At 37.8% G+C, this 72,089-nt stretch overlaps 1 long non-coding RNA gene across 2 annotated transcripts; it reads left to right on the top strand.

Moving 5' to 3' along the window:
• The first annotated feature begins 41,719 nt into the window (after nt 1-41,719).
• LOC113348944 lies at nt 41,720-44,755 on the top strand. 2 transcript variants are annotated; one of them, XR_003359839.1, is made up of 4 exons: nt 41,720-42,167; nt 42,317-42,421; nt 43,201-43,994; nt 44,464-44,755. It is a non-coding gene; the product is annotated as an uncharacterized LOC113348944 (long non-coding RNA). The 2 variants fall into 2 exon arrangements; XR_003359838.1 differs by lacking the exon at nt 44,464-44,755 and having other exon boundaries at nt 43,201-44,224.
• Nucleotides 44,756-72,089: the final 27,334 nt, after the last annotated feature.

The following is a 72,089-nucleotide window of genomic DNA, read 5'->3' as shown; positions in this document are numbered from 1 at the left end:
ATCCCATTTGCTTTCATCTCTAGAGCTATATTAGGGTTTTCAATACGAAAAAGTTGTGTGTCCCTGATTTTAAGTAGCATAATTATGGGTAGTGCTTGTAGTGATACATCCTACTAGTCACATATGAATCATAACCTTGGATAAAACGAATTAGTGCTTTTACACATTTTGTTTGCATTGATTAGTCTTATTTCATAGAACTTATTGCTCTTAGGGAGTTAAACTTAAATGTGCTTTTACACTTTAGGTTGCTTTCTAAGTAGATTTCACATTATCATCTTTTAATGTTATTTGTGATAAAATCGGGAAATAAAAGGGATACTCTTGCAATCAAGATATCCTAGGACTTCTAATAGATGAGAGATTAAATTTCAATTCTAATCATTGATGAAAATACATGTTTGTGAATGATACTATCCCATAACCAATATCTTCTCCTTATTGATTATTCAATTATTTTATTGCTTTTAATTTACTTTCATTGCTTTGTTTATTTAGATAAAACAAACCCCCCCCTTTGGTTACTAAGAAACTGAAAATTGATAACAACAAAAGTCTCTCTGTGGGAACGAACTCTTTCCTATCGCGTACTATATTTATTTCTAGTTGAGTGAGGAAGTGAGTTATATTTGCACGCTGACAACCGGTCATAGCTCCCGGACTTCACCTGACCAACCAGTACGCATACAGGTATGCATACTAGATTGCCGGCCTTGGACTACACATATGCAAGTATGCATACTGTGTTTATATCCAATCATTGTTAATCGTTATAAACTCCAATTTAAATCATTGAAACATACAGGTATGCATAATAGATGTCTCACACAAACTATTAGCTTCAAAGCAATTTTTAAGTGATCAATTGATTAATACAAAACATTCCGAGTCTACATCAAATGACTGTCTCACACAAATCATGTAAGATGTTACCATGCGATTTTCACATGATCATCTTTTGACTTTCGTCAAGAATATAAGATGAACTTGGTTAATGCGAACGATTACCAACACATATTTCGAGAAATATGTAAGCGAGTTAAACTCAGCTCGAAATATCAAATGTATATAATTGAAGTCTATATAGCTATACGATTTTTGTCTCAAATAAGAGATAGAGTATATATACTTTTGAGTTATAGATGAGTTCAAGTCTCCAAATACCTTTTGTTGATGAAGTTCCACAAGCTCCCCTTAGTAGTTCTTCATCTTCAATCGATTAACGTCGTGAAGTCTAATGCTCAACTACACTTTCTATCCTAATCCGAGACTTAGCTATGAGTAGACTATAAATCAAGACTTATAGTTTTGACAACTAAACTTGACAAACAAGATTGAGATAGCAGCGCTTGCGAGTTTGACCGAGCAGTGCTCTAACAATCATAAACAGTGCAATTCCTCTCATTATTCATACTCTAACATGTTGTGTTTCAATTGTGGACAATCTAGACATGTTAAAATATCTTACACTTTCCCTAAAAGGAAAGTTGCAAAGATGATGACAACTTCCATTGTCAAGAAACCAAATATGTTCATCAATTCAAAAGGGTAACTAGAATTAAAAACAACTACATGATCAAGAGTTCTAACTCGTTTAATTATGCTACATGTACAAAAGATGGTGACTATCACTCTGAGATGATTCGTGGGCATTATTTTTCTCACACAATGTCTTTGTAATAACAAGCAAAATCACCCCATCATGTATATAGCTTGAGATGGGGCAAGCATCAGATAAGTAATTTCTTGTGTATTTGGTTTTACATGTGATCTATCATAGCCTCTTCAATATTTTGTGTTATTTACTAATACCTTATGGATAATTTTAATTATGTTGAGTTTTACTTCATAATAATTGTCCATACAAGAGTAAAGCCGTTAGGGGTATCATCGTTTATCTAATTGAGATATTTTGTAATTCATAACTCATTTGATAAGACATTAAAGTATGTATCAGTTTACCAATCTATCACATTTCTTGAAAAAACAATTACTTCATAGTGGTTCGGGAATGGTTCACGCCCATCTATGCCTTATAATATTAGGGTCACGAACTTCCTATCTCCTCTAACTGTTCAGGAACGGGTAAAGATAAAAAGCTAGGGTTACAGAACCAACTTCCTTTCTTGTACCTTTTGGTTAAGTTTTTCTCTATAAATCCATGATTCAAGGAAGCTAGAGATTCAATTGAGAAAGGGTTATCATGCAAGGTGTTTTTAAGTAAGTTCTCCTTCTCATCTTCTTCAATTTTACTATTTTAGTAAATCATGGTTAGGGTTAGGGATAGTGGAAAATCTAAGAAATATCCTAAGAATTGTCTCAAGTTATTAAAAAGCATGGACACAAGAAGAATTGTGAATCTAGTAACCGATCTTCTTGTAGAATAGTCTTTGTGAATAATGGTTGTTCTAATGATTATGCTAAAATTATTTAAAGAGTATTTCTTCTTGAAAATAAGTTGGTAAATGATCAATTGCATGCTAGAAAATTATCTTGTTTTGAAAAGTATAATCTTGGTGACATCTTTGATGGTCACGGTGAAGGATTTGATGTTCTTACAAAAGTGTTTTATGCAAATGTCCATGATTTGAACTTTGGGAAATTCTCCTTTAAAACCATGATGGAAGAGATGTGATTGAAGTGAATGTTAGAGTACTGCTTGGTAGAACTCGCAAGCGTTGCTATCTCAAGCTTGTTTGTCAAGTTTAGTTGCCAAAACTATAAGTCTTGATTTCTAGTCTACTTATAGCTAAGTCTCGGATTAGGATATAAAGTGTAGTTGAGCATTAGACTTCACAGAATTCATCGATTGAAGACGAAAAACTACTCAGGGGAGCTTGTGGAACTTCATCAACAAAAGGTATTCGGAGACTTAAACTCATACATCACTCAAAAGTCTATCTACTTTATCTCCTATTTGAGACAAAAGTCGTATAACTATATAGACTTCAATTATGCACATTTGATATTTCGAGCTGAGTTTAACTCTTTTACATATTTATCGAAACATGTGTTGGTAAGCTTTCTCTTTAACCAAGTTCATCTTATATTCTTGACGAAGGTCAAAAGATGATCATGTGAAAATCTCCTGCTTGTAACATCTTACATGATTTGTGTGAGACAGTCATTTGATGTAGACTCGAAATGTTTCGTATTGATCATTCGATCACTTGAAAATTGCTTTGAAGCTAATAGTTTGCGTGATAAAACTACTGTCGTCTTCCGAGAATGTTTCAATGGTTGAAATGAGAGTTTAGAACAATTGGATATAAGCACAGTATGCGTACTTGCATATGTGTGACCCAAGTACGGGAACCATAGTATTACTGGTTGGTTTAGTAGAGGTCCGGGAACTAAGTACTCATACCGGTACGCGTACTGGCGTGAGGTTCAAGTTCTGGGACTTTACTGAGTTTGGTGGTATGCGTACTAGTTCGCATAATGGCGAACCCAAACTTAGTCCGGCCACTAAGGTATGCGTACCCGTTTGCATACTTGAGTGGATAACGTTCTAAAATCGGTTTGTTCATGAACTAATACATTTATATAGTAAGGAATGAAATCTTTTGCGAACCGTGGCTATAATGTTCATGACTTGATTCGAGTGAATCAAAATCGTTTTTGCTTCAATTGTGTCTTGTATACTTATATGAGAATATATAAACAATTGAACAACTTTAGAACTAGTTTCATTTGAACTAGTTATGGTTAAGATGAATATGGTTGATATGAAAGTGTTCATATGGCTAACTTTGGTTAACTATTGTTGAGCCAACAAAGGTGTACAAGTTTAGGTACGGTTACTCATATCTAAATGAAGTCACTTTTCGTTTGTGTTTAACAAGCTAAATTCGATCTAACGGTTGAAAGATATAGCTTGAGTTTAATCAGGTTTTCATCTAATGGTGAATATTGAATGCTTTGTTACCAAGGTAGCATTGATTGTAAAACCTGATTTGAAGACCGTTAGAGCATAGCTCGGTTGAACCCACCAAGCGTTGGTATGTCAAGTTTGGTTGTCATATTTTAGTGAATCAAAACTCATCTAAAGAGTCGCTTGATTATATGCTAGAGTCAACTTCGTATAGGTTAGCTTGAAAGTGTTAAGATTTGAGACTTACAAGTATTACATGAAGACTTGAAGAATGTTAAGAAGTATGGAGCTACGACGACAACATCATCCTTCCTCTTGAGGTTAGTAATATTTGACTTGAATTGTTTCTTTCCCTAACGTATCTTTCAAGTCGTGCATATTGAAAACATAACTGCGAAGCTGTGTATGAAACTCTAGTTAGACATAGTATTAAGGAATACAATATGAGATTTATTGCTTAACCACTAAATTTTGTATATAAGACATCGACATGATCATATGAATGTTATTGTGATTATGAATGGGTATGAGTGAAGATTTCATCCTTGAAACAATGTTTATATTCGTTTAAAGGAAGTAAGTTCATAAACTTGTTTTGTGAATCGAAAGGGAAATCGCTAGGATTATTGGTATTGTTATTCATAGCAAATATATTTTGAATTACCAATATGTGTGTTTAGTATAACTGCTCATAAACTTGTTTATGTATCTTGTTAAAACTATTCACAAGGCCTGACTTATGTATTGGTATGACTTTTATTAGTGAAACCGATCTTAAGTAATCACTCAAGATGGTATGATCGATGCTTTGTAAATAGAAACTTTTATCTAGTCATTGGGGAACCGATGCTAGTAAGAGGTGCAACACGTTTAAAAGAGGGAATTGATCCTTGTAAGAGGTGCAACACGTTTTTAGTAGATGGGGTAACAAATCCTATGAACATGTGAAACAAGTTTGTAGTTTTGGGGGAACCGATCCTATGGACATGTGCAACTGAATACAGGTAATTACCATAAGTTGTGGGAAACCGATCCTAGTACCTAATCAACCGAATTTTGGTAACTAGCGTGACTATGCACAGTACTCACATGGAGGTAGAACCGAACTTGTTTTGGTAGAACCGTGAAACCCATAATTGGTGATTTGATAGGATAATCAATCATATAGTTCTTGGGATTTAAACGAACTAATTCTAAACTTGTTTGGAAGTGTGGCAAATCGTTTCCAAGATTGTAAGTATGAAAAAGGACTTGCAAAGTAAAATATGTCGACATACTTTGAACATGTGCAGTAACTCTTATCATTAATTGTTCAAAGATATTCCTTAATAGCTAAAGGAGAATTCCAAGATCGAAATAAATTGAGAATCTTTTAATTAAGGTTTCTTAATTTTTATATGCTATTTAATCTCCAGCAATTAAATGCATATCTTTAGAAAATAATAATTAGTAATGTGCATTTACTGATTATAGATTTTTCTATTGGGATTTCGGTCAATATTTGGACAGTGCATTTCCAGGAATTATGAAAACCGATTTTGTGTTTATTGCATATCTTTGAGAATATTCGGTTTTGGAAATTCCTTGGTGTCCAAACTTCCTTGTCTATAAATATTGAAGTTTGCATTTCTAGCAAACTAATCCTCAGATCCAGCAAAACTACCTAGTTGTGTTGTTACTGGTGGAGCCGCCTATTCGGAGAGGAAAGTAACCTAATTAGGCGAAATCTCTTACGGCCGCTCAGTTTAAAGACTTCTTTGGGATTGACAGGCTCTATTAGTACCGTTGGTGGGAAGTTAGATAATTGCAGTTTATTTTAGATTTCGATTGATTTGATTGACTAATGGTTGTTGAACTTTGATTGCACCTAGTTTGTTTATGCTTGAAAATCTTCTCTTCTTATATAAGATTCACTCAAACTAGATCGAAGTTTTTACGGGGATCTTTACACTGTTTGTAGATTTAAAGACATCTTGTGACAATCCAACGTTAACAGACTCCGTTTTGTATGTGATTGATCACAAGAGATTCAAGTTGATTGTGTGCAGGTGCTGATTGAAGATTAAAGAAGATTTGAAGACATGAAGAATTTTTGGGTTCATAATCTTTGGTCTGCACAATACTTGTTTCGGCTGGAAAGGGATCCAACTACAATCAGTTTATCTTTGTGATAAATTATATTGATTAGTTGAGTAGATCGGCATCAATACACTTCTTTGTGATTTACAGTATTGATTGCATAGTCTAACAATTACTTCGGTAGTTGTTGAGAGATTGATCTAAGGACCCGACAAAGGAGTTTATTGGTTAAACGGAAGATCCTTTGTCAAACTCATGTCACGTTGTTTGAAAAGAGTTGTTACTGAACAAATTTGTTGTTCCTTTACTGTTTGGAATGCGAACCAAAGGAATTGTTCCAAGCTCTTGACTTATTAACAAGTTGGAGGCGCAGGGATACTGAGGAAACTAGGTGAACTATAAGTTTAGTTGCTTTGTATCAACTATACTAAGTTGGTTTGATTTTGTATAGTGGCTTAATTCTGAGAGTATTCAATTCTGGACTAGGTCCCGGGGTTTTTATACATTTGCGGTTTTCTCGTTAACAAAATCTTGCTGTGTCATTTACTTTTATTTTTGCCATGAACAAATTCGCAGACTCAATTACCAACAATAACCTACTCTCCTTCTTAAGGTAGAGACTTATCAATTTCTTGATTAAATTCAACTTGTTCTTCTTACAAGAACCAACAGCCAATAAATAGCCGCAAGATAAAACAGTTCACTCATTGGGTGATTACAAAACTACTACTCACACCCCTTAGGTGGTAATAACAAAACAGGTGCCCTAATAGACTTAAGCTAAATGGATCTTGCCAAAGATAAACGTATTACAAGGCCATCAATCCCATGACAGAATTAGACATCTATTGACCCATTTAGTTACATGACAATACCCTCTCCTTGGCACATCCTTGTCCTCAAGGATGAAGTCTGGGAAGTGGGACTGTATGTGACTTGCTTCTTCCAAAGTGGCATATTCTGGTGCAGAGCCAGCCCATTGAATAAGTACATGCAATACTGTGGAATCTCCCCTGACTATGTGCCTGGAATCCAAAACAGCAGCTGGAAGAACAATGAAGGTACCAGATGAGTCCACCAAGGGAAAAGTGCTAGCTGGAATGTGATGTTGGACAATCTTCTTCTTCAAAACACAGGATGTATCCTAGAACCCAGTGGTAGTTGAAGTTTATAAGCCACAACTCCAAGTTTCTGCAAAATCTCAAAAGGACCAAAGTATCTTGCAGACAGCTTAACATTTGTCCTTAAAGACACAAATGATTGCCTATAGGGCTGTAACTTCAAATACACCATATCTCCAACTGAGAAGGACCTGTCAGTTCTGTGAGCATCAACAAACTGTTTCATCCTGTGTTGATCCTTTGTCAGATATTCTTTCAACAGTTGAAGCATGTGATCTCTGGCTTGCAGATAGTCTTGTACAGCAGCAACTGAAGTAGTAGCATGGACAGGGAATGCCAAATGTGGTGGAGTATAAACATATAGAGCCTGAAAGGGTGTCATCTTGAGGCTAGTGTGAAAGTTGGTGTTAAACCACCACTCATCCAAGGCCAACCAATTGAGCCACAGTTTAGGGGAAGAGCTAGTCATGCACCTTAAATATTGTTCTAAACATGCATTTGTTCTCTCAGTCTGACCATCAATTTGAGTATGGTAAGAGGTACCGAGGTTTAATGTAGTGCCTAATGACTTAAATAAATGTTGCCAAAAATGCTGAGGAATACCTTATCTCTATCTGAGACAATGGAAGCTGGCATGCCATGAAGATTGAAAACATGGTGCATGAATTCCTTGGCAATAGAGATGGCAGTTAATGGATGGCTCAATGAAATGAATTTAATGTACTTGGTCAGTCTATCAACCACCACTAAGATAACATTCTTCCTAAATGACATTGGCAGGCCTTCAATGAAGTCCATAGAGATATGCTGCCAAGCAGTGTATGGAATTGGCAGAGGATGTAACAGTCCAGTAGGAGAAGAAAGTTCATGCTTGTTGCATTGGTAGATATCACATTCATCAACAAACTTGAAGATGGCTTCTTTTATTTTTGGCCAATAGAAATAAGATTTTGCTCTGTTGTAAGTCCCCATCATTCCAGAATGACCACCCACAGCTGATGAATGCACTGAGTGCATGATTTGGTGTCTAATATCCTTGCATGAACCCACATACAATCTTGACTTATATCTCAGAATGCCCTGGTGCAAGGTATATAAGGAATCAGATGGAGAAATAAGTAGTTGTGACAACAGCTGTTGAGGATGAGAATCTTCAAAGTAGCTGGATATAATATCTTGAGTCCATTGGGGTTGATCCACTGATAGAGAGTTACAAGCTGGAGCAGAGTGAGGCATTCTAGATAAGGCATCTGCTGCTTTATTGTCCAACCCTTTCTTATATTTAATCACATAGTTCAAGCCCAACAACTTCATAAGCCACTTCTGATGCAATACAGTAGTAATTCTTTGCTCCATGAAGTACTTAAGACTCTAATGGTCAGTGTGAATAATAAACTGGTGTTGAGACAAATAATACTTCCATTTTTGCACAGACATCACAATGGCTAATAACTCCTTTTCATAAGTGGATAAGGCCAAGGCTTGAGGACCCAGTGGTTTACTGTAGAAGGCAATTGGATTGTCCTCTTGCATCAATACTGCTCCCACACCTGTAGAACAAGCATCATTTTCTAGCACAAAAGGCTTGGAAAAGTCAGGTAGAGCCAAGACTGGAGCAGAGGTCATTGCAGACTTGAGAGCTACAAAGGCTTGAAGTGCTTATGGAGACCAAGAAAAAGAGTCCTTCTTAAGCATATCAATTAAGGGTTTGCGGATGTTGCCATAGCCCTTAATAAATCTTCTATAGTAACCAGTTAATACCAAGAAACCCCTGAGTTGCATAAGTTTAGTTGGTTGAGGCCAGTTCAGCATAGCTTCAATCTTTTCAGGGTCAGCAACACCCTCAGAAGTAATTAAGTGTCCCAAATAAGAAAGTCTTGGTTGAGCAAAACAACACTTGTTCTTGTTAGCAAAGAGAGAATGTTGTCTCAACAATTCAATTGTTTGTGAAAGACGAATATCATGCTCTTCTACGGATTTGCCATAAATCAAGATATCATCAAAAAAAACCAAAATAAACTTTCTTCAAAATGGTTTAAATATAATGTTCATCAAGGACTGAAAAGTAGCAGAAGCATTGGTTAAACCAAATGGCATAACTATGAATTCATAATATCCTTGATGGGTTCTAAAAGCAGTTTTATGGATGTCAGCTAAATCCATCAAAATTTGATAATAACCAGATTTCAAGTTAATCTTAGAAAAAATGACTGCACCATTGAGTTCATTCAACAAATCATAAATTAATGGAATAGGGAACTTATCTTTAACTGTCATGTCATTTAATTTTCTGTAATCAACACAAAATCTCCAAGAGCCATATTTTTTTCTTGATCAATAGAATTGGTGATGCAAAAGGGCTGTGATTTTCTTAGATAAATTGAGCATCCAATAGCTCTTGTACCAACTGCTCCACCACTGTTTTTTGTAAATGAGGACTGAAAAAGCGGGGGTCTAACAACACCACCCATTATAACGCTTAGCAATCTGTATGGACAAACTCCAATATACTTTTTATGAGAATCAACTAGACAGTTAGACCCAATCAATAAAAAGATTTATCAAAGTGTTTATATCTCAATCTCTCGATTTGATCTTTACTCAAGCAAACGGAAATCTGCGAGTCTTTATCAAAGAGAGATAACTTGGACAGTACCAAAGACCAATGTTCAAGGATCAATCAATATCAATCAACAACCAAAGGTCGGATTTCCAATTGATGATCTTTAACGCACAACCTGTATTATTTCAATTATATAAAAAAATATAATGCGGAAAATAAATAACATAGACACCAAAAGTTTTGTTAACGAGGAAACTGCAAATGCAGAAAAACCCCGGGACCTAGTCCAGATTGAATACACACTGTATTAAGCCGCTGCAGACACTAGCCTACTCCAAGCTAACTTCGGACTGGACTATAGTTGAACCCCAATCAGTCTCCCACTGATACCAACGTCCGATAGATTATTCGGAGTCAGATTTCAAACGACTAGCGTCGTATACTCTTGAATAAAGGATTCTTGCAAAACAGAATTCTGATGGCTTAAACACCATTATACATGCAGTTAGTGATGATCTTCTTCATCATGTGCTATCTTGCAGAACTTCTAAAGAAGCATGGGATATTCTTGAGACTGTATTCGAAGGAGATGAATCTGAATAAGAATCTAGACTTCTCATCCTTTCATTTGAATGGGAACATCTCCATATGGATGATAACGACACCTTCGAGGAGTTTAACTCTAAACTTTCTGAGATTGTTAATGCATCATTCTCCTTGGAAAGGAAATACCTGAAAGGAAATAGTTTGCAAAATTCTCAGATCGTTACCATCCAGATACGAGTCTAAGAAACATGCCATAATAGAAGGAAATTATCTTTCTACACTTTATCGAAGCTCCCTTGTAGGAAAGTTAAATATCTTTGATAAAGAAATTCTGCTGAAGAATGAAACTGGGAAACGTTGCCAAAAGGTTATGGTACTGTTGAAAAGGAGCTTGATTCAACTACTGTGCTTCTTGCACAATGAATTAAGAACATATTATTTGGCGATAAGCATGTTCCTGATACATTGTCAGTTTGCCATAAAAACGGTAATGATGAAGTTCAATGCTTCAAGTGCCGTAAAATCGGTCATATGGAAAAAAACTGTCCCAGCAGAAGAAATAGAAAGTGCAACAGAGCATATGTCTCCACTCTTGATGATATTCCAGAGGAAGAATCCAATGAAGAAATATCTAATTGCAATGCACTTTTTTCCAACTCTAACTGTGATGATTCCAGTGAATCTAATCAACTCCTAGAAAAACTTGAGTTAGAAATTAAGAAAAATAAAAGGTTAAGCCTTGATCTTGAAAACTCTTTTAAATTCCATCCCAGATAAAACCTGTATGGTAGAATATGAACCAGAAAAATATTGTGAAATACCAAGAGAATCGGAAACCATTTTTTCTGATGACACAAGAAGCTCTTCATGTGAAGAAAATGATCTCGCTAAAATCCGTTGCGAAATCAAACTCTTTCAAGTCCTTCGAAAAGGGATAAGAAAGACTAGCAAGTTTTTGGGTTTTCAAAAACTGATTGCAAACTCTGGCAATTACAAGAGAGAGGAAGAACAGAAGGAAACTCAGTCCACTGTGTTGATAAATCATCCTAAGGATGTTTCGGATAAGAAAGGTGAGGATAATTCTCACCTCAACACACACTAATGGTGTTGAGTTTTTCATCCTCACTTGTTGCCCAAAATTCTGATCGTGAGGAAGCATAAATCTGGGCAAATTATTCATATTCGTTTCTTTAGTGAAAAATATTGAATATTTCTTATTTTTGGAAAGAATAATTTCGGTTTACTTTAACCAAGATTTTAGATATTCCTTGATTTTCTCCTATCTTATAAATCATCTTCCTGTCCGAAAGAAGACTATTATATTTCAATGGAGAAATCGGAAAAGAAAATTCATCTTTTGATGAACTAGCACTCTGTGCGTCAGTTATGACTGAAGCTCATGATGTTCCTTTTTATGATGATCCTCAAGACTCTCTAAGAAAACAGATTCACTCTGTTAAAGGTTGCATTAGATATCATGAACTAATGTTAAAGGATTCGAAAGAAGTACTAGCAAACCTTCATTCTCAACTGCAAGAGATGAACATATCTACTGAAATAGGAAGTACTCAGAGGAACTTGAATCCAGTTTTAGAAAGCAATCTTCACAAGAAACGAGAGAGCACCACTAGAGATTAAGTTATTTGCTGTAATACTTAATCTAGTTTAATAGACATCAATTTTTGATTTCTTTCATTGATTGTATTTTGGTCTCTTATGAATAAAACTATTATGAATAAAATTATTTGATTAGTAATTTTTCTTGTGATAGTTTTTGGTTTACATAGCCCGTGCTTAATTGTTTTTACCTTATTGCTATGTATGTTTATGGGATATTTAATTTCGGTTTTATTACCTTAATATTCGATCTCATATATTGTGAACCCTCATGGTTTGGGTGACTTTTTGATTTAGCGGGATTAAGTTCTAGCCCTAGTAGGTAGGTGATAGACGCATTTATGTGTCTAATATATCTCAATTGTATATAGTGTTAGTGCTCGATTCTGTACTTATTTGGTTATTTTATTTATTTGTAGGTGTTTTTAGAAGAATAAGGTTTTGCGGCAAAATTGGCTAAAAATATGGCATTTGGACCTCTGTAGATAGCATACCGGAAGCTCCTCAGAAGTGTACCGGAAGTACCCCAAAAATAGCTCGGAGGAACCACGAAAAAGTGCGGAAAACATCCCAGAAGAATTGCTAAAGGCACTCCTAAGTTGGATAAGGGGCACCCCATTTCAGGGGCATGTGCTAAAGGGACACCATAACCGGATTAGGGGGAGGTCAGTTTCCTTCTCAAAATTCAAAACAGAAACTGGCGGGAAAAATGGCAGCAGCGAAGAACAGTTTTGAAAGTGGAATTTGAGTGAGTTTTGAGGAGATTCAATGGATGTATTTGGTACGTATGGACTCCAGAAGACATAACAGGCCTGTTGCAAGCAATTAGACCCAACCAATTGGGCTGGATAAGCCGGAAGAAGATATCAAAGTCCAGGCAGAGAGACGTGTCCTGCTGTTCACTGTCGAAGATTTTGTGGAGATTTTGGGAGACTTTTACGCTGGATAATCATGTATTTGGTCCCGTTCAAGTCATAGGAAGAGTTTGGTGGCTATTTTATAGCTAACAGACGCGTAGAAAGCAACAGAAAATAGATTTCTCTCTCAACTACACGTGAAGAAAAAGGGAGATAAACTCGGATTTAATCGAGTTATTTGGACCCTGTTGTGTATATAAAGGCTGTTGAGAAGTGGTAGAGAGTTTTTTTTATCAAGAGTTTGGGGAAGGTTTGGGACGCAGAGGAGCGAAGAAGAAGGATTAACAACAATTCCCACCTGCAACTGCTTCTGCTGCCATTAGAGGACCTTGAAGAACACGAAGAACAGACTGCACAGAGCAGTCTTATTTCCCGCAGCGTCAACAGAAGCAGCTAAGTATCATTGTTTTACAGCAGTAAACTTCTATCGTTGATTTCTGGACGCCTTTTGTGGGTCGTAGATTCACTGTTTTATACTTTTTTGACTCTTTTAATCATACTTTGAACATCAAATATATATTTTGAGAACATGATTATTATGATTAGATAAACCCCAATACTGGGATGATGGAGGAAGCCGTTATTTACGCATATGATAATTATATTAATTCTTTTTTTGACTATTTGCACTTTTTATTAATCGATTTATGATTTTTCTTAATTGGTTGTGATATCGTATGATGATGTATGCTTGGTCGTAGTGCTTTTGATGCGTCATGCTAGTGATATACAATAAATATTCTAAAAATCTACCTTGGCAAGAATGAGAGTCCTTATGATTTGAGCTATAATTGTTTCGAATAAATATATGAATTGTGTGAATGATTAATGGTGGAATCATGTGTCGTAGTGTCTCTTGATCCTGTGACAAATATTGTGTATATATTTTTGTTTTAAAAATCTTTTCAAGTCCGAGCATCGAATCCTTATTTACCGCATTAAAATTACTATAACAAAATGGCGCCGCCGATGCGGACTTGTTTATAGATTTGTTTTTAGGTTTTTTTTTTACTATTATTTGTTCCTTTTTACGTTTCTTTTTTGTGTCTTTGATTTACAGGTTCGAGTGGAATACTAAGGACTTGGGAACAAAAAGCTTAAAGCTAAAAGCTAAAAGAGAAGAAAAAAAAGACATAATTTTTTTTTAGGATTTAATTTTTATTATTATTTTTTTTTGTATATAGCTTTTATTTATTTTTTAGAATTTGTAAATAGGCTTTATTTTTCATAATTTTTGTAATTTTTGGACTTTTTATTTGGACTTTATTCTGGACTTTTGGACATTTTTTTTTTATTTTTTTTTAACCCTACGGAAGGGTATTATTAAAAAAAAAAATTATATAAACTGTGTGCAGGGAAGGACGGCGATTACGATATCGTCTCGGCCCCTTGGGTTCGTACATGACATAGGAGTCGTGGCCCGAGTCGACTTCAACGGTTCATCCCCCGTCTGGTACGGGAGGTAAGTCCATCGAAACACTCGCGAATCTCCTGTAACCGAGTTACTGTATTCCTTAAGGTGATTCATTGATTGAGGACGAATTTGGACTGTTTTTAATTTCCTAGTAAAGGGCAAGGCCTGTCCAAATCAAGATAAGGACTCGGATTTCATCACCGTTTCCTTCTTGCCCGCCTTAGGAAAACGAAACCTAACGCGAACCCAAGCTTAAAACTTGACTAGAACGAGACCGATAGGGTAACGCGCTTATTAGGAAAAAATTTCGAAGGATATTGGTTACTTTCTTAAGCACACCTCGAAGTTCATAATGGTTTCTGTGAGTTGAATGCGTGACTGCGCCGCCTTGTGATAGCGGTGAGGCCTTGGGTATCAAATCTCCACTGAGCTTCCCTCGCCTCAATTCAACTTACTTTGACTCGGATTGGTTCCAGAGGGGTTTGCTCAAACTGTAACAAATTCCCCTTCGAGAGATAGAAGCTAGTCTAGAAACAATCTAAGGGAGCCATCATGCTTTTTGTTTGCTAGATAAAATAGGCTTGTCGTGGTCGAGTCAGCCTTCTTTGTGCTTGTTTAGAATTCCCTTGTAGTTAAAATGTCAAACTGGTATTATAATAGCCATCAGAATGAATATAATTATCCAACTGAACAATATGGACATTATTATGACCATAGTGTGAATAATGGTTGGGAACGCCAACCTTTTGAAGGTTATGGGTCGTACCATGGTGAGCCCAATTACTATCCACACGTGCATCAATCATACGAGCAAGAAGATTATAGTACTAGTTCTTCGTCTCTATAGGATACAATCAAACTATTGAAAATTAGTCCTTATTATGATCCTTCAGTTCCTATTCCTTCTCTAGAAGAGACTCTCAGGAATTTAGCTGAGTCATCACGTCAGTTAGCTGAATCTACGTATAAATTAGATGAGGTGAATAACGTAGTTATGGACGAAAGAACTGCAACAACAACTGAATCTGTAGAAGATATCCTCAATAGATTAACTCAAAACTTAGATCCTACACTAAGGGAACTTTCTTTGGAAGAGACCCTTGAGAGGATAGCTGAGTCGACACGTAGACTTGAGTTAGAGACGAACGAAAGTATTGCTCAAAATAACTTGAATTGCCAATATAGTGTATCCAATAATACCCTTGAGAATGAAGATAGTTTTTCACATAATCAAGATAACGAGGTTATAATTGGTAACACTACTTATTTAGATAAGGTTCAATCATCTTCGTACTATTATGATGATGAGAATAGTAGTGATGAAGAATCTGAAATATGTAGGCATAGTGATCAGGAATCTAGTAATCCAATTGAGCTTTATAGTGATTATATTATTTCTACTTCAAATCCAAATAATTTTTATGATTATTCACCTATTCAAGAGGACGAGGATTTGATTAGGAATACCACCGTTTTAGACGATGTAGTATTTCCTTTTGATTACGAAGCCGATAGTGGTTTAGAGGAACGGGTTTATTCTGAAAATGCTGTTTTAGAGTCTATCGACTTAGAAACAATAATCTTAAATGAAGAACATAGACCCGTAGAGATGAGTAAAGATGCACTACCTGATAAAAACTTAGAAGAATCAATTGACCACTTCCAAGAATCTGATGATCTAGAAATTAGGGAGATTGTGACTAGTCTATCTAGAGACACTAAAAACTCTAAGTTTGGGGGTGATTATCACTTTCCTAGTGCTTTACCTTTAACTCTCAGAAAGTCCCCTCACATAGGACTTGATATCAATACCTCAACTATCTTACAAGATTATCTTCATACTAGGTTTCCCGAACCTAATGATGTCCTGAAAAAAGTTCAGTCGTTAGAAACCCATCCTCTGGTTGATGTGGTTTCCCCAGGCTATGATACCCAGATTGATTTTTTTTCCCACCAAATAGTTTTCTTCCAATTGTGGGAACGTATAGATTTCAAATGTATCACTTATTAAGTTCTGAGACTAAGCCTAAGTACTTTAGGAAATTAGAATCGACACATTTGCTTCAGAATGACCACTACTCTGACTGTGGTCAACTATGTAAGTCATACCTAATTGACTTAGAGGATCCTAAATTATTTAGGTTATTTTTTGATTCCAGGTTCTTATCTGAGTTTTTCCAGACTCTAGGACCTAATAATTTGGATCCTACCTATGAGGAAATGCATCCGAGGAAAATAGTCTATTTAGACCCCTTCATAGAACCTGAACCTGAACCGCAATTAGCGATAGTTATCCAGAAACTAGGTAAGGGCATGCTAGTCTTTTACATTTTCTTGGTTCACTGCAGTTTCCTTTTGTCAGCTCTTTTTGGTTTTAAAGACCCAAAGTTATTCCGGCTACTGTTATACGGTTCGAGTTGACTAAACCTTTTCTATGTCTGGCTGAAGACTTTAAACTTAGCACTTCTTGGGAGGTAATCCAATCTCATGCAACACGGTAATATCTTTCCTTAACTCTTTTGCTTCAAATGGTAACAGTTTCTCCTTGTTCGTGCTTTTAATTTTATCTTTAGAACATTGAGGACAATGTTAGATTTAAGTTTGGGGGTATGGGAGAAACTTTTTAGTTGCAGTATGAATAAATAAACTCCAGAACCTAGAAATTTATGCCTATTGAGGATTGCACTAACTAATCTAAGTGGATGGAAGCATTTTGGTTGTAGGAGTTGAGGAACCAATCTGATTAGATGGCAACATCTAGAAGAGTCTATTCATAAAAGCACATAGCTCAGGTGTTAGAAATAACATGATAGTTTCACCATATCTCGTTGAGTCCTTTTCACTTCTGTTTTTATTTTTTCATTTTAAACTATATTTCTCTAAGTGATTAGGTGGGGCTCACGATTCAAGTTGTTACCACTGCTAGGGTGATATAGAGTGATTGAGATACCAAAAAAAAAAACATGAAATGAAAAAAAAAAAGAAAAAAAAATTGAGACCAGACGATTAGACCAAAACGGAATAAGATTCAATAAAGTCGACCACTGGAACCCTTGTATATGCCAGTTGTGTTGACCTAGAGTTAGGGTTATTGACCACTGGTTCCCTTGTATATGCCGGTGAGTTGATACTAGTCAGACTATCTCAGTCATTTAGGATAAGTTTATTTTGGCAGTGGCCTTCAGACAGATATGAGAAACACCGTTCACCTAGTTAACATCAAAACCATCTATGTTTTTCTATATCCATCTTCTTGATCCATCAATGTGATTAGTTTTGACTCCGAATATGATGTCCATAGTGCAACTATCTGAGTAGAGCTCTGTCACTTTATATGAATTTTAGTATGCTTGAGTGCAAACTCGTGTACAACAATTGGAATTTCGCATCAGGGTACTTCTTCCTGTAGTCAATAAGTATGCCAACCAAGGAGATTCTTTAGTGCCTTCCAAGGTTCTGCGTAGATAGCTAAGGTCTGGAGTACAGGTTTTGTGGGTACACCTATGGTAAACCCACCCGAGACTATAACTCGGCCACTAGGGCCACATAGGGGTTTAAAGGCTTATTGCATACGCTAAATGCAATCGACGATGCCTGCGACAGTGAGTTAGGATTTTATTTTCTATTTGATTTGCTCGGGACTAGCAAATAATAAGTTTGGGGGTATTTGATAGACGCATTTATGTGTCTAATATATCTCAATTGTATATAGTGTTAGTGCTCGATTCTATACTTATTTGGTTATTTTATTTATTTGTAGGTGTTTTTAGAAGAATAAGGTTTTGAGGTAAAATTGGCTAAAAATATGGCATTTGGACCTCTGTAGATAGCATACCGGAAGCTCCCCAGAAGTGTACTGGAAGTACCCCAAAAATAGCTCGGAGGAACCACGAAAAAGTGCGGAAAACATCCCAGAAGAATTGCTAAAGGCACTCCTAAGTTGGATAAGGGGCACCCCATTTCAGGGCATGTGCTAAAGGAACACCATAACTGGATTAGAGGGAGGTCAGTTTCCTTCTCAAAATTCAAAACAGAAACTGGCGTGAAAAATGGCAGCAGCGAAGAACAGTTTTGAAAGTGGAATTTGAGCGAGTTTTGAGGAGATTCAATGGATGTATTTGGTACGTATGGACTCTAGAAGACATAACAGACCTGTTGCAAGCAATTAGACCCAACCAATTGGGCTGGATAAGCCGGAAGAAGAGATCAAAGTCCAGGAAGAGAGACGTGTCCTGCTGTTCACTGTCGAAGATTTTGTGGATATTTTTGGAGACTTTTACGCTGGATAATCATGTATTTGGTCATGTTCAAGTCATAGGAAGAGTTTGGTGGTATTTTATAGCTAACAGACGCGTACAAAGCAACAGAAAAGAGATTTCTCTCTCAACTACACGTGAAGAAAAAGGGAGATAAACTCGGATTTAATCGAGTTATTTGGACCCTGTTGTGTATATAAAGGCTGTTGAGAAGTGGTAGAGAGTTTTTTTTTATCAAGAGTTTGTGGAAGGTTTGGGACGCAGAGTAGCGAAGAAGAAGGATTAACAGCAATTCCCACCTGCTGCTGCTGCTGCCATTAGAGGACCTTGAAGAACACGAAGAACAGACTGCACAGAGTAGTCTTATTTCCCGCAGCGTCAACAGCAACAGCTAAGTGTCGTTGTTTTACAGCAGTAAACTTCTATCGTTGATTTCTGGACGCCTTTTGTGGGTCGTAGATTCACTGTTTTATACTTTTTTGACTCTTTTAATCATACTTTGAGCATCAAATATATATTTTGAGAACATGATTATTATGGTTAGCTAAACCCCAACACTGGGATGATGGAGGAAGTCGTTCTTTACGCATATGATAATTATATTAATTCTTTTTTTGACTACTTGCACTTTTTATTAATCGATTTATGATTTTTCTTAATTGGTTGTGATATCGTATGATGATGTATGCTTGGTCGTAGTGCTTTTGATGCGTCATGCTAGTGATATACAATAAATATTCTAAAAATCTACCTTGGCAAGAATGAGAGTCCTTATGATTTGAGCTATAATTGTTTCGAATAAATATATGAATTGTGTGAATGATTAATGGTGGAATCATGTGTCGTAGTGTCTCTTGATCCTGTGACAAATATTGTGTATATATTTTTGTTTTAAAAATCTTTTCAAGTCCGAGCATCGAATCCTTATTTACCGCATTAAAATTACTATAACAGTAGGCTTTATCAAAGGATTATGAGGGGTTCTGATAGAAACAGTATGTGAAAAACTCACAATATGTTGAATCGGTTTTGGTTTAGCATAAAAGCATATGTGTTTCGACGGTTTTCAACTTTTGCTTGCAATTGTTAAAACCGGTTTTCAACCTTTCTCTGGTAAAGGTTGAGGTATGTTGTTATTTTTTTGTTCACGCATAAGGATGACAACGTGGTGATATTTCGATATCAATTCTCCCTGGACGAAGATGCAATCATATTGGAGAAGTGGATGCGAAATTTGAGGTAACAATCTTATTAGTTAATTGTTTTTCTGTTTAAGAAAAGTCTGAGTTTATATTATATATATTGTTGCTTTTTCTTAATGAAATTTAGGTTCAATTGATATTTATTCCATGATGTGTGTGTGGATGTGCATTTCAATTGGTTCCTGTTAAGAAAAACTATTGTTATCTTGCTTTATTGTGTGATATCAATCGTTTAGGCTTACACAATTTCGGTACAATTGATGTGTGTGTGATTCAATTGGTTCCGGTTAAGAAAAACTATTGTTATCTTGCTTTTGTATGGTATCAATCGTTTAGGCATACAAAATTACGGTGCAATTGCGGTGCTTATAATGTCTATTACTGTTTCAATTGCTTCCGGTTGAGGTGAATAATTATGCAAGTTGATTTATTTTGGTTTGTATGAATTATTTATGGCTTAACGAAATAATATATGTACGAGATGAGTTGTTTAGTCCAATTCGATTCTGAAAAAGCGGGGGTCTAACAACACCACCCAATATTTCCCTTAGCAATCTGTATGGACAAACTCCAATATACTTTTTATGAGAATCAACTAGACAGTTAGACTCAATCAATAAAAAGATATATCAAAGAGTTTATATCTCAATCTCTCGATTTGATTTTTACTCAAGCAAATGGAAATCTGCGAGTCTTTATCAAAGAGAGATAACTTGGACGGTACCAAAGATCAATGTCCAAGGATCAATCAATATCAATCAACAAAGAAATGTCAGATTTCCAATTGATGATCTTTAACGCACAACCTGTATTATTTAAATTATATAAAAAATATAATGCGGAAAAAAATAACACAAACACCAGAAATTTTGTTAACGAGGAAACCACAAATGTAGAAAAAACCTGGAACCTAGTCCAGATTGAATACACACTGTATTAAGCCGCTGCAGACACTAGCCTACTCCAAGCTAACTTCGGACTGGACTATAGTTGAACCCCAATCAGTCTCCCACTGATCCAAGGTACAGTTGTACTCCCTACGCCTCTGATCCCAGCAGGATACTGCGCACTTGATTCCCTTAGCTGATCTCACCCACAACTAAGAGTTGCTGCAACCCAAAATCGTAGACTTGATAATAAATAAATCTGTCTCACACAGAAAAGTCTATCAAAGGATAAAACTGTCTCCCACAGAAGAACACTAGGTTTTTGTTCCGTCTTATGATATAAAATCAAGGTGAACATGAACCAATTGATAATCCAGTCTTATATTCCCGAAGAACAGCCTAGATCAATGAATCACCTCACAACAGTCTTACTTGTATAAACAAGAGGACGTCGAGGAATCACAAACAGTGAGACGAATACGTTTGTGACTTCTTTATCTTGCCTATCGGAGAACTTTCACTATCTCAAGCCAATCAATAAGATTGTACTCGTAAGATAGAAGATGCAAGATCAGATCACACAACTACGATAAAAGTAGTATCGGTCTGGCTTCACAATGCCAATGAAATCTTTAAGTCGTTAACCTGGTTTTAGAGAAGAAAACCAAAGGTTAGAGGAGAATCGACTCTAGCGAGCGCACTAGTATCACACAGACGTGTGGGGATTAGTTTTGCCCAATGCTAGATGTCTCCTGTATATAGTCTTCAAATCAGGGTTTTGCCTTAGGTACAAAGCAATCAATATTCACCGTTAGATGAAAACCTGATTTAGATTCAAGATAATATTTCTCAACCGTTAGATCGAAAACTTAGCTTGTCACACACACTTGAAATATACGTTTACTGGGTTTGTGAAAAACGTGCCCAAACGTGTACGTGTATGTTGGTTCAACATAGTAACCCAAAAGGTTAACCATATGAGCATTTCATATTAACCTTGTTCTTCTTCACCATAACTAGTTCAATTGACTCAAATGAACTAGTTAGAGAGTTGTTCAATTTCTATGAGATCTTATGTAACTACACAAGACACAATTGAAACAAAGATGATTCGATTCGATTGAACCGGCTCATGAACTTTATAGCCACGGTTTGCATACTGCATTGCTTAGTAAAGACGTGCTCTGAACATGAAACATTAAATTACTAAGGAATGCTTTATGCAAACCATGGATATAATTTTCACGAACCCAGTAAATGTTTACCAAGCGTGTGTGACAAGCTAGGTTTTTCGATCTAACGGTTGAGAAATATTAGCTTGAATCTAAATCAGGTTTTCATCTAACGGTGAATAAGGATTTCTTTGTAACTAAGGCAAAACCCTGATTTGAAGGCTATATAAAGGAGACATCTAGCATTGGGCAAAACTAATCCCCACACGTCTGTGTGCTAATAGTGCGCCCGCTAGAGTCGGTCTCCATTAACCTTTGATTTTCTTCTCTAAAATCAGGTTAACGACTTAAAGACTTCATTGGGATTGTGAAGCCGGACCGATACTACTTTATCGTAGTTGTGTGATCTGATCTTGCATCTTATATCGTACGAGTACAATCGATTGATTGGCTTGAGATCGTGAGAGTTCTCCGATAGGAAAGATAAAGAAGTCACAAATATCTTCGTCTCACTGTTTGTGATTCCTCGACAATCCGCTTGTGTAGTCAGGAAGGATTGTAGAGAGGTGATTGATTAATCTAGGTTGTTCTTCGGGAATATAAGACCGGATTATCAATTGGTTCATGTTCACCTTGATTTATCAAAAGACGGAACAAAAACTAGGGTTTATCTGTGGGAGACAGATTTATCCTTTGATGGACTTTTTTGTGTAAGACATATTTGTTTATTATCAAGTCTACGATTTTGGATTGCAGCAACTCTTGGTTGTGGGTGATCAGTTAAGGGAATCAAGTGCGTCGTATCCTGCTGGGATCAGAGGCGTAGGAGTAAAACTATACCTTGGATCGGTGGGAGACTGATTGGGGTTCAACTATAGTCCAGTCCGAAGTTAGTTTTGAGTAGTCTAGTGTCTGTTTTAATACAATGTGTATTCAATCTGGACTAGGTCCCGGGGTTTTTCTGCATTTGCGGTTTCCTCGTTAACAAAATTTTTGGTGTCTGTGTTATTTATTTTTCGCATTATATTTTATATAATTGAAATAATACAGGTTGTGTGTTAAGATCGTCAACTTCTCTAATCCAACTTTTGGTTGTTGATTGTAGTTGATTGATCCTTAGATATTGGTCTTTGGTACCGCCCAAGTTATCTCTCTTTGATAAAGACTCGCAGATTTCTATTTGCTTGAGTAAAGATCAGATCGAGAGATTGAGATATAAACTCTTTGATATATCTTTTTATTGATTTAGTCTGACTGTCTAGTTGATTCTCATAAAAAGTATATTGTAGATTGTCCATACAGATTGCTAAGCGAAATATTGGGTGGTGTTGTTAGACCCCCGCTTTTTCACCTTATATAGTCTTCAAATCAGGGTTTCCAATCAATGTTACCTTGGTAACAAAGCATTCAATACTCACCGTTAGATAAAAACCTGATTAGATTCAAGCTAATATCTTTCAATTGTTAGATCGAACTTAGCTTGCTACACACAGATGAAAAGTGACTTCATTTAGATATGAGTAACCGTACCTAAACGTGTATGTTGTAGTATTTTTCGTGCGGTAAATAAGAATTCGTCGCTCGGACTTGTAAAGATTTAAAAACAATAAAAATATATACAATATATGTCACAGGATCAAGAGATACTAGGACTTCGGATTCCACTATTAATTATTCACACGATTCATATATTTATTCCAAACAATAATAGCTCAAATAATATTGACTCTTAATTTCGCCAAAGATAGATTTTGTAAAACATAAATTGTAAATCACAAGCATGGTGCATCAAAAGCTCTTACGTCTAAGCATACACCATCAAACGATATCACAACCAATTAATAAAAATCATAAAACAATTAATAAAAGTGCAAGTAGTCATAAAAGAATTAAATATAATTAGCACATGCATGAAATATGGCTTCCTCCATCATCCCAGTATTGGGGATTAGTTACTCATAATAATCGTGTTTTCAAAATACATATTCGATGCTCAAAGTGTGATTAAAAGAGTGAATAATATAAAGCAGTGAAACTACGACCAACAGAAGGCGTCACAAATAAACGATAGAGTTGTACTGCTGTAAATCAACGATACTTAACTGCTGCTGTTGACGCTGCGGAAAATAAGACTGCTTTGTGCAGTCTGTTCTTCGTGTTCTTCAAGGTCCTCTAATGGCAGCAGCAGCAACAGGTGGGAATTGTTGTTAATCCTTCTTCTTCGCTCCTCTCCGTCCCAAACCTTCCCCAAACTCTTGATCCCCCTTCTCTCACTTCCCACCAGCCTTTATATACACAACAGGGTCCAAATAACTCGATTAAATCTGAGTTTATCTCCCTTTTTCCTTTCCCTCAAGTCTCGGTCTTCTCTTCAACTACAGGTCACGAATATCTGCTATTTTTCCTCTTCCTTACGCGCTGAGTTACTCTTAACTTTCCATATTGATGTGTACGAATATTAGGAGAATATTGACTGCACTTTCACACATAACTTCCTTGATTATTTTCTCCAGAAAAGCCGATAATAACTCAACGTCCTGTTTACTCCCAAACTCGGCTCCTAGCCAAATTTGATCACGTACAACAACCTTACCAGGCCTGTTTAGTTAATTATAGCCCATTCGTAACAAATCCAACAATTGAATCTACTTCTAATTCGTCCATAAAATCGAACCCTAATATCAGTTCCGCTGCAAAGTCCTTTCCTGCCAAAATCTCGAGTTTGAAAATTGAGAAGGGATGCCCCCTATCCCTATGGGGTGCGAATAGCGAGTGGGGTTGAAATAAAATTCCTGGGGTGGAAATAACCAAAACTTGGGTGTCTTTAGTAATTTTTCTGGGATGTTTTCCGGATTTTTTCGGGGTTCCTCCGGGGTATTTCTAGGGTACTTCCGGTACACTTCTGGGGCGCTTCCGGTACACTGTCTACGGAGCTCCAAACGCCACATTTTTAGCCAGTTTCGCCACAAAACCTTATTTTTCCAAAAACACCTACAAATAAATAAAACACCATAATAAGTATAAAATCGAGCACAAATATTATATACAATTGGGCTATATTAGACACATAAATGCGTCTATCAAATACCCCCAAACTTATTATTTGCTAGTCCCGAGCAAATCAAAACTACAAAATAAAATCCTAACTCACTGTCGCAGGCATCGTCGATTGCATTTAGCGTATGCAATAAGCCTTTAAACCCCTAGGTGGCCCTAGTGGCCGAGTTATAGTCTCGGGAGGGCTTACCATAGATATATCCACAAAAGCTTTACTCCAGACCCTAGCTGTCTACGCAGAACCTTGGAAGGCACTAAAGAATCTCCTTGGTTGGCATACTTATTGACTACAGGAAAAAGTACCCTGATGCGAAATTCCAATTGATGTACACGAGTTTGCACTCAAGCATACTAAAATTCATATAAAGTGACAGAGCTCTACTCAGATAGTTGCACTATGGACATCATATTCGGAGTCAAAACTAATCACATGGATAGATCAAGAAGATGGATATAGAAAAACATATATGGTCTTGATGTTTACTAAGTGAACGGCGTTTCCCATATCTGTCTGAAGGCCTCCGCCAAAATGAATCTATCCTAATGGATTGAGATACTAGTCTGACTAATATCAACACACTGGCATATACAAGGGTACCAGTGGTCGATAACCTAACTCTAGGTCAACACAACTGGCATATACAAGGGTACCAGTGGTCGACTTTATTGAATTTATTCCTTTTGGTCAAATGGTCTAGTCTCAATATTTTCTCTCCTTTTTTTTTCAACTTTTTGGTAACTACCATTTTTTTTCATCTCTTTTCTCTTTTTTTTTTTTCAACTTTTATTCAACTTTTTTTTCCCCATGGTATCTCAATCACTCTAATTCACCCTAGCATTGGTAACAACTTGAATCGTGGGCCCCACCTATCACTTAGAGAAACAAAGTTTAAAAACAAAATAAAATAAAATTAGAAGTGAAAAGGACTCAACGAATTATGGTGAAACTATCATGTTATTTCTAACACCTGAGCTCTGTGCTTTTATGAATAGACTCTTCTAGATGTTGCTATCTAATCAAATTGGTTCCTCAACTCCTACAACCAAAATTCTTCCATCCACTTAGATTGGTTAGTGCAATCCTAAATAGGCATAAATATTTAAGCTCTGGAGTTTATTTATTGCAACTAAAAAGTTTCTCCCACACCCCCAAACTTAAATCTAACATTGTCCTCAATGTTCTAAAGATGAAATTAAAAGCATGAACAAGGAGTAACTGTTACCATTTAAAGCAAAATAGATAAGGAAAGATATTACCGTGTCGCATGAATATTGGGTTACCTCCCAAGAAGTGCTAAGTTTAAAGTCTTCAGCCAGACTAAGCAAGGATTAGTCAACTCGAACCGTATAACAGTAGCCGGAACAACTGTGGGTCTTTAAAACCAAAAAGAGCTGACAAAAGGAAACTGCAGTGAACCAAGAAAATGTACAAGACTAGCATTCCCTTACCAAGTTTCTGGATAACTATCGCTAATTGCGGTTCAGGTTCAGGTTCTATGAAGGGGTCTAAATAGACTATTTTCCTCGGATGCATTTCCTCATAGGTAGGATCCAAATTATTAGGTCCTAGAGTCTGGAAAAACTCAGATGACAACCTGGAATCACAAAATAACCTAAATAATTTAGGATCCTCTAAGTCAATTAGGTATGACTTACATAGTTGACCACAGTCAGAGTAGTGGTCATCCTGAAGCAAATATGTCGATTATAATTTCCTAAAGTACTTAGGCTTAGTCTCAGAACTTAATAAGTGACACATTTGAAATCTATACGTTCCCACAATTGGAAGAAAACTATTTGGTGGGAAAACAAAGTCAATCTGGGTATCATATCCTGGGAAAACCACATCAACCAGAGGATGGGTTTCTAACGACTGAACTTTTTTCAGGACATCATTAGGTTCGGGAAAAAGAGTATGAAGGTAATCTTGCAAAATGGTCGAGGCAGAGATATCAAGTCCTAAGTGTGTGGACTTTCTGAGAGTTAAAGGTAAGGCACTAGGAAAGTGATAATCACCCCCAAAATTAGAGTTTTCAGTGTCTCTAGATAGACCTCTAATTATTTCTTGAATTTTCGTATCTTCAGAGTCCTTAAAATATTCAAGAGATTCTTCTAAGTTATTATCAGGTAGTGCATCTTTACTCATCTCTACGGGTCTATCTTCTTCTTCCAAGACTATTGTTTCTAAGTCGCTAGACTCTAAAACAGTATTTTCGAAAGAACCCGTTCCTCTAAACCACTATCGGCTTCGTAATCAAAAGGAAAAACTACATCGTCTAAAACGGTGGTATCTTTAATCAAATCCTTGTCCTTTTGAATAGGTGAATAATCATAAAAATTATTTTTATTTGAACTAGAAATAATATAATCACTATCCAGCTCAATTGGATTACTAGACTCCTGATCACTATGCCTACATATTTCAGATTCTTCATTACTGCTATCCTCATCATCATAGTACGAAGATGATTGAACCTTATCTAAATAAGTAGTGTCTTTTATTCTAACCTCGTCCTCTAGATTAGGCAAATATTCACTATTTACATCAAGGGTAAAATTGGAAACACTATTTTGGAAATTTAGATCTTTTAGAGAAGTTCTATTCTTGGTCTCTAACAAAATCTTTTGGGCCGACTCACATGAATTCCTGATGTAATCTAGGAAATCAGGTAAAGAAAGTTCACTCATTGCATTATTTTCGTCCATAACTAAGTTATTCATTTCAGCGAACTTACGTGTTGTCTCAGCTAACTTACGTGTCGACTCAAGTAAATAGGAATTAGCAGAATTTTTCTCGTATGACTGATGGTTATGAGGATAGTGATTGGGCTCACCATGGTATGAACCATTACCTTGAAAAGTTTGGCGTTCCCAACCACTATTCCCACCATGGTAATAAAACTGATGATGTCCATATTCAAGTTCAGGTCGATATTCATTGTATTGGCTTCTATCATACCAGCTCGACATTCTTAATTGCAAGGGAATTCTACACAATCACAAACAAGGCTGACTCGACCAAATCAAACCTATAAAATCTAGCAAACAAAAAGCATGATGGCTCCACTTAGATTGTTTCTAGACCAGCTTCTATCTTTCGAAAGGGAATTCGTTACAATTTAAGAAAACCCCTCTGGAATCAATCCGAGTCAAAGTAAGTTGAATTGAGGCGAGGGAAGCTCAGTGGAGCTTTGATACCCAAGGCCTCACCGCTATCACAAGGCGGCGCAAACACGCATTCAACTCACATAAACCATCATGAACTTTGGAGTGTGCTTAAAGAGCAACCAATATTTTTCGAACGAGTTTCCTATTAAGCTCGTTACCCTATCGGTCACGTTATATTCCAAATTTTAAGCTTGGGTTCGCGTTAGGTTTTGTTTTCCTAAGGCGGGCAAGAAGGGAGCGGTGATGAAATCCAAACCCTTATCTTGTATTGGCCAGGCCTTGCCCTTTACTAGGAATTTAAAAACAGTCCAAATTCGTCCTCAATCAATGAATCACCTTAAGGAATACAGTAAACCCGCTAACAGGAGATTCGCGAGTGTTTCGATGGACTTACCTCCCGTACCAGACGGGGGATGAACCGTTGAAGTCGACTCGGGCCACGACTCCTATGTCATGTACGAACCCGAGGGGCCGAGACGATATAGTAATCGTCGTCCTTCCCTGCACACAGTTTATATAATTTTGTTTTGTTTAATAATACCCTTCCGTAGGGTTAAAAAAAAAGAAATAAAGTCCAATTGTTTAAAGTCCAAAGTCCAAAATAAATAAAAAAAATTTCAGTTTTCCTCACACACTCTAAAAAAATTAAAAATTAAATCCTAAAATTGTCCTTTTTTCTTCTGTTTTCGATTTTCGCTTTAAGCTTTTTCCTCTCCAAGTCCTTAGTGCTCCACTTCGAACCTGTAAATCAAAGAAAAAAAAGACAAAGTAAAAAGGAACAAATAATAAAAAAAAAATAAACCTAAAAAAAATAAAAATAAATCTATATACAAGTCCGCGTCGGCGGCGCCATTTTGTTGTAGTATTTTTCGTGCGGTAAATAAGAATTCGTTGCTCGAACTTGTAAAGATTTAAAAACGATAAAAATATATATAATATATGCCACAGGATCAAGAGATACTAGGACTTCGGATTCCACCATTAATCATTCACACGATTCATATATTTATTCCAAACAATAATAGCTCAAATAATATTGACTCTTAATCTCGCCAAAGATAGATTTTGTAAAACATCAATTGTAAATCACAAGCATGGTGCATCAAAAGCTCTTACGTCTAAGCATACACCATCAAACGATATCACAACCAATTAATAAAAATCATAAAACAATTAATAAAAGTGCAAGTAGTCATAAAAGAATTAAATATAATTAGCAGATGCATGAAATATGGCTTCCTCCATCATCCCAGTATTTGGGATTAGTTACTCATAATAATCATGTTCTCAGAATACATATTCGATGCTCAAAGTGTGATTAAAAGAGTGAATAATATAAAGCAGTGAAACTACGACCAACAGAAGGCGTCACAAATAAACGATAGAGTTGTACTGCTGTAAATCAACGATACTTAACTGCTGCTGTTGACGCTGCGGAAAATAAGACTGCTCTGTGCAGTCTGTTCTTCGTGTTCTACAAGGTCCTCTAATGGCAGCAGCAGCAGCAGGTGGGAATTGCTGTTAATCCTTCTTCTTCGCTCCTCTCCGTCCCAAACCTTCCCCAACCTCTTGATCCTCCTTCTCTCACTTCCCACCAGCCTTTATATACATAACATGGTCCAAATAACTCGATTAAATCTGAGTTTATCTCCCTTTTTCCTTTCCCTCAAGTCTCGGTCTTCTCTTCAACTACAGGTCACGAATATCTGCTATTTTTCCTCTTCCTTACGCATTGAGTTACTCTTAACTTCAATATTGATGTGTACGAATATTAGGAGAATATTGACTTCACTTTCACACGTAACTTCCTTGATTATTTTCTCCAGAAAAGCCGATAATAACTCAATGTCCTGTTTACTCCCAAACTCGGCTCCTAGACAAATTTGATCCCGTACAGCAACCTTACCAGGCCTGTTTAGTTAATTATAGCCCATTCGTAACAAATCCAGCAATTGAATCTACTTCTAATTCGTCCATAAAATCGAACCCTAATATCAGTTCCGCTGCAAAGTCCTTTCCCGCCAAAATCTCGAGTTTGAAAATTGAGAAGGGATGCCCCCTATCCCTATGGGGTGCGAATAGCGAGTGGGGTTGAAATAAAATTCATGGGGTGGAAATAGCCAAAACTTGGGTGTCTTTAGTAATTTTTCTGGGATGTTTTCGGATTTTTTCGGGGTTCCTCCGGGGTATTTCTGGGGTACTTCCGGTACACTTCTGGGGCGCTTCCGGTACACTGTCTACGGAGCTCCAAACGCCACATTTTTAGCCAGTTTCACCGCAAAACCTTATTTTTCCAAAAACACCTACAAATAAATAAAACACCATAATAAGTATAAAATCGAGCACAAATATTATATACAATTGGGCTATATTAGACACATAAATGCGTCTATCAAATACCCCCAAACTTATTATTTGCTAGTCCCGAGCAAATCAAAACTACAAAATAAAATCCTAACTCACTGTCGCAGGCATCGTCGATTGCATTTAGCGTATGCAATAAGCCTTTAAACCCCTAGGTGGCCCTAGTTGCCGAGTTATAGTCTCGGGAGGGCTTACCAGAGATATACCCACAAAATCTTTACTCCAGACCCTAGCTATCTACGCAGAACCTTGGAAGGCACTAAAGAATCTCCTTGGTTGGCATACTTATTGACTACAGGAAGAAGTACCCTTATGCGAAATTCCAATTGATGTACACGAGTTTGCACTCAAGCATACTAAAATTCATATAAAGTGACAGAGCTCTACTCAGATAGTTGCACTATGGACATCATATTCGGAGTCAAAACTAATCACATGGATAGATCAAGAAGATGGATATAGAAAAACATATATGGTCTTGATGTTTACTAAGTGAACGGCGTTTCCCATATCTGTCTGAAGGCCTCCGCCAAAATGAACCTATCCTAATGGATTGAGATACTAGTCTGACTAATATCAACACACTGGCGTATACAAGGGTACCAGTGGTCGATAACCTAACTCTAGGTCAACACAACTGGCATATACAAGGGTACCAGTGGTCGACTTTATTGAATTTATTCCTTTTGGTCAAATGGTCTAGTCTCAATATTTTCTCTCCTTTTTTTTTTTTTTTTTTTTTTCAACTTTTTGGTGACTACCATTTTTTTTTTCATCTCTTTTTTTTTCAACTTTTATTCAACTTTTTTTCAACTTTTTTTTTCCCATGGTATCTCAATCACTCTAATTCACCCTAGCATTGGTAACAACTTGAATCGTGGGCCCCAACTATCACTTAGAGAAACAAAGTTTAAAAACAAAATAAAATAAACATAGAAGTGAAAAGGACTCAACGAGATATGGTGAAACTATCATGTTATTTCTAACACCTGAGCTCTGTGCTTTTATGAATAGACTCTTCTAGATGTTTCCATCTAATCAGATTGGTTCCTCAACTCCTACAACCAAAATGCTTCCATCCATATAAATTTCTAAGCTCTAGAGTTTATTTATTGCAACTAAAAAGTTTCTCCCACACCCCCAAACTTAAATCTAACATTGTCCTCACTGTTCTAAAGATGAAATTAAAAGCATGAACAAGGAGAAACTGTTACCATTTGAAGCAAAAGAGATAAGGAAAGATATTACCGTGTCGCATGAATATTGGGTTACCTCCCAAGAAGTGCTAAGTTTAAAGTCTTCAACATGACTAAGAAAGGATTAGTCAACTCGAACCGTATAACAGTAGCCGGAACAACTGTGGGTCTTTAAAACCAAAAAGAGCTGACAAAAGGAAACTGCAGTGAACCAAGAAATGTACAAGACTAGCATGCCCTTACCTAGTTTCTGGATAACTATCGCTAATTGCGGTTCAGGTTCAGGTTCTATGAAGGGGTCTAAATAGACTATTTTCCTCGGATGCATTTCCTCATAGGTAGGATCCAAATTATTAGGTCCTAGAGTCTGGAAAAACTCAGATAAGAACCTGGAATCACAAAATAACCTAAATAATTTAGGATCCTCTAAGTCAATTAGGTATGATTTACATAGTTGACCACAGTCAGAGTAGTGGTCATTCTGAAGCAAATGTGTCGATTCTAATTTCCTAAAGTACTTAGGCTTAGTCTCAGAACTTAATAAGTGACACATTTGAAATCTATACGTTCCCACAATTGGAAGAAAACTATTTGGTGGGAAAATAAAGTCAATCTGGGTATCATAGCCTGGGCAAACCACATCAACCAGAGGATGGGTTTCTAACGACTGAACTTTCAGGACATCATTAGGTTCGGGAAAACGAGTATGAAGGTAATCTTGCAAAATGGTCGAGGCAGAGATATCAAGTCCTAAGTGTGTGGACTTTCTGAGAGTTAAAGGTAAGGCACTAGGAAAGTGATAATCACCCCCAAACTTAGAGTTTTCAGTGTCTCTAGATAGACCTCTAATTATTTCTTGAATTTCCGTATCTTCAGAGTCCTTAAAATATTCAAGAGATTCTTCTAAATTATTATCAGGTAGTGCATCTTTACTCATCTCTACGGGTCTATCTTCTTCTTCCAAGACTATTGTTTCTAAGTGGCTAGACTCTAAAACAGTATTTTCGAAACGAACCCGTTCCTCTAAACCACTATCGGCTTCGTAATCAAAAGGAAAAACTACATCGTCTAAAACGGTGGTATCTTTAATCAAATCCTTGTCCTTTTGAATAGGTGAATAATCATAAAAATTATTTGGATTTGAACTAGAAATAATATAATCACTATACAGCTCAATTGGATTACTAGACTCCTGATCACTATGCCTACATATTTCAGATTCTTCATTACTGCTATCCTCATCATCATCGTACGAAGATGATTGAACCTTATCTAAATAAGTAGTGTCTTTTATTCTAACCTCGTCCTCTAGATTAGGCAAATATTCACTATTTACATCAAGGGTAAAATTGGAAACACTATTTTGGAAATTTAGATCTTTTAGAGAAGTTCTATTATGGGTCTCTAACAAAATCTTTTGGGCCGACTCACATGAATTCCTGACGTAATCTAGGAAATCAGGTAAAGAAAGTTCACTCATTGCATTATTTTCGTCCATAACTAAGTTATTCATTTCAGCGAACTTACGTGTTGTCTCAGTTAACTTACGTGTCGACTCAAGTAAAGAGGAATTAGCATAATTTTTCTCGTATGACTGATGGTTGTGAGGATAGTGATTGGGATCACCATGGTATGAACCATAACCTTGAAAAGTTTGGCGTTCCAAACCACTATTCCCACCATGGTAATAAAACTGATGATGTCCATATTCAAGCTCAGGTCGATATTCATTGTATTGGCTTCTATCATACCAGCTCGACATTCTTAATTGCAAGGGAATTCTACACAATCACAAACAAGGCTGACTCGACCAAATCAAACCTATAAAATCTAGCAAACAAAAAGCATGATGGCTCCACTTAGATTGTTTCTAGACCAGCTTCTATCTTTCGAAAGGGAATTCGTTACAATTTAAGCAAACCCCTCTGGAATCAATCCGAGTCAAAGTAAGTTAAATTGAGGCGAGGGAAGCTCAGTGGAGCTTTAATACCCAAGGCCTCACCGCTATCACAAGGCGGCGCAGTCACGCCTTCAACTCACAGAAACCATCATGAACTTTGGAGTGTGCTTAAAGAGCAACCAATATTTTTCGAACGAGTTTCCTATTAAGCTCGTTACCCTATTGGTCTCGTTCTATTCCAAATTTTAAGCTTGGGTTCGCGTTAGGTTTCGTTTTCCTAAGGCGGGCAAGAAGGGAGCGTGATGAAATCCAAACTCTTATCTTGTATTGGCCAGGCCTTGCCCTTTACTAGGAATTTAAAAACAGTCCAAATTCGTCTTCAATCAATGAATCACCTTAAGGAATACAGTAAACCCGCTGACAGGAGATTCACGAGTGTTTCGATGGACTTACCTCCCGTACCAGACGGGGGATGAACCGTTGAAGTCGACTCGGGCCACGACTCCTATGTCATGTACGAACCCGAGGGGCCGAGACGATATAGTAATCGTCGTCCTTCCCTGCACACAGTTTGTATAATTTTTTTTTGTTTAATAATACCCTTCCGTAGGTTTAAAAAAAAAAGAAATAAAGTCCAATCGTTTAAAGTCCAAAGTCCAAAATAAATAAAAAAAATTACAGTTTTCCTCACACACTCTAAAAAAATTAAAAATTAAAAATTAAATCCTAAAATTGTCCTTTTTTCTTCTCTTTTCGCTTTTCGCTTTAAGCTTATTCCTCTCCAAGTCCTTAGTGCTCCACTTCGAACCTGTAAATCAAAGAAAAAAAAAAAGACAAAGTAAAAAGGAACAAATAATAATAAAAAAAAATAAACCTAAAAAAAAAATAAAAAAAAATCTATATACAAGTCCGCGTCGGCGGCACCATTTTGTTGTAGTATTTTTCGTGCGGTAAATAAGAATTCGTTGCTCGGACTTGTAAAGATATAAAAACAATAAAAATATATACATTATATGTCACAGGATCAAGAGATACTAGGACTTCGGATTCCACCATTAATCATTCACATGATTCATATATTTATTCCAAACAATAATAGCTCAAATAATATTGACTCTTAATCTCGCCAAAGATAGATTTTGTAAAACATCAATTGTAAATCACAAGCATGGTGCATCAAAAGCTCTTACGTCTAAGCGTACACCATCAAACGATATCACAACCAATTAATAAAAATCATAAAACAATTAATAAAAGTGCAAGTAGTCATAAAAGAATTAAATATAATTAGCACATGCATGAAATATGGCTTCCTCCATCATCCCAGTATTGGGGATTAGTTACTCATAATAATCATGTTCTCAAAATACATATTCGATGCTCAAAGTGTGATTAAAAGAGTGAATAATATAAAGCAGTGAAACTACGACCAACAGAAGGCGTCACAAATAAACGATAGAGTTGTACTGCTGTAAATCAACGATACTTAACTGCTGCTGTTGACGCTGCGGAAAATAAGACTGCTCTGTGCAGTCTGTTCTTCGTGTTCTTCAAGGTCCTCTAATGGAAGCAGCAGCAACAGGTGGGAATTGCTGTTAATCCTTCTTCTTCGCTCCTCTCCGTCCCAAACCTTCCCCAAACTCTTGATCCCCCTTCTCTCACTTCCCACCAGCCTTTAATTACACAACAGGGTCCAAATAACTCGATTAAATCTGAGTTTATCTCCCTTTTTCCTTTCCCTCAAGTCTCGGTCTTCTCTTCAACTACAGGTCACGAATATCTGCTATTTTTCCTCTTCCTTACGCGCTGAGTTACTCTTAACTTTCCATATTGATGTGTACGAATATTAGGAGAATGTTGACTGCACTTTCACACGTAACTTCCTTGATTATTTTCTCCAGAAAAGCCGATAATAACTCAACGTCCTGTTTACTCCCAAACTCGGCTCCTAGCCAAATTTGATCCCGTACAACAACCTTACCAGGCCTGTTTAGTTAATTATAGCCCATTCGTAACAAATCCAGCAATTGAATCTACTTCTAATTCGTCCATAAAATCGAACCCTAATATCAGTTCCGCTGCAAAGTCCTTTCCCGCCAAAATCTCGAGTTTGAAAATTGAGAAGGGATGCCCCCTATCCCTATGGGGTGCGAATAGCGAGTGTGGTTGAAATAAAATTCCTGGGGTGGAAATAACCAAAACTTGGGTGTCTTTAGTAATTTTTCTGGGATGTTTTCCGGATTTTTTCGGGGTTCCTCCGGGGTATTTCTGGGGTAATTCCGGTACACTTCTGGGGCGCTTCCGGTACACTGTCTACGGAGCTCCAAACGCCACATTTTTAGCCAGTTTCGCCGCAAAACCTTATTTTTCCAAAAACACATACAAATAAATAAAACACCATAATAAGTATAAAATCGAGCACAAATATTATATACAATTGGGCTATATTAGACACATAAATGCGTCTATCAGTGTACACCTTTGTTGGCTCAACAATAGTTAACCGAAGTTAGCCATATGATCACTTTCATATCAACCATATTCATCTTAACCATAACTAGTTCAAATGACTCATATTAAACTAGTTCTAGAGTTGTTCAATTTTTTATATTCTCGTAGAAGTATACAAGACACAATTGAAGCAAAATCGATTTTGATTCGCTCGAATCAATTCATGAACATTATAGCCACGGTTTGGAAAAGATTGCATTTTTTTAATATATAAATGTATTAGTTCATGAACAAACCGATTTTAGAACATAACCTACTCAAGTAAGCAAATGGTACGCATACCTAAGTAGCCGGACTTGGATGTGTTCGCCAGTATGCAAACGGGTACGCATACCGTCGTTCACATCCGAACTCAGTTGAATATAGTGCGCGTACGTGTACGCATACTAAAGTTCCCAGGCTTCAACTGGCTTCGCCAGTACGCATACGGGTATGCATACTATAGCTCCCGGACTTCACCTGACCAACCAGTACGCATACGGGTATGCATACTAGATTGCTGGTCTTGGACTACGCATATGCAAGTACGCAACTGTGTTTATATCCAATCATGGTTAATCGTTCTAAACTCCAATTTCAATCATTGAAACATTCTTGGAAGACGATAATAGCTGTCTCACACAAACTATTAGCTTCAAAGCAATTTTCAAGTGATCGAATGATCAATACGAAATATTCCGAGTCTACATCAAATGACTGTCTCACACAAATCATGTAAGATGTTACCAGGCGATTTCCACATGATCATCTTTTGACTTTCGTCAAGAATATAAGATGAACTTGGTTAAAGCGAAATCTTACCAACACATATTTCAAGAAATATGTAAGCAAGTTAAACTCAGCTCGAAATATCAAATGTGTATAATCGAAATTTATATATCTATACGAATTTTGTCTCAAATACGAGATAGAGTAGATAGACTTTTGAGTGATAGATGAGTTCAAGTCTCCACATACCTTTTGTTGATGAAGTTCCACAAGCTCCCCTTAGTAGTTCTTCGTCTTCAATCGATGAACACCGTGAAGTCTAATGCTCAACTACACTTTCTATCCTAATACGAGACTTAGCTATAAGTAGACTACAAACCGAGACTTTTAGTTTTGACAACTAAACTTGACAAAAAAGCTTGTGATAGCAGCGCTTGCGAGTTCGACCGAGCAGTTCTCTAACAAAAAGTATATTATATTATGCACTTATTATTTTCCCATCATGCAGAAGCTCCTCCCTTAAGCTTATAAGCCACAAGTTTTAGCTTAGAATCATCAGGAACTTCCATAAATTAAAAAAAGGCTCCAAGTTCATAAAACCAATCCATCAACTCCTCAATTCTGAGACTCCCATTAAAGCTAGGAATATCAGCCTTCAGTTTGTATTCTGTAAAGAGCTATAAGGGGTTTGTCCAGTTTTAATACGTCTATCTTCTACTGTTTTTTTATAATGTGCGTCTTCAAGAGAATCATTTTCATCACTATCTAGCTGAAAACTATAGTTTTATTTCTTGGATTGTGAAGAAAAGTTTCATGTTCTTTCTTTTTCTTTAAAACTTCTAAAATATTCCCTGGAATATCACCAGTGTATACAAAACCATGCTTCTTAAGGGGGATGAAGTTCCTTTATGTTTAGAAGATGAGCCTTTAGTCTTCCTTGAAGATTCAAGAGTAGAATCTTCTGTTTGAATGTTAAGAACATCCAAGATTTTAGCCACGTACATTTGAATCCAATTGTGTTAGCTGACCCTTCATAGTGTCATAATCATAAGATAACTTTGTAATCATCAGCCACGTAAAGGGTTTACTGGAAAAAGAAAATGTATGGTTTGCGGAAGCGATAACAAGGTCAAATTTTTAGCACAGAAACTAAAATATAATCTCTGAATACCAACTAATGTAGAATAATTAAGAAGAAAGACTATAAGGATATTGCAAAGATGAAAGAAAGATTGAAAGATATACAAAGAAGAGAGTTTCAACCAACGGAGTTGCGAAAAGAAAAGAAGAGTTGAAAACAAGGTATTCTTTAGGTTTTAATAATAATGTGTATAGCATTCCTGAATCATGACCCGCCTTTATATTGGCACAAGATAACCGTCTCAACTAATAACTATCTTAGGAAATCAAAAGTTTGATTAAAATTAGAATACAAATAACTAACTTAGGACACCAAGAGTTTAACTAAGCTTAAGATTCTATAAACTGAACTTGCGGTACTGCATCATTAGATCTCAAGCTAACCTTAGCTTAAATTCAAAGCTTCCTGTAGCCTTGAAAATCAATAAATATAGAGACTATTGCAACATGATTTCTCAATCCCTGGCACTCTTGTATCTTAGTTATAAAGCTAAAGTCATCATTTATAACATAGGTTCTTCATATATTTGTATTCTAGGTTACTACTTTGAAAACTTCACTTAGGAATTCATGAATCCCGGTCAGACTATCTTTTTACCTGATGGTTATTATATTTGGATCTTGTTCTACTACTTATTGAAGTTCACAAACTTTATATCAGGAACAAGATAAATAGAAATCACAAATTTTTCTTCGTCTCAGACTTTATGATTCCTCGAGATAGATATCTAAACTCTTATTTTATTTGTTCGAATTATTCTTGAGAGGTGATTAGTAATCCGGGGTTCTTTACTAGCAAAGTGTAAGTGCTTCGCATTCTGAGGTTTGTTGGACTTTGTGTACTGCAAACAGATTTCCAAACCTAAATTAAAACATATCAAAAAAGGAAATCAAATGGCCTTGTCTGTTGGATGCAGATATGTATCAAAAGTCTTCATTGAGGTTGAAGAAACTCTTAGGTACCGAAAGACGTCAGTTAAGGGAATCAAGTGCGTAGAATCTTGCGAGGTTCAAGAGACTAGGGAACTCGACTGCATGCAATTGAATTGCTTGGAGGGTTAATTTAGACTCAACTATTTAATTTTCTCTCAATTGCATTCCACTCTGAAGTCTAATAGTAGGATAGTGTTCGTATCAGTTTAATACAATGTGGTGTTCAAGCTGGACGAGGTCCCAGAATTTTCCTGCAGGTGCAGTTTTCCTCGTTAACAAAATTTCTGGTGTCTTGTGTTTTTCCTTTTTCGCATTATATTGTTTATCTTCATAATAGAATAACACAAGTAGTACGTGAATTAATCTAGATAGTTTAAGTCGTTATTATTTGAGATTAAAAACAAGACTTGTTCATATTGAGTTCATATCTTAAAATATAGATTTCAAGTTTCATAAGAATTCAGATACGACTATGTTGATCTTGGATATTGATTTTTGAGATCGTCCAAGAACTCTTCTACACAATCAAGTACACAGATCTTTGGTCTTTACATGTTGATTGTGGAAGATAAAAAAAAAGCTCTATATGCAATATTCTTCATGGGTCTTTGCTTTGACATACTTGTAATTGTATTGGGTTTTATCCATACAGGTTTCCGAACAAAAAGGTGGGTGGTGTACTTGGTACCCTCTCCCTTTAAGATTGTATCCGACGAATGTGACCGACCGACATAAAAAGGATGATCTTCATGGATAAGTACATCGGGAACAATCGACCACAAAATGAAGAGCATATGCTGATTCTCTGTCGATGTTCTTCATGGATCAAGAAAATTCATCCATAAAAATGAAAAGCATATGCCAATTCTTCGTTGATGTTTTACATGGTTCAAAAACATCAAGAAAATAGGCCACCGTGTAAGTGTCGTATCGGCTGATTATTCTTGAACTCAAATTTTTCTACAATTTTCACAATTTTCAAATCAGAAGATTCAAATATTTGATACGATTATTTAACAACTAATCGAACTAGTTAACACTACTAGTTAATCAGGACAAGTTAGTCATTAAAAAAAATCGATGGATAAGGATTTTTCTAAATAACTTGGAAATGACCCTACCTCAACTTATGTGGTAGGCCTCAAACTGGCCCGATATTATAATGTGTTGATAGGCTTAATCATAGAAGCATATAAACGGAATGCAAGTGAGATGTTTGGGTCAAGTTATAGTGTGTTATATGTAATTTTGAAAAAGTACAAGATATCAGTTTTTATTTAGTAAAGACCTTGATTTCAAACGATTTTTTGGGGACCATGGTTTTTTTTGGGGATTATGGTTCTATTAGGCCACTTATCCTATAGTTATAAGGGGTGTCCTAAAACATTGAAATGACTAACCTACCCTTAACCTAATTTAATTTAAAACCAACCCAATAACCACCTATATATATATATAACCACCACCTCCTCCCACCACCACCTCCCACCATCGCCGATTACCACCACCACCACCTCCGATTGTCACCACCACCAACCACCGATTACCACCACCACCACCGCCTACCACCGCCGAATACCACCACCACCACCTCCGATTATCACCACCACCAACCACTGATTACCACCACCACTTCTGATTACCACCACCACCAACCACCACCACCACTATATATATATATATAGCTTAATTTAAAACATTAACAAAGATATTCTCACAAACCCATTACTTGTCATTCGTTTTTGGTTGAATAAATGAGAAGTAATCATTAAAATGAGTTGAAAATGGAAGTTGCAGAGAGGTTTAATGGAAGTTTTTTTTTCAGAGAAAAGTTCGGTTATCAAGAATTAATTTTTTCTTAATCGAACTCAGAGTTTGGTTGATTCGCAAAAAATACTTTTAACCAAACTCCTTGTATTAGAACAACACAAGTCCATAAGTTCGGTTCCTTCGCAAAATAAGGATATCACCGAACTTTAGTTTACGAAAATAATGAGAAGTCCACAAGTTCGGTTCGTTCGCAAAAATGTTAAGTTTTCTTTGTAACCGAACTCTACCTTTGAAACTTCGTAACCGAACTCTACCTAATTCGCCAAGAAATAAATTTCGTAGTAACCGAACGTTTGCCTAATTGCATATATGCATATATAAGCCCAGTTCGGTTGAGTCGCAAAATGTGTTGAAGTTTGCGAACCAACCGAACTTCTAACACTAGGTTACTTTTAACCTGCAGTTCGGTTGGGAACTTGGTTGCGTTGAAGTTTGCGAACTAACCGAACACACAAGATGTACCCAAATAAATTGTTAAGTTCAAAGTTCGGTTACCTACCATTTTATCCTAGGTAACCGAACATTACACTGTACGACCAAAACCTCCATTAACGAGCGAGTTCGGTAACCTGCGTGTTTGGAAAACGTAACCGAACTACACTTTCAGGTGTGTTCGGTTACATGTTCTTGACATATGATAACCGAACTGGCCCAAATCTACATAAAAATTTTCATTTTTTTTGAAAGTTTGGAGCAATTCAACCAACATTATCTAAGTTTGAAGCCTACCTGGATACCCAAATACCCTTCCTCCGGTTGTGGTTGGTAAAATCCATCGTTCTTCATGTTTTCCTTCTTCATCTTCTCTAATTTTACTCTCTCAATAATTCTACTTCTTTAAAAAAAAAACCATCTGATTTTTTAATCTCACTAATTATCTTTAACTTAATCATCTCACTAATCATTACACTAACTATTATTAACACTAACTAATCATCACCCAAAATTAATCAGGAGGGTAATTTAGGTATTAATATAAATATCTAGATAAAGGGTGACCTAGATTTACTTCTAATGTCTTTATCCAAAATAAAACCATGGTCCCCAAAAAAACCATGGTCCCCAAAAAATCGTTCTAGATTTCGGGGAAGAGAAGGTGGGCAATGTTGGTAGAGTAGATAGCGAGTAAAACTTAACATTTAGCCCCATATATACTGGGCTTTGGACAATCAAGTCCTACCTCCTCAAGCCTGGTACTAGGAGGTCCAAATGTTACAAATATAGCACGAGTTAGTCCATTTATAAACGATTCAGTCCAAATTGATTTTTTTTTGTGTGACAAAAGTAACCCTCCAATCGAAACATGGAGTGGTTGTTGTAGCTAATTCATTTCACCTCTCTTCTCCAATGAGTTTCTGAAAACGAATTAGGTTTCGTTGAGAGAAAAATGTAAAAGAAAATCTCAACAAGTTTTCATATAAATCAGGGAGTTAGTATTCGTTTATTGAGTTTAAGAAAGCACAAATCGATTCAATCCATCTTCAAAACCAAAGTCTGATTATCAGTTAGCAGTTGATTCAGCAAGCCTGGATCCGACATCGTCGACATCTATTCTCAAAGAATTAGCTTGATATTGATGTGGATGGTAGATGAAATCACCAACAACACTTGAATCTTAAGATTCATCAACAATTAGGTTTTCTGCTTCTCCATCTTTGAGTCCTCAGTTTAATGGATATGATTGCAGACAAATTGTCAAATCACGTTGAAAGGTATAAAATTAAACGAGCATTTCTTGTTGATAAATTAGCTCTTGTAATTATTCTTTCCAATTTTGATTTTTTTATATGATTTGTTATTTCTTTTGTATATTTTTAAGGTTTGGTATTCTGTAAGTTTGGATATGTTAGTGCTTATGCAGGTTAAGTGCTTGTGTTATATGTGTTTGGTTAGGAAATTAGACAAACAAGGTTTTGAATCCTTCAAGCACAGGTCGGATTGAAGTTGTTCAGAAATCATTTGAGAGGTTCAGTTTCAAAACCCTTATTTGTTATCTTTTTAGGTTTTGATTTTACGGGTCACTTCATATTTGTGAATTTCAAGTGAAAATATTGCAAAGAGCATAAGTATATTGAGGTTTTAGGGTGTTATATCTTCAACGAAACAAAATGATCTGATTTTATTTTTTTCTTGAATCATAAATATGAATGATTAATACCAAATTATGCTAAAATAGAGCTAAGGCTATCTATTTATGTTGGTTACTAGCTAGGGAAAGCGATGTTAATCTTATACCTCATAGGGAGTAGGATTTACTTACAAAACTAAGAATATGTGTAAGCAATACATGTATGTGGGGGTATCCCCCTAATTCGGGTGGCTGAAACATGATCCGATAGAACTGTCAACTTACCAGACATATCTTGGGATAGATTTCATTGTAAAACAATGCTCCCAGAGGTTAGGGTAATCTATTGGATAGCTTTTCTCACTACTATCATCTCTCACAGTTGCACCTGAACGACACTGTTGTTCGTTGATTTTATCATTTACCTTATTTTTTAATGAAATGCTAGCTAACTACTCATTAGGAGAGTAATACAGTGCTCTCTTTATCCCATTTATTTAACATAGCACCCATGTGTCCTCTGTCAATCCCGTGCTTAGGTTTACTTCCCTGAGTTACAACCTGTTCTGTCTTAAGAATAGCTTGCTAAGAACCATATTTATTTTTTACTAATTAAGTATTTTCTTTGGTTTCTTAGCAGTTAGCAGACATACTAATAGATTTTAATGTGCTTTCAGGGATTTCCTTTTCCATCCTCCAGGAGAATGTGCATCACTGCTTCCGTATATGCTTCAGCTGAAGGAGTAAAGTTTCTAAATACAGTGTGTACAAACTGGTACACTAGTATTTACTCTTCGTTGGTTAATGTTCTGGTTATATATATTTTAATACATCGTCGAATGCCCAAGGATTTTGATGGTATGTAAGTGCTAATATAATACTACCAAGCTGGGTCCAGGGAATGGTTATGACGTGTTAACTAATTTAGGAAATGTTTGAGCAGCTTAGTGATAGTCCATGGATTAGTCTAATCGTCATATCTTCAGGGTCTGGATCTTTATAGTGGATTAAAGCTTTAGTCTTTTGTGTATGTGTGGTGTTTGAAGTATTGTACAACAGTAGCATTTTTTGGTTATAAAACTATTTATGTGGCATAAGCATAAGGTTTGAATGAATTAACTTAATAGTAAACTTGTTTATAGCAAAAGATGAATGTCTTTGAGAGTTGTGTTTTAATTTTTGGTGTAAACGGGGTGCTTGTGAGTCACTAACTAAATCATGTGGCTGTTGTGGAAGCATCATGGAGGATGAGATGCAGTGTGAACAGTGTGAGTCAACATGTGATTTCGCTACCCACTTCTTCTGCCATTACTGTGCTTTATGCCAAGAAGTGAGAGAGATGCAACGTAGGTCTCCACAACCCAGGTTAATGCTAGGGACCGTCTTTGTTATATATGATGCTCCCAACAGAGCAGATATTATGCCGCAGTTGTAATGCTTGGAATATGTTACCCTTTGGTGTACTAATCAGGTGTATTTTCGTTAACCTCATGTTCAGGATCATCTCTAAAACATTTAGTAGTTTTTTTTTTTTGATAATGCGCACATAGTTGTAACATGTTGATTCTTCCTAGTTATTTATTTTTTTGTTTGTTTATTTTGTAACCTCATGCGGTGCCTTGGTACTTGAGGCTTATTTAAGTGACCTCTCTGTTCCAATGAGAAATTGACCCGAGTATTAAATGCTTAAGATTCATTGTATGTTGATGTGTTGATTCTTTATGTGTACATAATTCTACACCTGTTTATTAAGTAAGGTGACTGCAATCTCTTTTAGCACATAGTTGGTTGCCTATGGTGACCCAGTATAAGTTTTATTGACTAAGTAAGGTGACGTAAAGAGGTGATTGTTTTTATGCGAAGCGAGATTTTCCAACTTGTATGTAGGTGATGAGGTTGGTTTGATACGTATATAATGTCTTGGGGTATTTGATTTGTAGGCATTTGAGAGGCAGTATTGATGCAAGTTGTGTATTGATCCATCTACAACACAAGGAGAGGGGTTCTACTATGATGCATTTTATGGTGATCTTGGCTTGAGTGAGGATCGCTAAATCATCAATAAACATGGGAGAAAAATGTTGTGGAACGTGTTTTTTTTTTTTTTAGAAACTTATCTTAAAATCATAACTTGTCTTGTAGGACCACAATTGGAACCTTTTCTGCCCGTTAATTTTTTTTTCTTTCCAAATTTAAACCATGGCACTGCTCACTTGCCCATTATGAGGAGTCATGACGGTGTTTCCTTCTGGTCTAAGCTTACCCTGTTTATTGCGAAATGAATGTCGACGGTGCATATTCGATGCAATAGTTAATTCTAACTTATCACTTTGCATATATATATATATATATATATCACTTAGAAACTTTATTAGGAGAAAGATAACAATAATAGAAACGGAAGTAATCAATTAGTGATGGTCAGTCGTGAAGAATACGACACACATCATTAGTTAATAAACCATCTCAGGAAATGCAGCTCTTGCGGTGCTTGCATCGTTGGAACTTAGTTTCACTTAGAATGGTCAAGCATGTCCTGAGAATCGTTTATATGATTAGCTACATAATTTTTCTTGTTTAGATTATAAGTGGTAGGGGTAGTAGGATGTGTACAAGATATGTTATCAATAAGGCCCCTTCTATTTTGTCCTTTTTTATTCTTGGTATTCTTTTGACTTATTTATATAAAAAAAGGTGAGTAAAATGGGATTTTGTGTTTGTAAATATGAGGTTGCAACACCTACTGACTGATTTTTGGTCTGAGACGTGGTATGTGTTGAATGGTGATGCAAATCCATCCAACCATATTCTTTTTCTTTGAAATACTATAATATGATAAAAATAGGATTTGGGTAGAGTTAACATCACACATAAGTATGGTTTACTTCAGATGTTTGAATGTTTCGCAGTGATTAAGGTAACTTTTTAAAGTGGTTTTAGGATTAATCATGCTCTATCATTTTTCCCGTACATTGTTTATATATGATTGTATAACGGTTTCCCCTTTCTTTGTTTTTTCAATTTCTCAAATCACATAGCAGTTGAATTTCACCACTGCCTTTTTCCCCAATAGGCTTTTGTTATTGCATTGTTAATGTGCACGTAGCTTGTGTATTCTTAATGTGTACATATTTGTACACCTCTTGATTATTAATGTGTACATAATAGTACACCTGTTGATTGTTAATGTGTACATAGTTGTACACATGATGATTATTAATGGTACATAATAGTATTATATTATATCCTGATGCACCTTTGACATCAATTTTTTTTATTTTATGTATTTAATTTAGGGACTCATAAGCTTGAAATGGTAAGTGTCCAAGCCTATCACAAGGTTTGCGGAGTTTGATGGTTCAAATCCATTTGAATTTCCATGTTATGTTTATTCATATGGATAACGTTATTAGTGCTGAGTAGATGATTCGAGTTGAATGGGTGTACAAACTCATGCACTTTGTTTTGTGTTATTAATATATAGCCTGCTTTATGGTTATGGATGATGGATTTCACTGGATTTTGTAAATGTTTGCATAATTGCACATCATTGTCCTGCCTAATTTTTAGTTCTTAATATTTTACAACTGCGAGAACGCAGACACTGTTCGTGCGCACCAACAAATGTGATAAAAAATTTAATAAAAATGAATGAATCAGTTCTTGTTATTTTCTGGATTTTGTTGATGTGTACATAGTTGTACACCATTAACCTGCCTCATTTTTGGGTCTTATCATTTTACAATTGCAAAGATGCAAACACTGTTAGTAAATGTCTTATCTGCTTGAACTTGTTGATAAATTTGATAAGAAATTTACTAAAAGTGGATGAATCAGTTCTAACTATTTTATGGATTTTTGTATATGTGTACATCGTTGTACACCGTTTGGCATGTCTCACTTTATAAATCATTTCTTAATTCGCTTTATAAACATTATATTTTTTTACTTCGAGTCCATGTCTTATGTAGCTTATAGACAAAGTATGTGTTGCAGGTGATGGAGTTGCAACAAAGAAATATAAGTATCCCTGAAGTATCCCCATCAGGCTCTGATATGAATTTTTGAAGGCCTACTGAGTTGATTGTTTTTATCCTGAACCATATTACTTCAGCTGCTGATACCGTTGTCCAGATTTCTTTGTCTTGTAAGTCTTCTCTGTCTTTTCGCTTTCTTACTTATTGTCATCACTGCTAGACAATATAATTGCCACATTAAATGAAATGTCTTTATGAAGTATTTAGTTTGACCTGACCTAAATATATGTTGTGAACTCCAAATTATTTACATTGGTTGGAGAGGAAGCTTGGGATAACAGAAAGGAACTAAAAATGATTGGACTGAAGTTGGATAAGAGAGAAGTCAAGTTATTAGATTCTGACGAGTAAGTCTTTCATTTCTAATTTCCCTAATATATCAACTTCATGTGAAAAAATGAATCCATAAGCTTATGCTTGCCTAAATAACTAGGGTGTACAAACTGGTGCACATGTGTAAAAATGACTCCATAAGCCTATGCTTGACTAGGGTGTACAAAATGGTGCACATGTGAAACAATAACTACATAAACATCTGCATGCGTAAATAATTAGGGTGTACAGACCGGTGCATATGTGAAAAATGACTCCATAAAATTATACTTGCGTAAACTAAGGTGTACATAATTGTACAATGGTGATTCTTAAGGTGTACATAATTGACAATTGTATATGTGATTTTTAATTTACGTAGAGTTGTACACCTGTTGATCATTAACAGGCACATACTTATACACATAACTGTACACCTTTTGATTGTTAATGAGTGCACATAGACAATGGGCATGCTGTGTGGATGGATCAGTATATAACTGTACACCTTTTGATTGTTAGTGAGTGCACATAGACTATGGGCATGCTGTGTTGATGGATCAGTAAGTAGTCCCATGGTTCTTATTTAAGGCCGGTACAAGTGTATGTGTATGAGTTTTCTATTTTGTCTTATGACATCCATGTCACGTGAACACATAAATTAGATTTGACATCGCTTGCACAGTCTTTTTTTGGTTTGAAATGCTCCTAAAATTCCAATTTTAGTTTGTAACAGGACTCATAAGCTCAAAATGGTTGAGCGCCCGACCTATCACAAGGTTTGCGGAGGTTGATGGTTCAAATCCATCTAAGTTTCATTGTTAGGTTTATTCAATGTGGATAGTATTGTTCGTGCTTAGGTAGTCGATTCAAGTTGTATATGTGTACAAACTCGTGTCTCTTGTCTTGTCTCATGAATATATGGGCTACTTTGTGCGTATAAATGTTGGATTTCCTGGATTTTGTAAACATGTACATAGTTGTATACCATTGTCCTGTCGCATGAATATGTGGCCTATTTTATTGTGTGAATGTTGGATTTTCTGGATTTTGTAGGTGTGTGCATAGTTCTACGCTATCGTCCCTTCTCATGGATATATTGATTGACCGTTATGTGAGTATGGATGTGAATTTTCTGGACTTTTAGAGTTGTATACATAGTTGTACACCAATGTAAATTAAAATATTTAAAAAGTGAAAATTATACAATCATATAGGTACTCTTTTTACTCATCTCGGAAAGAGCTTTCCGAATATATAAAGTTTGCTAATTTTGGATGAGCAGTTCGGAAGATAAATCATTTTTTTTATATTATTTAAAGTTGCTAACATCATGATAAATCACTTTGGACTAAAATGTAAATATTTGGACTAAGTTGTAAATCAGGAAGGTTACTTGTGTATTTTTCATATTTCAAATAAAAAAAGGACTAATCTGTACCTATTTGAATGGGTCTGGACTAATTAATATATTTGAATGGGATTTTGGATTAAACCGTATTTTCCCAGATAGGGACCATAGGGTGCATTCGATAGATGGCGTGTGCAAAGTAGGCTAAATTTTTTGAAACCAACCTTTTACTAGAGGGAGAGTCTCAAGGAGCGTAAAAATTATAATTTATTAATTAACCAGGACGGTTTTGATATATTTTCTAACTTGGACAAAAATCCTTGCTAAATACATCACTAATCAAAAAAACCGAATACCCACCACGAATGACGATCTGTCTACGCACTCTCAACTGTAAATACTCATGAAATATTTTTCCTTGAGATGTTGGGTACTCCGGATTTCAATGATTTAAAATTTCTTAGATGAAACTTGAGCAATAACGGGAGGACTTGGCGTGGTTTTTCTGTTGGTTCGCTTCAAAAGAGACGATCCCATTACGAGCAAGTTTCAATTTAGCTCCATTTTCATACACCATGGAGCCGGGCTTAAATGCTAATGAATAAACACAACACACCTTCGGTAATCAAATCCTAATAAACCATTAAGAACATTAAGATACCATACTTAATTCGTTCGTTAATGGATCATATCAATGAATATAGTTGTCATTTTAACTAACAATCCGAGTTCACCTTGGATGTATCTTTGTTTTTTTTCTTTTCTGCCGCATAAAGTGGGAAGATGTGAATAGCTATGATGGTGCAAGATAGTGATATGTGATCATGGAGTAATCTCATAACTGTTTGAATTAATAGGCGTACTTTGTAGGGATATATTTGTTCGAGTTAGATGAATCTGTTGAATCGGTTCTAATTAACGAGTGGATTACGATTTTCCGTACTCTCCGGTGGGTACGCTGCCAGGAACAGGACAGGCCTATGCCTAACATCAAAAAAAGAAAAGAAAAAAAAATTGAGGTGCAAGGGAGAAAAAAATGTTAGCACGAGATTAGTGGTGTTTATTGTCATGAAATGGATGTCTAAAGAGTTTGGATTCCACCTATAGATTTGGTCTAATGACAATGGGTAACATAGTGGGGCGGAAGGTGGGGTGGATACATCAAAGCTCTTGTATCCTTATTTCGAGTCCATCATGATTCATGAGTTTGGTCTGGGTATCACATTAGGAAAGCGAAAGGAGAACCACTAGAAATATAACGGCAGGAAAATTTTGATCTTATATTATATCCCCCACTCACCACCTCCCCTAACAAAACCACCGAACACTTTTCTTTCTTTAATAAAAAGTTCTGAAAAAAAAGGGAGAAATTGGAGAATATTAATAAAGACCAAGGCGATCAAGAATCCAGAAATCAAATCCACTAGAGTGAGAGAATGTGTTGTGGATGCTCGATGTGTAGGGTCTGTTTTTGCCTGATCTTGTTGGTGATTTTGATAGGATTTATCTTTGGGTTTGGAGTATTTGGGCATCTATTTGATAAATTGAAACACAGCGTACATGTTTCTGATCCAGGAGCTACTTCTTATCACACCGGAAGACCATTTTTAGGTTACGGAGCACCTGTTCCTCTCTAAGGATTAGGTTTCTTCGTCATGGTTTAGATTGATTTTATTTTATAGGGTTTTTATTCTATTAACAGATGTTTCAGAGATTCTTTCTGATTCTATTATAACTTCGATTATTCTTTCTTAGGGTTATTATTTTGACTTGTTGATTTCTTTAATGTAGAGGATTTTATTATGTGAATGGATTATGATGGTTAATAATAATACAGTTCTTAGTATATTGGGTGTTTATTTCAATTTTGTATTTATTGTTTCTTGATAGATCTATCTTCTAGACATCTTAGGTTGACAACTGCTGCTGCTGATGATGATAGATAAAGAGGAAGATGATAGGAAGTGGGCAGTTTGGGGCATCTGCCCCTTTGCAATTGCAGCCTAATTCCACTAATGGATAGATGCTGTGTTTTGTTTTTTTTGCACCCGGCATGATGGCTGTGCCTTGAGTTTCAGAGAGTGCACAGTTTTCACAGTTCTCTTGATATGTTCGTAAAACCAAACCTTATTCTTGAAATCTGCTAACTGCCCATTTTAAGCATGGCGTATGGTGTTAGTCGCTTAATCATCAACTTTAAAACTTGCGTGACGCAATGGATGTAAGTATTGGAAAATATCTTACTTTAAACCTTGCTTGGCGCTATGCAAGTAAGAGCAGCAGAAGTTATAAATAAAAGCATTTTGCTTCAGTAAAGATTAACCTTTTAGCTTTTAGAAGTAATTATGAACCCTAATTAATTTCTAATTTTTTTGTTTTCAGAAATCAAAAAGCAACTTCTAATTGTATATCCAAACAACCTAATTACAAAACTTTCAGATATATTAGTAACCAGTATGTAATCCGTGCTAAGCACCGGGACCGGTGGGATCGGCTAATTTGGTGTGGCAGGGCTTCGTCCCGCACCCGTGATCAAAAGTATTAGATTTATTTGAATAGTTTGATTTTTAAAGGGATATATGGGGAACTGTGTATCTAATGATTTGATGATTATATTAATTGTGTATCTAATAATTTGATGATTATATAATTTTTATATTTTTTTATATTATTGGATGGATATTATTACATAAAACTAGTTGGAAGCCTAACAAGTTAAGCTCCAACGACATACTATTACATTAATTGAACAGGTTGCTGTGCTAACCTACCAGCGAGCCTCATCGGTAACCTAGCCAAGGGAGCCGAAACGGCAGGAGGGGGGGTGAGATTGTGTCACAAGGGGGAAAACTAACACTACCTTCCATGTTAATTCCTGTAATATTACGCCATTGGGGACTCGAACCTGGGACCTCCTGGAGCGCATTAAACTTTGGGAACGGGGATGACCAGCTGAGCTAGGGACCTCCTGGAGCGCATTAGTTTTATCGACAGATATTAAAATAATTAAAAAAAGTTGACTTAATGGGACTTTGTATTCCTATCGGCATTTATTAAGGGTTCATTGATATTCCTGATATATTAGATGTTATCACACATACATTCATACTCGATTCGGTGGAATTGTTTGATCTTAAAGGAGACCTTCTATAATTTCACAGTGAGGGGTTATTTATTTCTTTCGTCCAATCATTCATAACTTGATTTTCTTTTTAGATAATAGGCGTTCCTGCCATCTACACCAGAATAGACGGAGTTTGCAAAAAAACCTGCTAGTGAAGGAATACCTCTTATGCATAAGAGACATAGGGTTAAAGAGAGGGTCAAAAAAAAAAAATCTTTCGTGTATATTCATGCATAATCTCAAATGTTATCAGTTCCAATATGCAGACCAAATGATACAACGCAAGCGAAGTTCTTAGATCCATGGAGATGTAGAACAATATATAAGTTATCATGCCTGCATATCAGTCATTTGAATCTCCAACAATTATTCCAAAGTCAAATGCATAAAGCGGAAAACAGCACCGCTTGGTTGCTCTTGATGAAGCCCCCCTGGGATCTGATCTCCCAAAAATACAATCATCTTTTTGTTAATTTTCTCGGGTAGTAAACTGCGGTTGTGTTCCTCGTCTCCAGGAATTTCCTTATACTTCAAATAAGCTTGAAACATCTTACTATCACAGGACAATAGAAACATGAAAATTGCAACCGCGGTCACCATTAGCCTGATAAGAAACATGAAACACTGCTAAATAGGTTAAAGTGATATGATATTTGTGTTTACATCCCTGCGCATGTTTTTTGTTTCTTGTTAGTTTACTCCTAAATCCAGAATTGAGTTACTGAAAAGTTTTGATTCTTACCCAGTTTTCCATCCTGCCAATCAAAATATGATGGTTCTTTTTTATTCGTATATATAGTTTTAGGAAGCTCATATTCAAGTGCCTATACTTTCCTTCCAAAAGAATTAAAGTTCAAATCACAGAAGCATTGTATTTTCTTTTCAAAGAATGCATGTACTGTAATATTTATGGATGACATATAACATGTTTTGGTCCTACATGATATGGTTCTTGGAGGAACAGACAACGATCCACCTAAGGAAAAAAATAAAAAAATAAAAAAAAATGAATTATAGCGTAAAACATAACCTGGTAAAAAGACTTTTGTAAAGGATAATAGTCTCAAATTGCTAGTTGTATCCACTTAACAAACACTATATATATAATAGGGAAGAGAAACTCCGCTCATTGCCAACTGGTTCTGAATCAGATGTCCACAAACTTTAACTTGTTATCATAGCTAGGCCCGTACGAAGAGAGAAATCCTAACAACTATCCGTACAAAGGTCCACTTGCTAGAGACCCAAAGATATTCGTGAGGGGGGCGTGTGAAGGAAATAGTCTCACATTGCTAATATCTCCTTAACAAACACTAAATATAATATAGAAAGATCATTCCTCTGGTTGCCAATTAGTTTTGAGTTAGACACTCGTAGACTTAAATTTTATGAGTATTATTCTGAGATTTAAATAAGAGGAAAATATTGATTTTTATGTGTTTCAAACAGACCGTGGCTGAATCCCGTGAAACCATTTCATAAAATTTAGTGATCTCTTCTTTTTATAACGCAAATCGACTTTGATTCTTGAAGGTGATCCACATCACTTCTGGTTCTATTATAACAAAAGATTCCTTTTTTTATGTGGAAAATATGTGGAAAAGGCCTATATAGGGGTGCACATACCCTACCCATATCCGCCAACCCTACCCTATCCGCCAGTACCCATTTTTTGGCGGGTAGGGTAACGGGTAAAGATTTTCTTAACCGCCGTTAGATGGGTAGGGTGACGGGTAAAGCTCGAAATTATCCTACCCTACCCGCCTACCAGCCTACCCGCTTATTTATCTAACAGCCGTTAGTAGCCGTTGATCTTTCTATTATTGATCATCTTTGTCGTTGGTTTTTTATTAATCAACTCAACCTAAAAACTAAATTCATTTTCGTTTCATCTCTTCATACTTCTCCTCTCTACACAGAAACTCCCAGAACCCTAGATTGAAAATCCAGTTTGTTTCTCAATAATTAGAAATCAAAGTTAGAAATCGAAGAGGAACCTCACTCTCATATCGAAGATCGAAACTCACTGTCACAATTCATTCATCGTCCTAACCGTAATCAAAACGTATGTATCAGTAAAAATCTAAAGTAACCATTTCCATCTAGTATATTTTTTACCTCCAAACACAAGAGTTTCAGACTTACAGCTAAACTTTATCTTTGGGGTTTGTCAATTTTGGGGTGCGAGAGGTAAGGATCTCCCTTAGTGGTTTTGTTTTTACAAATTTCTTCTGCCCTTAATTCAATTGGTTAGTTATTTGATCAAGGTGTTGTAGATTGATTTCATTTTTTCAATTTATAACTTGGTAGGTCGTAATGACCATGATTGCATATTTTCTTAATTTGTTTTAGGGAAATTAAATTACAGTTCCTTATTTTTACATGAGTTATGGATTTCTTTGTTTTCTTCAAATGACCTAGTGTTGCGTCCGTTGTTCTTCTAGTACCGTTTCACGAGGCTCGTCCAGGATGAAACTAGGAATTGGGATGACCCTGAACTTCTCACTTCCAACATCGAATGCAATTATGACGTCCGGATCAGTAGGAACATAATCCCTAAAAATATCCTCGCAGCTCATCAGCTTGTTTGTCCAATAGATGGTACCATTTGCATGCACTCCAGAACTACTTGGAGGCACCACCTCATTAATTTTTATCAAGTTGTTCTTGTTTGGAGCCACATTGATCCTTCGCCATTTAGTGTCACGACCCACTGTCAGTGCCTCCCAACTTGCACAGCTACTAGCAGAGTCACTATAAAACCCGCGAAAATGTTCGGGTACAGAAGAGATGTCAACGAGATCTCATATTCCCTCTCAAGCTGCATCTCAATTTGTGCAACGAAGGGCCAGTACTGTTGCATCTCCGCCACCTCCACCTCCACCATCTTCTCAACTTGAGGTCAGAGAAAGTAAGAAGCGGAAGAGGACATCTTGGGTATGGGGGCATCTAACGACGAGTTTTGATGAAGATGGTATTAAACGGGGGTAGTGTAACCATTGTGAAGGCATGATGCTTTTGTTTGTTCATTTTTCCCTAGTTAGATTGGCAGTTCATTGGGTACATATTTAGATAGGATGGCTCTTATTTGCTGTGTTGTTGCAAGATTTCATTTTTATTTTTTGGGAAACATTTTTTGTATACACAGTCAAGGTAGTAACTAGTAACCAGAAAATCCAAAATATAAAAAATTAAAAAAGAAAGAAAAAAACTGTTATACCCGCCACCCTATCCTACCCGCCAATTAATGGGTCGGGTAGGACCTTATCCGTTTAGTGGCGGGTAGGGTGACAGGTAAAAAGTTTCTTACCCGCCAGTCAACGGGTAGGGTGGTGAAATAGGCGATATCCTGCCCACCCTACCCATTGTGCAGCCCTACCCATATATATCAACAATTATGATCTTAGGATTTATGTTTAATCTCATGACTAATATTTTTTTCATGTTACCATTTCATGACTAATAAAACCCAGGCTCCGTAAAATCCAGGCTCCGTATTAACATTAGTAGTTATTTCGGATTTTTTTTCAAAGCAAAAATGGTTTAATTAGTTTACTCATTGTTTGTACTGGTCAATGCTTTAATTTACATAACCGCGGTCTAATGAATGATATCAAAAGAACTTTAGCTTATGAAACTCCATTGCAGAAGCCTATAAAGGACTAAGGTCATCACCATAAAATTATACCGAACAACCAAGCTAACCATGTGCTTTCCTATGATATAGCTCGAACCAAAAGGCAAAGGAATTAAAATGTTCACAAAATATGATTCTAACCCTCTAATATGATTCTAACCCTCTAATTAAAATGAGTTCCGCATTTGTGATTTTCGCAACACAATTTTCATTGACAACTCACAGTAACTGAGCATATTCCTAAGCATTTTTTTAATATTGCCTTCATGAAAACAATGGATTTTCTACCTTTCTCATTAAAAAGAGGAAAAGAAAAAGAGAAAAATGTATAGAATATCTATACCTTTCCCCCAGGAGCAATTGTCCCTAGGGCTGCACAAGAACCGGTCAAGAGGACCTGTACCGGCCTGGAATCGAAAATACCGGACCGGAACCGAACCGGTACCGGAATGACCGGTACAGGGACCGGGACAGAAAATTAGGAACCGGAGTTGACCGGTACAAGCACCGGTTCTAGAGGGAGTACCGGCCTGTACCGACCCAGATGTCCCGGTTGATTAGAGTCGTTGAGATCTTTAACATTATTAATCTTATCCGTCCATCCAGTTTAGAGAACCCTAATATCTAATATGTGAGTAAGGCTTTCATCTCTCATTTTTCTTTCTTCTTCGTTTTTTCCCTTCTGAAGAGCTGCCTCTTCATCTAATTTCTTTGAACTGCACTCACCAACCAGGCAATCACCATCATCATAAAGTCTTACTAGTTAGTAGTTACTAGTTACTACACCAAAGGTAAATCGATTCTCTAATCTTTTCGATTTCCTTTTTGTTTCTGATTTAAAACCCTAAAAATTGAAAACGACTTTAACAGTATCGCTTGATTAATCATCTAACCCTAGTATTTATACTTTATACTCAAGCAGGTTGTTGTGATTGATTTAGGGTTTGAGATTGATTGAGCAATCTATCTTATGAAATTAACCTTGTTGTTGTGAATGATTTAGGGTTTGAGATAGATTTGATAATTCGAAGACATAAATCTTCTTTATGTACTGTGTGATAACTATGAATGGTTTGCAATTATGAAGATTTAGTTGTATCTTGTATATCAGTAACTCAGTATGTGTATGTCTCATTTGAAGCACTTTTGGAGTAACAAAAGTGTGAAAAGGAGAAAGAAATCTATTTCTTAACTTGGATTTGTTTTTTACTTAGTTTATATGATAACCCAATGCCCATGTTCATGTTTTAATTCAATTCTGCCTAGTTTTGTGCAAGTTTGTTGCTTTTGTGCAATAGAAAAATGAGTTAGGAATTGAATTGAGCTTAAAGTTGTTTGGTTTTGGTACGAACACCAATTATAATCCTCATTGTTGAGTCAGAGACAATTTCTTTCTTCTTGGAGTGGGATTTGTTGACTTGACTACAATCCAAATTCCCAAATTTCGTTATCTTAGTACTGACTAGTGACTACTGAGGTGTCTTTCTATGGCCATAGTTTGCTCCCACTTCTCAATAGCACTTCAAACTATGTTCCAACCTTGCTAAGATTAAGAACAAATACTATATTAGACATTTTAAAATATGTAGTGCACTTAAATTCTGTCGTATTGCAGTTGTAACTGACGTTTATGATTAAATGATACAGGACAAAGTAATTAATTTCATTTCTAACAAGCATTTCTTACTTCTTAGTATATAGACAGGTTTTAGACAGTACCCATCTTTTGGGAGGTAGAAAATTGTGAGTTCTTAACTTCTTATGTATTGGATATCACAGGTTGTGATATCACTGGCCTTATTGGAGAGGAATGTGCATATATGTGGCATATGATTGCAAGTGCAGGTTGTGCATCCAATGCCATTGTTTGAGAAGTCCCTAATCATTTTTTGTTGCCTTACATTTCTTGTCGGTTATCGCAGACTTATGGAAGTGTTGTTTTTACTATTTTGTAATGTTGAACTTTGAACTGAAGTGTGTAATATTGTTTTAAACCTTTGTTTATTTTGAACTGAAGTGTGTAATATTGAACTTTGAATAGTCAGTTTTTGTATTTTGAGTTTGATCAGGTAAAAAACCCGGTACCGGACTTGTACCGGACCGGTACCGGAGGACCTGTATAACTCCAGGTACAGGTACAGGTACCGGTCCTCAAAATGAGGTACCGGTCAACACCAAGTACAGGGACCGGTTCCATAAGAGAACCGGGCCGTACCGGAGTATGTGCAGCCCTAATTGTCCCAATCTCCCCATTTTCCTCACGTAAAGTCCTCACATAAAGTCCTACATTTAACCATTAGCATCTTCTTTACCATATTGCTTTGTGAAGTAAAACTGACTGAGCAACAAAAACAAATCTTAAAACCTTATACGTCTTCAATCTGATCGAATCAAAAATAAATAAAAAAATCTTAAGTTATTTAGAAACGGTCAAGTCAAGCTCAACGTAAATGTCTGCTGCTGCTTGGCAGAAACATCCTTCTTTTACAATACGCAAGAGTATACTATGGTTGTGGAATTGATAAGATTCAAATTGTGCCAAAAGATAGATGATTTATAGTTTAAAAGCTCACAGTTCACATGTAGGTACACATTTCATCTTCCGCCACGTGTCCACGAAGACACACATGAAGGACTTACGGCTGAGAACATGAAGATATGATATCACATGTGGACAGCCAAGAGACGCGCCTTATCAAGATAGCATCGCCACCCACCAGATCCAACGGTAGAGGATCGAGGAAGACGGAAGCACTAGAACACTGCGAAGCACTGAAGGATAACCCAAGATTCACTTTATCCTATCCCCAGAAAGACTAAGATCTACGGATGAGGATAGTCAGACTGACGCAAACAAGACAGGGGCAGAGGACAGCTGTCTACCGCGGACAGACATCTCAACTACCCGCATTAAATACCCTCAAACAGCATACGTGTCAGTCAGCCTGTGGAGGAAGTGCAGATAGCACTGAATATTCAAACGGAACACGCAGAGAAGACCAAGAACACGAAGACCTCTGCGTAAGCGGCACAAGACACAAGAGGATAAGGTTATAACGGGCCTCAGAAGTGGACCCCATGAAACCACCCTATATATACCCCTCTCTCCCAAGTGAAGAGGGGAGGAAGTAACATTGAGAAGAGTATAGGAGAGAGACAGAGAAATAGAGAAAGTGTAAGTGTAAGTGAGGTTCCTCCTGCTAGCAGGCTTATATTGGTCTCAAAGTCATTCGACTATTTCTGTAACCCTCACACATATAATGAAAACCCCAATCCCGGAGACAGAGATCTGAGTGAGAATCATATAAGTTAATCGTTTAGTCTATGTTCATACATCTACACTTTATATATTCAATTCGTTACTTATGGCATATCATGTTCGTACATTTTATACTTCGTCCACTATTTTTCTTATTGTATGAGCCAAGGACAATGATTGTAGTTGATGAGACGAGGAAGAGTATTAGAACTCTGAGTCAAGGATTCGACATAACCAATCCATTCCCTTCAGGCGCAGCCTATTTACTGTATTATCATGAGTCTGCGCGCATTGTTTGTGAATACTCAGATGACATTAATATGCATGTTCACAATCTGGCGCTAGAAACAGGGACATTCATCCCGGTAAAAGATTTCTTCTTCTGTGACTTGTTTCAGGCTTCGTTTTCTGAAAATAACGATGTATGGAACACTACGGTTTTTTCCGTTCATGATTTCAAAAACCAAAATTATGAACAGATCCGCGTTTATCTAAGTAGATCTGATTTTTCATGCATTTTCTAAGTTTTCACACCTTTGAAAACTAAAATTATGAACAGATCCGCGTTTATCTAAGTGAATCTGATTTTTCATGCATTTTCTAAGTTTTCACACCTTTGAAAACTAAAATTATGAACAGATCCGCGTTTATCTAAGTGGATCTGATTTTTCATGCATTTTCTAAGTTTTCAGACCTTTGAAAACTAAAATTATGAACAGATCCGCGTTTATCTAAGTGGATCTGATTCTTCATGCATTTTCTAAGTTTTCACGCTTTGAAAACTAAAATTATGAACAGATCCGCATTTATCTAAGTGGATCTGATTCTTCATGCATTTTCTAAGTTTTCACACCTTTGAAAACTAAAATTATGAACAGATCCGCGTTTATCTAAGTAGATATGATTTTTCAAGCATTTTCTAAGTTTTCACGTCCTTGAAAATCAAAACTTCGAACAGATCTGCGGTCATCTACATAGATGGGTGCCTTTCGTATCTTCAAGATTTTACACCTTTGAGAACTCAAAACGCTAATAGACATCACGTGGGACCCATTGTCTTCGTGATTTTTTCTCTCTTTTTCAGGGAAATATTAAAAGATGGAGAAACAAAGATATCGGGAAGGCAAAAGCTTCGTCAAAAGAGATGCCAAGGACAACCCCAGTGATAACTAGGAGTAAGCAGAGAGGTGAAAAGCTGAAGGCAGCGGATAGGGCGCAAGATAATGCGGAAAGCACGGTCCCCATCAATGCCAACATCATCCCAGCAAACGCAGTAAATGCCGCGGAAGCCAAAGCAGGAGCTTCAAGAGCTGGCGGATCCAAGGTTGGAGCTCCCAGAATAACCAATGCTCAACTACAAGAACATCAGGAAGTCGTAGGAGAGTCAGGAATACAACAACCCCTCTATGGGATGCCCTTAACTAACGTACAGAACATACCTTTCCCGACCAATCAACCGCTTCTAATAGCAGGTCAACCCTCACAACAACCGTCGGGGTCCCAGGGTGCACGGTTAGATCCACCAGAGCCAGTAATACAAATCGTGGATGAGGAACAGACCATAGCCGTCGATGAGCGATTACGGGCAGGAACACCAAATCAAGGGTCAAATAATTCCGCTCAGATGATGGACGAGCTGGCAGAATTAAAGAATAACCAGAAGGAATACGCAGATGCTGTGGATATATTAGCACAAGAGAACCAAACACTCAAGGAAAGAATCATTCATAGCGCAGAGGTAGAAAACCAACGCGACGAAGCTAACTCCAAGGCTGTAGCACCTAATAAAGATAGAAGAATGGTGATAGCAAACAACCCGATTCCATTGAACCGAAGAGGAGAAAGGAGCATCCAAAGATCAGACCCTGAGTACAATCCCGAGAACTCAGACTACTACGACGGTACCACCCTCCTAAGAGCAAAATCTACCATTCGTGAAGAGCACCAGATCGCAATGGAAAATCTGCGTGCTGAGATGCTGGAAGAAATCAAGGAGCTAAAAACTAGGCAGGGAGGCGGAAGACTAGAGCAAGTGATGAAGGAAGCAAACACTACCCCGCTGACGCCACACTTGGCCAGGGCTTCCATACCGCAGAAATGTTCGGTTCCCGCTTTCCATTGCTATGACGGGTCAGCTGATCCTGCGGCTCATCTTCGATATTATAATCGAATGATGGCCCGTTGGGATAATGAAGACTCCATACTGTGCAGATACTTCCCATCAAGTCTAAAAGGGTCCGCGTTATCATGGTTCGATAACCTGCCGTCAAACTCCATCGATTCCTACGACCAACTCACAGAAAAATTTCTGGCAACATACATGTACAATAAGGTTGTCAATACCGGCATGGACAAGCTATTCTCGCTGGAGATGAAATACAAAGAGACCATCAGAGAATACACTGATAGATGGCACAAGATTTTCCAAGCTATTGTCAACATAGATCCTGTGGTTAGTATCAACTGCTACAAATGGGGGATCGACAGGATGAGTCCTTTGTTTGTGGAGATCCACGGGACCATCCCTACCACCGAAGGAGATCTCCATATAATCATAGAAAAGCATGCAAGGTTAGAGGAAATTCAGCGTGAAAATACCAGAGCTCATACTCAACGTCCCACACGCACAAATTCCGTGGATCAAGCCAGCGGGTCCAAAAGAGGAATAACAGAAGAGCATCCCAACACAGAAAGGAAAGAACGAAGGGATGATAGACGAAGAGATGATCAAAAATTTGAAGATCAAGTCTATACCAAGCTGAATACCAGTTATTCGCGCATCCTGAGAGAGATCAAAGGGAGGGAGAACTTCGATTGGCCATGGTCCAAGGGAAAGCAGCCTCCTAGATCAGAAAAATCCAAGGAATACTGTGAATACCACTGTTTCAACGGTCATCAAACAGAAAAGTGCAAAAATCTCAAGATAATGATTCAAAAACTAATCGACGCAGGAGACCTGAAGCAATATATACGGAAGATTGATAACGAAGATAGAACCAAGAGTGGCAAGCAGGTTCAATTACCGGAAGGCAACCGCACCCTCAACACGATTTCATGTTCAGAGATTCAAGGACCATCCCTAACCGCCCAGATTGGAAAGAAATTGAGAAAACAATTCGAAGATTATTGTGAGCTTTATAAGATCGATGGGAAAGAGGTAAACGAGCACGAACAATGGATGGACACGCCCATGACCTTCGACGCAGACGATGTGGAAGAAGACATGGAAGACCATAATGATCCTCTAGTCCTCACACTCCCAATAGCAGGGTGCAATGTCAAGAAAATTCTCATCGATGGGGGAAGCTCAGTCAACGTCCTGTTCTATGACACGTTCAAACGTATGGAACTCAACGACGAGCAACTGCTGTCTTCTTACTACACCATCTACGGATTCAACGACGCAGCTACAAAGCCCCTAGGGGACATTGTCTTACAAGTAGACGCAGGGCCCATGAAATTGGACACTCGATTCAGCGTCGTAGATGCACCTTCACCTTACAACGCCATCATCGGAAGAAGATGGGTTCACAAGCTCAAAGGAATAGCGGCAACTTACCATCAATATCTCAGATTCCCAACACCCCAGGGAGTCATGGAAATTAAAGGAGACCAAGTAACTGCGCGGGATTGTCAGACCTTACAGAATCAGATCAATAACGAGCGGGAAGAAAACTACCAGTCCCGAAGAGCCAAAAATAAGGAAATAACCCTAGATACATATCTGGAAGAAATCTCCGGAAAAATCCTCCTGAACGTGAGCACCACTGGCAGCGCAGAAGCCAGCACCTCCGCGACAAAAGAAGACGGAGAGCATACCAAATATCAATCAAAGAATGTTCCTCTCTTGGTGAACCAAAACCCACGTTTACGCCTGTCGAAGCAGCTAAAGAAATCAACATAGGTACTGAGGGAAATCCGAAGATTATCAGAATAGGCACCTTGATGGATGAAGAAAGAGAAGCCGCGCTAATCAAACTTCTAAAGGAATACGCGGACATCTTTGCTTGGAAATTAGGGGACATGCCGGGAATTGACCCAAAGTTAGTTCATTACGAACTTCGAAAAAACCAGGTACCCCCCCCCTTTAGGCAGAAGGTGCACAAAGTAGCTCCAGAATACCATCGAGCAGTTGAAGTGGAATTCCACAAACTACTGGACGCAGGATTCATCAAAGAAGTTAAGTACCCAACATGGATCTCTAACATGGTCATCGTACCGAAGAAAAATGGCGGAGTAAAGATATGCATCGACTTCACCAACCTCAATAAGGCTTTCCCTAAAGATAGCTATCCACTGCCAAGCATTGACCAACTTGTTGAGGCAGTTGAAGGATACGAAGAAATGTCATTCATGGATGGATACTCTGGATACAATCAATTATTCCTAGCAGAAGACTATCAACAACATACAACATTCTATACACCACACGGCCTCTATTGATACGTAAGAATGCCTTTTGGATTGCGAAACGCAGGGGCAACCTACCAAAGAATGGTGGATGCAATTTTCAAACCATGGATTGGAAGTACGCTGGAAGTATATGTGGATGATATGCTCGTTAAAAGCAAGCTGCGCAAAGATCATCACGAAGACCTAAAAGATATTTTCCAAGCAATGACAGTGCACAACATGAAGGTAAACCCAGAGAAGTGCACTTTTGGTGTCACTTCCGGAAAGTTCCTCGGATATTTGGTGACGAAGAGGGGCATTGAAGTCGATCCCGCTAAAATTGAAGCCATCGTAAGAATGCCATCCCCAAAGAGTTTAAAAGAGGTTCAGAAACTCAATGGTTCGCTGGCTGCGCTGGGGAGGTTCATATCCAGGTCCTCGGACAGATGTAAGCACTTTTTTAACATTCTCAAAAAAGGTAGCAAATTCAAATGGACGACAGAGTGCGAGGAAGCATTTCGAAATATCAAAGAATACCTGGCTGAGATCCCTATATTACAAAGACCAGACCCTGATGAAGTGTTGGCACTATACATAGCAGCAACAGAAGATGCAGTCAGCGCAGTATTGGTTAAAACCAACACGAAGATAGAGCAGCCCATCTATTACATCAGCAAGACTCTGAACGCAACAAAAAGAAACTACACGAAGATCGAGCAGCTCATCTTGGCGTTAGTATGGGCAACCCTGGAACTCAGAACTTACTTTTTGACTCACTATGTCCGCGTCCCATGCAAAGCTCCGCTAGAAGCAGTCCTTAAAAATGCAAGAAAAGTAGGCAGAATTGCAAAATGGAATACTCACCTAGATCAATTCAATATCATCCATGAACTACAACACTCTCAGAAGTCACAAGTATTAGCAGATTTCCTAGCAGACTTACCATTGGATAACTGCGAAGAAGTCATCATCGAAGGACGAAAGGCAGCAGGACTACCAGAGATGGACGAAGGTAAAGACCCTATAGACATATTGGAACCAAAAAATCCTAGGCAATGGGAAGTCTTTGTATATGGGTCGAAAAATAAATAAGGGGCGGGGATAGGCATCGTAATCACCACCCCAACAAGAGACAAGATCATACATGCTTTCAGGTTAGAATTCAAGGGGCATACCAACAACATAGTTGAATATGAAGCAGTGGTGCATGCCCTTCAGTTGATAATAGAAATGGGCATAACTAACGTGCGTCTGACAAGCGATTCACAGCTGGTCATCCGAAAAATAGGGTTGCAATATAATGTTTATGACAGAACATTGTCAGCATACATGGAATTGGTGCAAACACTGGCATCACAAATCCAAAACATCAAATTCCGACATCTGGCAAGGAAGGAACTCAGGCACGCGGATGCCCTGGCCTACATATCATCGATGCTCAGAAACGAGGACGTCAAAGCAATCAAAGAAACCAGGATTTACGAGCCTTCAATTGATATTCAAGAACTCTGCGCTGCACAGCAGAGGAACCACGCAGAAGAAGATATTGCAGATGATGACGTGGGAGAATTCATCGCGGATGATTTCCAAGAATACGACATCATGGCTAAGGCAGTTCAAGATGAAGACTTCAGCAAAGAAGAAGATTGGAGACCTGAGATTCATCTTTTCCTAAAAGAAAGAATTCTACCCTCAGATCTAAAGCAAGCCAGAAAAATACAGTCAAAGGCAGGAAGATATGATCTGAGAAAAGAAATTTTGTACAAAAAATCTTTTCTCGGACCATTATTACGTTGCCTATCCAGATCCGAAGGACATTTTATTTTGAAATACATATACCGCGGCGACGCAGGCAATCACAGCGGAATGAGATCCCTAGCAGATAAGGCAAAAAATCAAGGATATTACTGGCCAACAATGATACGAGATGCTGAAAGAATGTCACGAAGATGCGAAGAATGCCAGCGTTTCGCCAAAAAAATCCACACACCAGCAACAATGTTAAATCCAGTAGACAGCCCTTGTCCATTCTCAAAATGGGGCATAGACATCGTGGGTCCCCTAATCGAAGGATCAAGGAAGAGAAGATTCTTGATAGTGGCCACGGACTATTTCAGCAAATGGGTAGAGGCTAAAGCCCTGGCAAGGATTCGAGACGCAGATGTCTTCACATTCATTTTTCAAAACATCATTTGCAGGTTTGTCATACCAGCTGAGATTGTATCTGACAATGACAAGCAATTCCAGGGAAAAAACATCGACTTACTCTTCGATACTTTCAAAATTCGAAAGAACAAGTTAACACCAATTTACCCTCAAAGCAATGGTCAGGCAGAAGCCACAAACAAAACCCTCACACTCATCCTCAAAAAGCAGTTGGACGAATACAAGAAGCGTTGGTGTGAGCAACTACACAACGTTTTGTGGGCTTATAAGACAACTCGAAGATCAGCCACGGGAGAATCCCCATTCTAACTCGCCTATGGAGCCGAAGCTATTATCCCAACAGAAATAATCATGCCAACTACGAAGACTGAAGCATGGGAAAAGAACCTCACAGCGGACATGATGTTGGAAAGGTTGGATGATCTAGAAGAGAGGAGGGACGCAACACTACAAAAAATGGAAAACTATCAAAGGAAACTAGCAAGGGAGTATAATAAGAGGGTTAAGCTTAGAAATTTCGTAGAAGGGCAGTATGTGCTGAGGACCATTCCCCAATACCAACGAGAAAAGAAGAGGGGCAAATTAGCACCAACATGGGGGGGACCCTTCGTCATACATGATGTTGCAGGAAATGGGTCTTATTATCTGCGCAACCTAAAAGGGTAGATCCTCAAACACCCATGGAATGCAAAATATCTCAAGCCATACTACCCGTAGAGGACAACGCAGACCTGCATCTACGTGAAGAGCGCCAGAAGAAGAAAACGACACTTGCGATCGACATGTTTCTATCTCTGAGAGAGGAATAGCAAACCCCAACCTATCAATCAAGCAAACCTTTGGCAAAAAATAGTCAATACATGGAGCAACATAGTAACAAGACGACTGCGTGTAAATATAACACCTCACGAGAACCCTACACCTGTAAATACAGCCTCCGGGTCAATACTTCATCCTCCTGTTTTTTAGTATTTGCTACCTCAGAGATTCCATCAATGGAATTCTTTTAAATGTAACTCACCAAACTGAATAGACACTTTAACCCTCTTTCACCCGTGGACGTAGACACTCTGCTGTCGAACCACGTAAACACTGGTGTTAATTGTTGTTCTATTTTACTTGGGGAAAGTAGTCACCTACAATCTCTCGGGACTCCCCTATCAGCGTCTATAAGTGTAGGACCATGGGGAAGGCATCCAGCAGAAACAGATACCCAACCAATCTTATGGCAGCGGGTTGACGGAATGAACGTACATATCAAACAACTCATATCCTAGAACGCTTCCCTGACCCCCACCGTATGGGAATCCTATGGCCCAGGATTAGCCAGCGGGGTGACAGGTCTCAAGACGTTCACGAAGATACACATAACTTCGGGTTCGCACTCAAACATTTCACTTACACTTATGGCAGCGGGTCGACAGAATGAACGTACATTCTAAACAACACATATCCTAGAACACTTCCCCGACCCCCACCGCCTGGGAATCCTCTCCCCAGGATTATCCAGCGGGGTGACAGGTTTCAAGACGTTAACGAAGATACACATATCTTCGGGTTCGCACCCAAACACTTCACTATCCCCTATTACAGTCAGTTATATTCCAAATTAACCATAAAAATTATCAATTCATTAAAAGTTGATTACATGCTTGGGAATGGTACGCGGAAACAATAAAATACAAAAGGAATCTCACGAAGCCTCATAATCAACAAAGATCAACTCTCTACAAAAATCTACTTGGATGGTTCAACCCCACCAGCAGGTTTAGCAATCTTCCCCTTCTGCGTTGAAGGTACGCTCCCACCCGAGGAAGGGCCTGAAGAACCAGTTGCAGGGGGCAGGGGTTTCTCACGGCGCGGATAGTTCCTGATAAGGCCATGCTCGGTCTTCAGATCATACTCAATGCTATCCAGAATTTTGTTGGTCTCTTCCACTAGCTGAAACCGAGCCTTGTACGCAATAACAGTATTCATCATCTCAGCCTTTGACAACAACGAGGAAAGGCGACTCACTTCCTTCGAAGCGTCTTGGGAAGCCTCGTCCCTTGCTGTAGCTAAACCTTTATGATAATTAATCTTACTTTCCTGATGCACTAATTGAGATTGAGCCTCCGCAATCTCTTCATTTGCAGTACGAAGCTGTCCCTGGAGCTATGCAAGGAAAAGAAAAACACATATGGTTAGGTCCAGGAAATTGCAGAATCACACTCGATAATAAAAGCATATACCTTCGACTCTCGCCGAAGCTATTTCATATTCGTTAACAACAGCATCACGGGCTTCACCAAGAAAATCATACTCATCTGACAACTTCTTATAATCCGCTTGAAGGGTTGAAAGGGCGTACTGACTTGCATCTAATTCTACCTGTTTCATTGAATCCAAGTGTCGAAGATGATTGGCCTCATTGTCTAAACCCTCCAGACCCTTGTTGAGCCGATACATATTTACTTCAAGATTCCACTCAGCCTCAGCTTGGCGTACCACATCATCCTTAGACGCAGCTAAAGCTTTGCTAAGAGCACCAGCCTCAGCCCTAGCGTCATCTCTCTCCCTAGCAAGACACTGAAGGTAATCTTTAACATCAGAAGACTGAGAAGAACGAGCTTGACGCAATTCTTCTTCCAAGAGATTGATTTTAGCTTCCAATGATGAGACCTGTTCTCGAGATTCACGAAGATTATCACGCGTCCATAACAACGTTCCATCAAACAAACGACGATCATTGTTATATTGGTTCTGCAAATCAATCATTTGGACTCGTCTGACCCGCCACTTGTCTGCCAGAGCATTATGTTCATCGGCATGAGCATTCCACTTATCAACTTCGCTCTTTATCTTCTCTACCAACTCTGCGATGCGAGATTTCTGACACTGCCGCTCTTTCCGAAGCCATACTAACTCATGAACTCCACCCACTGAAGATAGGGTGGGGGAGGGAGACTCAGACAAAACACTAATCACGGTAAAGGACAACAACAAGGAAGAGAACAGATAATCAAACCTGTAACAGCAGAAGAATTCTTCTTGGCCTCCTCCAACTCACTACGAACCATAGCAAGATCATTACGAAGCTTCTCCTCCTCCTTGCCTTGTTGCTCCTTAGCCTTGAGGAGACTCTTCAATTCACATATCTCCCTATCCCTATCAGTGATGACAGTCTCAGCCGCAGTAAGCTCCTCTTCCCGAAGACGAAGCTTAGCCTCCAACTTAAGGGATTTGGCCTTAAAAAACTGGTACAACATGTGATTGCAGTGCTCACTCCTCATCATCTGCGAATCAGAAGATTAGAACACCCTGACTCTAAAAATTGCTAAAAACTGATACCAGGAAAAATGATAAGAGAACTCACCTCTAACATCCGTTGTTGGGGAAATCCATACTGATACCCATCAGCCAACGCCATCATATCGGCAACAGTCGAGGGAGCGTCGACTACTAGAGCAGCCTCCGAGGCCCGAAGATTCTTATCCCACGCTACTGCAACCTGGTCCTCGGGAGATAATTGCATCATCTTACGGGTATAGGCGTCAGATCTCTTCTCACCCTCCACCACAGGAGCTGGATTGGGTACGAACATCAAGTTCTTCTTCTTAAACCAAGCTAAGATGGCATCGTCACCCTCCAGGATCAGTGACTGAGGAAAATCATCTCCAGAAGACCCAACCGAGGCCTTACCCACGTCCGTGAATTTAGCACCCGAAGAGTTCGAGGCTACTCCTGCGTCCAAATCTGAAAGGTCTCTAGCACCGCTCCCCTCTGGAACATCACTAGCATCCACGACTCCCTTACCCTTTCCGTCCACCTTGTTAGAATTACCAACCACATCCCAATCATCATTGGGGGAAAGCAGATTGAACTCAGAAGCCAGGCCCAGGGCAGCGTTTATGTCAAAACCATCCTCCGCAGAATAAATCCGACCAAAGGAAAACTCCTGAGACATAGCAGGAATTTCACCACCAGCACCCTCATCACCAAGGCCAGTGCTATCATCACCAGCATCACTGCAACCCGCAGGATTAGCTTCGGCACCAGCATCATGACACCCTGCGGGATTAATCTCACCACCAATACCTCTGCCACCAGCGGTAGTATTCCCTTCAACAAATTCATCATCATCATGTCCGGGAGGGGATGTATCAGTACGCTCTTCTATGTCAGACACATCTTCATCCTCGCCAAGCTCAGTCACAGAACTGTTAACTTCTTCATAAACCTTCGCCTCCTCGATTGTTGCGGTGGTGGACTGCTTGGGATTTATCCTCCTCTTCTTCTTCGCCTAAAAAGACAAGGCACAAGAATAAAAATCCCTGACTTTGAAAAGAATTAAAACTGCCTCAACTAAAGTATAAGGCATATAGAAATCTTACCTTGACAACCGCAACATTCTTCGCCTGAAGATCAACATCGGAACTCTCTTCGTCATCTTCATCAACAACATCGAGGGCATATTGGAAATTCATGCCCTCAAAATTCAAAAGCCAAGGAAGGAAATTCCCATAACGAGCAGGAGGAGATGTACGTATCTGGCTATCTGCGGTAGGACGCCATCCTTGCGGACCTGGAACCCACCCCCAAGCCCAGGGACCAACAACCTCAATAACAGTTGTGTGCCATTCATAGTCATGATCACGCTTGATCCGCACACGAGTAGGAAACACCAGTTTGTTAGTAGAATTCTCCGTACACGGGACGTACTTCACCTTAGAACCACTTACTTCACTCAGAAGGCGGATCTTACCACGAGGAGCGGCAATATTCCGAAGACTCACACTCCACAGTTTACGATTCCGACTGTTAACATAGTCACCGAAAGACTTGTTAAGATTCTCAGGCGTATACCACTCCCTTTCCTCAGGGTTGGGAACATAAAGAGTCATCATTGTCTCTCCTTTGCTCCGAAGATAACACTCCCTCAGTGCACGAAGATAATTCCCATGAAGTTGGGAAATAGAGAGACACTGTGTGTTCTTCGAATAACCCTTTCGACCAGCCAACACATCATAATAAAAAGAATCCCCAGACTTGTCCAAAGGCAACATAAGACCCGCTTCAAAGGCCCTCACCGTGGTCAACAGATGAAATTCATCAAACTTATACGTCGATATCATCTCATAGTAATATCATCATCAGCAGCGTAAAAACGAACATCGAATAGTTTAAGACCATGTTTTTCCTTGAAAACCTCCAGATCAATTAGTTTGAAGGTCACTTTCTTCTCCCCAACAGCGACGCTGCGTATCTCCTGAGAAATATCCTCCTCCTCCACGGGATCAGGCGCAAAGTCCTTCGAAGGGTTTCTATCAGAAGCTTTTCTCTTAGGCTGAACCTTAGATGCATCAGTCTTCGAAATCAATTCTTTCGAAGACCTCCCCTTGGGTTGAGACACTGGAGGGGGAGGTAGAGGATGTTGGTGAGACGCGGAAGGAGGCTCCACTGACCGAAGAGGTAGGACATCCCGCGTTCTCTTAGGATCATCACGCGGATTAGCTGAGGGACGAGAAACAGCATAACGGGAGACAGGAGTCTCTTTTGGCCGGTCCCCCTTCTGCTTATTCCCTCTATGCGACTCACTCCTCTTAGAAGTTAAGCGCCTATGACCAGAAGAAGACGAAACCCTATGACCGCGGGCATCACCTTGGGAAGATTTAGACGAACCTTCACCAGGCGGAGAAACATCAGGATCCCTACGCGGAGGAGATGTACGCGGACTAGGCGGCGGAGTTTGATAAGAAACCCGCGGATGATCAGCCATGTCTGCGTAGTACACAAACAAGTTTCAGATTTCCGCGGATACAAAACGAAAATCAAAAAACCCAATTTTATCCAGTTCTTCATAATCATGAACCAGATGGAAAATAAGAACAAAACCTAAATAAAAAGAGGAAATAACAAATAGGGGCAACCATGCACGAAGGAAGATATTATTACTGTTTATAATGACGAACAGGGGCAATCATACACACATCTATATACATGTTCTTCATCACAAACACATATAGCAGCAACAAAAAACGAACATATTTTTCAAAAGATAATCAAACACAGTAGAACCACTTACCTATAAAGGAAAAATCAGGGTCGTAAAGAAAGCTTCGAGGAACAACAATAGCAACAGCAGAAAAGCTCCGAGGAACGACAACAGTAGCAGACACAAAGACAAAAACAACAACAGCAACAGCAACAATTAATAACAAGGAAACAAAAGCAGAAAACAAAAGTTCCGAGGAAAGAGAAGGAATGAAATTTATGACTAGAGAATTTCCATATTCCTTCTCATATATATATATATATAAAGAGAAATAAAACCGCCCCACTACCCAAGAAGAAGTTATTGCAAATAGTGGGGAACATACCCTAAAATCTAGGAAAATAATAAAGATGAAGAGAGTAACAAAGAGAAATAAAACCGCCCCACTACCCAAGAAGAAGTTATTGCAAATAGTGGGGAACGTGCCCTAATATCTAGGAAAATAACAAAGAGAAGATGAAGACAGTAACACGTTTTTTCTTTCCACTTCGACTAACCGCCCAGTAGGATGAAAAGGGGCAAATTGTAGATACACATTTCATCTTCCGCCACGTGTCCACGAAGACACACGTGGAGGACATGCGGCTGAGAACATTAAGATATGATATCACACGTGGACAGCCAAGAGACGCGCCTTATCAAGATAGCGTCGCCACCCACCAGATCCAACGGTAGAGGATCGAGGAAGACGGAAGCACTAGAACACTGCGAAGCACTGAAGGATATCCCAAGATTCACTTTATCCTATCCCCAGAAAGATCTAAGATCTACGGCTGAGGATAGTCAGACTGACGCAGACAAGACAGGGGCAGAGGACAACTGTCTACCGCGGACAGACATCTCAACTACCCGCATTAAATACCCTCAAACAGCATACGTGTCAGTCAGCCTGTGGAGGAAGTGCAGATAGCACTGAATATTCAAACGGAACACGCAGAGAAGACCAAGAACACGAAGACCTCTGCGTAAGCGTCACAAGACACAAGAGGATAAGGTTATAACGGGCCTCAGAAGTGGACCCCATGTAACCACCCTATATATACCCCTCTCTCCCAAGTGAAGAGGGGAGGAAGAAACATTGAGAAGATAATAGGAGAGAGACAGAGAAATAGAGAAAGTGTAAGTGAGGTTCCTCCTGCTACGCAGGCTTATATTGGTCTCAAAGTCATTCAACTATTTCTGTAACCCTCACACATATAATGAAAAACCCAATCCCGGAGACAGAGATCTGAGTGAGAATCATATAAGTTAATT

Source organism: Papaver somniferum, chromosome 2 (assembly GCF_003573695.1).
Source record: "Papaver somniferum cultivar HN1 chromosome 2, ASM357369v1, whole genome shotgun sequence".
NCBI classification, from domain to species: Eukaryota; Viridiplantae; Streptophyta; class Magnoliopsida; order Ranunculales; family Papaveraceae; genus Papaver; species Papaver somniferum.
Note: the sequence above shows the minus strand (reverse complement) of the source record. Positions and strands in the feature narration are given on the sequence as shown.